The sequence below is a fragment of the Chenopodium album genome, chromosome 19 (genome assembly GCF_948465745.1).
Source record: "Chenopodium album chromosome 19, dcCheAlbu1.1, whole genome shotgun sequence".
Taxonomy (NCBI): domain Eukaryota; kingdom Viridiplantae; phylum Streptophyta; class Magnoliopsida; order Caryophyllales; family Amaranthaceae; genus Chenopodium; species Chenopodium album.
Window position 1 is genome coordinate 40,177,862 of NC_137852.1, and position 69,918 is coordinate 40,247,779.

The 69,918-nt window shown below is 37.3% G+C and overlaps 4 protein-coding genes across 10 annotated transcripts; 1 reads left to right on the forward strand and 3 right to left on the reverse strand.

The window, feature by feature from the left end:
- Positions 1–4,975: 4,975 nt before the first annotated feature.
- On the reverse strand, positions 4,976–12,479 carry LOC145593677 (chloride channel protein CLC-b-like). Of its 3 annotated transcripts, none has more exons than XM_081649986.1 (7): positions 12,210–12,479; positions 9,528–9,776; positions 9,243–9,443; positions 8,955–9,132; positions 7,946–8,478; positions 5,502–6,660; positions 4,976–5,382 (listed from the first exon to the last, which is right to left on the reverse strand). In XM_081649986.1, the coding sequence occupies exons 2-7, from the start codon at positions 9,761–9,763 to the stop codon at positions 5,275–5,277; spliced, it is 2,415 nt and encodes an 804-aa protein (XP_081506112.1). In that variant the 5' UTR covers positions 9,764–9,776; positions 12,210–12,479; the 3' UTR covers positions 4,976–5,274. The 3 variants fall into 3 exon arrangements, with proteins under 3 accessions (XP_081506112.1, XP_081506110.1, XP_081506111.1); XM_081649984.1 differs by having other exon boundaries at positions 9,528–9,829; XM_081649985.1 differs by having other exon boundaries at positions 9,528–9,832.
- Positions 12,480–34,772: 22,293 nt separating this feature from the next.
- On the forward strand, positions 34,773–43,979 carry LOC145593679 (transcription factor TGA6-like). 5 transcript variants are annotated; one of them, XM_081649992.1, is made up of 13 exons: positions 34,773–34,889; positions 35,528–35,582; positions 35,680–35,761; positions 36,866–36,957; positions 38,574–38,650; positions 38,905–39,084; positions 39,263–39,334; positions 39,415–39,474; positions 39,689–39,766; positions 39,918–39,969; positions 40,987–41,261; positions 41,716–41,964; positions 43,418–43,979. In XM_081649992.1, exons 3-13 carry the CDS (start codon positions 35,721–35,723, stop codon positions 43,562–43,564), a joined length of 1,323 nt encoding a protein of 440 aa, XP_081506118.1. In that variant the 5' UTR covers positions 34,773–34,889; positions 35,528–35,582; positions 35,680–35,720; the 3' UTR covers positions 43,565–43,979. The 5 variants fall into 5 exon arrangements, with proteins under 5 accessions (XP_081506118.1, XP_081506114.1, XP_081506117.1 ...); XM_081649991.1 differs by lacking the exon at positions 34,773–34,889 and adding an exon at positions 34,908–35,239; XM_081649988.1 differs by having other exon boundaries at positions 35,528–35,761.
- A 1,299-nt stretch (positions 43,980–45,278) lies between these two features.
- Positions 45,279–48,428, reverse strand: LOC145595568 (NADH dehydrogenase [ubiquinone] 1 alpha subcomplex subunit 6-like). The gene is made up of 2 exons (XM_081651981.1): positions 48,112–48,428; positions 45,279–45,681 (listed from the first exon to the last, which is right to left on the reverse strand). Exons 1-2 carry the CDS (start codon positions 48,319–48,321, stop codon positions 45,496–45,498), a joined length of 396 nt encoding a protein of 131 aa, XP_081508107.1. The 5' UTR covers positions 48,322–48,428; the 3' UTR covers positions 45,279–45,495.
- A 712-nt stretch (positions 48,429–49,140) lies between these two features.
- Positions 49,141–54,437, reverse strand: LOC145595569 (peptidyl-prolyl cis-trans isomerase CYP22-like). The gene is made up of 7 exons (XM_081651982.1): positions 54,135–54,437; positions 53,746–53,769; positions 53,513–53,600; positions 52,333–52,425; positions 51,271–51,303; positions 50,495–50,551; positions 49,141–49,541 (listed from the first exon to the last, which is right to left on the reverse strand). The coding sequence occupies exons 1-7, from the start codon at positions 54,320–54,322 to the stop codon at positions 49,431–49,433; spliced, it is 594 nt and encodes a 197-aa protein (XP_081508108.1). The 5' UTR covers positions 54,323–54,437; the 3' UTR covers positions 49,141–49,430.
- Positions 54,438–69,918: the final 15,481 nt, after the last annotated feature.

Below are 69,918 nucleotides of genomic sequence, written 5' to 3' on the forward strand. Positions count from 1 at the left end.
TGAAGATATATGAACATTATTGACAAAATCAACCGATAATTAGTGTGGAATATGTGGATGCTAATATTTTCTCGGTGTTCCCATTTATTTTAATTACAATATAGATTGAAGTCAAGTTATTATTTAGATATTAGATACTTAAAATGACACAAAATTAATATTCAAAAAAAAAAAAAAAAGATATGACACAAAATTAAAAGAATTGAAAACAATGTATAAAATACTCTGTAAATACTTATTACATGTTCAAACTTAAATTTATTTACAATTCTATAAAAGAGCTAAAAATTATTTATATGGATAAAAAAAAAGAAAAAAAAAAGGATAGATATTACTCACTAGTTAGTTTAGATGGTTTTTTTAAACATGTAAATTAAGGCCTGTTCACATATAATTTCAATTCAGTTCAGTTCAGCTCCAATCAGTTCAGTTCAGCTCCAATCAGTCCAGTTCAGTTCAGCTCCTAATTTCCCTCTCTCATAAAATATTCATTTCAGCTCAGTTCAGTTCCGCTCTAATCAGTTTAGTTCCGCTCCAATCAGTTTAGTTCAGTTCAGTTCAGCTCCAATCAGTTCAGTTCAGTTCAGTAAATGTGAACAGGTAGTCTATACTTCATATACTTAGGGTAATGCTTTATGAAACGCTGTAAATAAGTATTTGATACCTTTCCTTATTTGGTACTCCGCATTAATTAGAAGTTTATGACAAAATCACATGCAAAAAAAAGTGCAACTTTATTTCAGAGGTTAAAATAATACGCTCTCCGTTTCATAATATTTGTCTCATTCACGTATATCGATGTAAATTTTTGATCGCAAATATCTTTAATCTCACATTAGGAAAAATTATAAAAATTAGATATAAATAAAGTATTCATCAAGATGAATAAAAGTAGATCTCACATGACTATATTTGTTATCATATATAGAGAGAAATTTGGAAGATTTAAGAGTTAAAAAGATTCCAAAAAAAATTCTAATATAGGGCTTGTTCACATTTACTTAATTTCAACTCAGTTCAATTCAGCTCTTAATTTCCTTTTTCTCATAAAATATTAATTTCAGCTCAACTCTGTTCAGTTCAGTTCAGCTCCAATCTGTTCAGTTCATTTCAATTCAGTCCACTTCAATAAATGTGAACAAGCCCTTAGTATTCCGCATTCATTAGAAATTTATGACAAAGTCGCACACGAAAAAAAGTGCACCTTTATTTGACAGGCTAAAATAATACGAGTACTTGTAATATAATTACAATTAAGTGTGTTTAATTGAAAAAAGTACTCCGTATTAGAATGAGTGAACTTTTCAGGAAGTTTTCATTGCACATTAAACTGTTCATGATTTGGCTTCAAATTAGATTGCGATTACAAATTCTTTGAACCTGTACCTGGCCTTTTGATAGCCGCAGGCCCGCAGGTATTCTAATGCTTTGTCCACAGAAACAAAATTTCTCCTTATTTTCTCTATAATGTCCAGTCATGACACTTTTTTCCCGATTTGATCTAACTTAATATTGGGTAATGTTTTACACTTGTATGGAAAAAATTGATTGATAATCAAACTAGTAGCCTTTACAATAATCCGAATGGTTGCATATACTTGCATGAGGTGTCAAAAGCACACCCGACCCGACCCGATCTGAAACCGACCCGAAAAATATCCGATTCAGATTTGGACTCGCGTGGACATATAATTTAGTATAACTCAACTTTAAAAATTTACCCGACCCGACCATATCAGACCCGATTCGATTATCCGAACTGACACCCCTAAACTAGTTGCATGTCCTACATTTAATTAGTATTGAACTCCAAAATGTACTTGTACTCCCTCCGTGTTTTAATACTTCTTTCATTTTTTTTAAGTGTTACAGTTTGACCGGCACATAGTTTTAGACAATTTAACTGACTTAGATAAAATAAGAGGTAAGTGGGGTGATTGGAGTATTAAAAAATTGTAAAAAAAGATAATGGGGGTTAATAATATATTGAAAAGTAATGAATGTAAGAGGAAATATATAATAAAAAAGTAGTAGTGGTTTTGGGTGGGGAACATGAGAGGAGAGGGATATACTAAATTAATGTAGCTTTTTGCCGAAAAAGGAAGTGTAACACTTATTAAAAATTTAAAATACAGAGGGAGTAAATGTTACACTTACCAAATCCGGCCGTGTTTAATTTTAATAAGTGTTACACTTCATTTTTTTTTGACAAAAAACTACATTAAAATATTATATCCCTCTCCTCTCATAGTCCCCACCCAAAACCACTGCTACTTTTTTTTTTTATTATATCTGATCTTTCCTCTCACATTCATTACTTTTCAATAAATTATTAACTCCACTATATTTCTTTTACATTTTTTAATACTCTAACTACCTCATTTACCTCTTATTTTATTTAAGTCAATTAAATTGTCTAAAACTATATGCCGGTCAAAGTGTAACACTTAAAAAAACACGGAGGGAGTAAATATTTGAGATTACGAATTTATTTGTTTGTCAACCAATTTAAATTATATTTAGGATTTTAAATAAAATATATTTTTCTGAATAAAATAAGTTTAAATGAAATATACTATGAATTAGTTAAATTAAACAAACAATGCGTAAGTAATTGAGACTAAGAGGAAATTATATTATTTTTATTATTTTAAGTGTTTCGCCCGGTAATCCTTTAGACTAATCCGGATTCGAGAATCAGTTATGGGTGGTTAGGTTCCATTCCCCTCCCAATTGTTGTTGTGGAGGATCGAATACGGGTTTTTCCTACTAAGTGTAGTTCCGATCACCACTGCACCAACAACCAATTGGTAAATTATATTCCATCCGTCCCCAAAAGAACGACCCATTTGCCTAAATTTAGTCCCAAAAAGAATGACTTATTTGTTTTTCCCAACAGTTATTAATATCACAAAATTACTAATATATCCTCAAATATTTTTGTCATGTAGCTCCTTCTCCCTATTTCGCCCTTATATTTTTTCAGATCTTTGTGTTGTCATCTCCTCTCTAAATTTCTAAACTTATTTTTTCTCTCCTGCTACTGTTAATTTTTCTTGTGTTTTCCCATACATTTGTACTTGCAAATTATTGTTGACTTGTGTTTTCCCATACATTTGTACTTCCAAATTAAGGGCCTGTTCAGATTTACTGAACTGATTGGAGCTGATCTGAACTGAACTGATTGGAGCTGAACTGAACTGAACTAAGCTAAAATGAATATTTTATGGGAGAGGGAAATTAAGAGCTGAACTGAACTGAACTGAACTGATTGGAGCTGAACTGAACTGAAATTAAGTAAATGTGAACAGGCCCTAAGTTTTTTTAATACCAGCGAAATCAACCAAAATGGATCGTTCTTTCGGAGACGGAGGGAGTATTATTTTACATACTGTACTGTACTACTGTAAGATACTCCAAGTTTATTAACAAGATTTCTCTGAAGCTCTAGCATTTTAGAATTATTTTCCAAAGATTTGATGATTGCATCCCTTAGCTCATCCTTTACGTCAGCATTATAAAGAATTAATCAAAAGAGATTTATTCAATTGTCAGCAGAATATGAAACAAAAATTTGCAAGGAATAATTGATGCATTACACGCTCCTTAGCTTGTACCACAGGAAGTGTACATCTCAGCCGTCATCAAACGACTTCGCGACTGCCTATTCAAAGCGACTCTTTGAGAGCGCGTGGCATGTGGATAGGTTGATGAGAACCAATCACGCAATTGGACTATCTATTATATACTTCCTTCGTTTCACAAATACTCGTATCAAATCATGAGATAGAGAAAATAAACATAAGGACCCGTGTAGCATGTGCAAATAAAAAAACGTTGCTATAAATATAAACTTTTATAAACATTAAACATTACAGCATTTATGAGACGGCGGAAGTACTACTTATATTTCAAAGTGTAATGTTGCCCATGTTGATGTTATGGTTGATGCATCCTGTACTTGTAAATGATACTTTAGCAGATTCTGACTTTTGTATGCAATTTCTATGTACTCCCTCCGTTACATATTACTCGCAACAAAGGAATATTTTATGTCTCACAAATAATACCCCTTTGTTACGAGTAATTCGTAACGGAGGAAGTATAATATTATCCTTTGCAGCTGACTGCCCTTTAGTTTCAAGCTAATATTACCTGAAATTTCACTAATCAGAATACAAGTGAGATCTTCGTGATTTAATTAAATAGCTTATTAATACTTTATTTTATAGAAGATACAACAGTTCTACTCATAATTATTGAAAGATTGTTCCAACAGCTTTTGTAATCTTTGATGTGGAATTATGGATCAAGAATTTGGCAATTTTGTATTTAGCTCTTACCTAATGGATGATACTTGGCACGACTACAAAGAATCGTTTGATTGTCTATCCAACAAAGCCCATAATATAATGGCTACTCCATATTTCATTTTGTAAGATCTTCAATATGCACCTTCGAGGCTTTGACCATCAATGTCTTTAACTACTTTATAAAAAAATGATGTTACAAAACTGCATATTGAAACGAATCTAACATCTCACACGACTATGTTTTAATGTACCTACCGTTAAGAATTTTTTGTGAAAATTTTTAAAGTGTGATCAATAAAAACGAAAATGAGGCACTGCATTATGAAACAGAGGAAGTATAAGATTTGTTAAATTGGTCCAAATATTATCAACTCACTAGTATTATTTCCCTTTTTCGCTTCTCATTTTGCACAGGGAAGGGGAGAATTAGGTAACACTGGTCTGCATAGAATACATTGACAGAACAACAAGCAGACCAGTGACAGGCTGCTCCAAGCACTTCTCCGAAAATGGTCCAGGAATGATCCTAGAGAAAAAACGCATCCAGGAAGGACCGCGAAATCAACATTTACATGCAGCATAGACTATTCTCCTATGGCTATGTTTGAGCTCAGTTGCTTGGGCATAAGTTGATATGTGGATTGTGACATAGAAAGAGTAAATCCTGGTAAATAAAAATTTCCATACAAGAAATATGATACAAAGTCTATGAATTGCTGCTGCTGCTTTCATACTGGTAAATAATTTTCTTTTATAACTAGTGAAGATGTAATGTTTTGACGAGCCTACACAAACTTTTCCTTAAAAATGTACAAACTTGTACGCATTGTATAAAATAAAGAATGCAAAATATTATGAACAAAAATTATCAGCAAAAGAATGCAAATTGGAAACTGTGTATAGAATGCAATGGATATGTATTGATTCCGAATTTCCCACCCATCTGAGTATTTGAAAGAGCTCATTTCTGCTTTTCTCTGCCTTTGCTCTTCGCTACATGAGGGAACACAGTCTGAATATTATGCGCCCTCAAATCTTGTCTTGTTAAGATTCCGATTACAGGATATATCTGCACAATAGTAAAAACATTTGATTAGATACTGGATATTTTGATGGTTTCATTCAGAAAGACTGTACTCCGTATTTTACAAAAAACTAAATTATACTCGGTAACATATTGACACTTACCCCAGCTCCTTGATACTTGGGTACAATGAGCAAATGGCGAAGTGCAACCTGCCTGAACAATACCATTGCCTTTGCTACCGACATGTCCTCTACCACGGTATAAGGAGTTTTGTTAGTGAAAGGATTGAGATCAACATACATCTCCATTTCATTCTTTGATATGGCGACTTGTTCAAAGTTGAGGTCTCTTTCAGCTAATTCAACCCATGTAAATCTCTGTCTCACTTCCCATTCCTCTGTTCTTCTTGGTTGCTCCAAAAACCACTTTTTCTTTAGCACGGCTACAAGGTGAGCTCTTAGAATTAGCCCATGTAGCTCCCTTGCCTTGGTCCCTCCGGCTTCACTTGATGGGACTGTTACATCATCATCTATGACAGGGAAACCATTGTGTGTAGTGTTTCTCAGGACTTCTACAATGCGAGATACCTTCTCAATTCCTCGAAGACTAATTAATGGAGGCTTCACATCAGCAAGTTCTGCAACAGTGATATTCCTCATCCATGGTTCAGGGTTTGCATCTAAGAAAGGTAAGCCTTTCAACTCTAGTATAATCTCATAGATACTCAGATTGAAGCAATCTCCCACTGACTTTGCAATGAGAAGTACAAGCATTGTTACCGGGAGTAACAATAGGTTGTTGGTGAGTTCAAGGAAAATTACACAAAGCGAGACTGTCATCCTCATTGAGCCGGCCATGAGAGATGCTGCACCTAATACTGCATATAACCCACAATCAATCTTTGTGTAACTTCCCATAGCAATGCCAAGTAAACGCCCATATGCTGAACCGATGAGAATGATAGGTAAGAAGAGTCCAGAAGGAACAGCAATGCCAAAAGTAAAGAGTCCCAGGATACAGTATAGTACAAAGTAAATTATGAGGGAGGATGGGTGAAATTCTCCTGGAGTATTTGTAGAGAAGATGTTTCGAACAGCATCATCATTGGTGGAAAAGAGTAAGCTGGCAAGGTCATTGTAATAGCCTTCTGGGCAGTTGAATCTCTTGAAGTTCCCTGTTCTTCCAGTAGTGGAACACTGAAAATTTGATATAGATGTATCGCATTTTGTGCAACCCACAAGAAAGGGCAGTCCATACATGCACACAGAGGTAAAAACTGAGACTGTAAGACTTAGCAGAATCTTTGCTAACTTTCCCCTCCTGCAGAACGACAAAGAAATTCAGAAACACTTATAAAATCTCACAAGTATCCTATTGTATCTTTAGCCCAACATTGGATATGTGTTTTTTGTGTCAATCATGGTTCAGCAAGTTTAATCTAAAAATTAACCTAAACTCCTTCAATATAGGTAATAAATCAAGGAAATGGCTCATAATAGCAATAAAATTCGCATTAGATTAGAATATTCCATGTTGAAAATCCGAAGAAATGCATCTTCATTAAAAAAAGGTATTTGAGGAGGAACTAGCCATTACCATGGGTATAGGCATGAAATCTTCTTCACAAACTTACTTATAAAATCATTACCACTAGGTCCACTACCACTGTTTATTACTCCGTACTAATTACCAAGCAGCCATTAGCACATGTTAACTAGAAATAGATAGAAAAATACGTGTTAAATTTCGAAACAATGTGAAATGGGCCTGGGCAACCCGAACAAGGAGGAGGAGAGTTAGGTCCACAAACAAGGCTTTGGAGCTTTCCATACTAAAACCAATTGGCAATGGTAGGAGGTACTCCTCTACCTTGTAAAGTGAAACCATCTCTCCTCTTTCTCCAATGTGGGACACTCATAAGTGGGCTACAATGAGTTTCAACAATACGTTTTACGGAGTATGTGTTTGTAGGATTTTGGAAAGGAAATTATTCAGGCGACAACAGTACAGTTGTTTGCAGTCCTAGTCTTTTTTACAGACCTGTGTGATGAATCTTTTTTACAGTCCTAGGATACTGCAAATAGTGGATGAATCTCACAACTACAGAAAAATACTTAAGCGTATAGAGGGAAGAGATCTGAGTGAGAGAGACTATCGCCCAAGGAATTTCCTTCTTGATTAATCTACAGATGGTAAAAGGTTTATTGAAGGTGATCTCAGTAGTGAATTATGTGAAGCAAAGCCAGAATTATAGAGATAATCCTAGAGACTTTCTATGCAAAAATCACATGTGGAAGTTTTGGAATTCAAGGGAAGAAAAAGTGATATGCAGAGTAATTTGAGAAGAAATCACAAAGTATTTGACAACTGTATTAATTTTATTAGAGCTGGATATTTTAGTTTTACCAATATTTATTAGGAATCTAATACCATTGTTTGTAGTTTATTTCTCAAACATTAATTCATTATGCATATTGCATACCAAACTAACAGGAAACGCTGAATACTGTAGTATGACAAAAGTGGAATCATAGTGTCATCCTAAAATCAGAATCTATGAAGCAGATATTAGTTCAAATTACTGGAATGGGATTATAGTGCTTACTCGTTAATGAGACTGTAAAGTCTGAGAACTTTGTGCAGGGCATAGTTGTAAAGACTTCCCAGAACACCGCCAATGAGTCCTATGAGGGCGATAGGGATGATATCCATCATGTGGTAGCGCACAGTAACATTGCTCACATCAAACATGATGAGTCCACCATTGCCAAACAGCCCACACTGTCCAGAGCTGCAGAATTCAATGAAAGTCCTGAGCACTACAACCACAACTGCTGTGCTAAAGAAAGTTCTCCAAAGGATAGCACTTCTCCACCATGTGGCCACTTCTTCCAGAGCAAATAGAACCCCTCCTACTGGTGACCTAAAAGCTGCACAAACTCCTGAAGAAGCACCACAGGTGATCAGGTCCCTCCGATCCCTGTCATTGTTCATGATACGATACCACCTCCATTTGACACGATGCTTATCAGTTCCACCCTGACCAAGTAAGGATGCAATGCATGCTCCAATGTGCACTAAGGGCCCTTCTTTACCAAGGTCTAAGCCAGCAGAGACTGCACCAATGCTCCCAATAATCTGACATAGAGCAGATAAGTAACATCTTAAGCCATTATCCAATGGTGAAAAAATTTCATTCCTTGAGCCCATGGCAACAAGGATGGGACACTGACTGTATGATCATAAATTACAAATTTAGCTTGCTAATCCAAATGGAGCTTTTTTTCCCCTCAACTTACATTTTTGACATAGACAGTTGATTTACACATGCAATTCATAAAAAAAAAAACTGAAATTTTTTGAATTATAGTCCTAGGATACAGTGAAAGACCGAGAATGGAATTCGATGATTTTGTCTTTTGGAACTAAATTTACGACTAATTACATCCTAGAAGTCCATTATGGGGATCAAAAGTCAAAAACCATCCAGAATCAGACTCATATTCTGACGCTATTAACTTAAACAATAAACATGCACAGTGGAATTCTTGATGGATATGATGAGCATATATCTCAGAAAGATACATGTACATGAGAATTACAAACAAACTAACCTTGACAAACAAGGTTGCTGCTCCGTACATGTTGGGAGTATCAATACCATTCAGGTAAGCTTTGATTTCAGGTATACCAGGGCCAGCAGCAGTAGGGGCAAAGAAAACAACTAACACTGTTGCAATTAGTGTCAATAAGAAGTTAGCCCCTGTCAAGGCAAACAACCCCGTAATATACCTGCACCACAATGTTATTCCCTCGTGAGCTCGTGTATATGATTCTAGGCTTGTTAATGACTTATTGGCCATATGGAGGAGAAAGAAACAACAGTAAATTGGTAGGAATACCTCTTTTCCTGAACATATCCAGATACAAGAAGCAATTTGTATCCAGCAATATTCTCAACAGCAAGATTTATGACAGTAGCAATAAGACCGGTTAGCAGTCCCACCAGAAATGCAAGTTTCCATTTCAAAAAGACGTATTGTAATACTTGAACTTTTGACCGACTTCTCCAATCCTGCTTGAACAAGTCATTTTCATTGATTCTGCAATAACATCAAAAGAATCTCCTAAAAACAATAATACTTGAAGACAGCAAAAGATGGAGGAGTAAAAGACAGGAAGCATACTCGTAATCAAGGCTCTCAATATGGGAAACCTTTGCTCCCACCATAGCTAAGTGGCTAGCAGAGAGCGTTCTGTTTCTCCTTAATAAGGGTTGTTGTAAGCTTTCAAGGTCTGCTTCTCCATTTGTGACTGCTTCTGCTTCCCTACTTAGTGCAGTGGCTAACTCACTCGCGCAATTTGAATCATCTATAGAATTTGAGCTGGCATTATCCGATGGTGGTTCTCCAGTTGCTTCCATGGTTATTCTACTTCTGATGAGAATAAAACTTCAGTTTTTAATCGCCTCTTCCTTTACATCAAACTTCTACTGATACAAACAAAATGGCTCCTTTTAGTAACTTTCAGATATTCACACATTATGTAATTACTAATTAGTTAAATGTCATTTAAAGTTGTATTGCTATTGAAAAGTGGAGTCTTGACATTGTATTGATATAATCAATCAATCAATCAATCAAAGCCTTAATCCCAAAAGTGGGGTCGGCTAACATGAACCAAATTTGATTATTCCGTGTAGTCATCAACATAAATCTTTCTCCTCCATCCCTTACGATCCAAAACTTCATCCTCACGTAAATCCATGCACTTCATATCCTTCCTCACTCCTTCCAACCAAGTCATCTTTGGTCTCCCTCTTCCTCGTTTAATCTCTCCATGGTCCCACTCTTCCACTCTTCGCACCGGTGCACCCTCGGGTCTCCGTCTTACATGTCCAAACCAACGCAGACGATTTTCCCTTAATTTATCTACAATGCCCGCCACACCTACTTTCTTGCGAATAACCTCATTTCTGATTCTATCTCTTAAAGTGTTTCCACACATCCACCTTAACATGCGCATTTCCGTAACCTCCATCTTTTTAATATGCTCTTTCTTAGAAGCCCAACATTCTGTACCATAGAGCAACACTGGTCTTATGGCAGTCCTGTAGAATTTTCCCTTCAACTTTAAGGGAATGCTGCGGTCGCATAACACTCCCGTGGCCGCTCTCCATTTAAGCCACCCTGACTTAATCCTGTGGGTCACGTCTTGATCAATGTCACCATTCTTCTGGATGATCGACCCTAGGTACTTAAAACATTCACTCATGGTCAAATCCTTTCCATCCAAACTCACCACTTCATTGCTTGTCCCCCTCTGAGTGCCAAAACGACATACCAAATATTCAGTCTTACTCCGACTTAGCTTAAACCCTCTAGATTCCAACCTTTGCCTCCATTGCTCCAACTTGACATTAACCCCATCCTTAGTCTCATCCACCAAAACGATATCGTCGTATAATATCATCGTATTAATATTATAAAGTGATATTCTATACTGCAGTGTACATTAAGATGACTTCTAATTTGGATTAGAAGCAAAGTAAGCAATTAGCTGAAATGACTATCATCAGTAATGGTAAGATGGAAGTACTTCATACTGTGTGATATGGCTTATTATACTCGCATCCTTCTTAGATGATTGCTTGAATAAATTGCATTTCTATTTACTTCATCGTCGATATACCCAAAGACTAATACACAATTTTCAATTTCCGTTGCACCCTACGTTGATAATCACAGAAAGGGACGCGTATACAAGGAAACACATACATGATGAAGATTATAAAATGTAAAGTAGATGTGAGCAAAATGAACACTCCGTATTAAACTAATATTGCTTATGAATTTCAAAACTCTGAATAAACTATATGTATCATTATACTTGATGAAAACTGCTTGAAACAGAACATGCTATAATAGAGAAATTTGTGAAATTTTCAACAAATAGTTACAAAATTAACATAACATTAAAAATGTGAGTAAAATAAAAATTATAAAATGTAACAACAGACTTGGTCAGTAGTCTAAAAGATAAACCCAAAGTCAAACTTAGCAACCAAAAACAAAAATTGTGAAAAACTGAAAACGGTGAGTCAAAACACACCTATTTTAATATTAGTAATTATTATATATACCATGAATTTAACATTAAGGAAAAAAAAAAAAAAAAACTTAATAATTCTGATTTTATTTTACTACAGTATTCCAATTCAGCAATTCAACTATCTTACCATATATTCATGCATATACCCACAAAAAGATCATCAAAGTTTACCATCACACTCTATTCAAGAAACTCTATCCTCTAGGGATCCATTTTGTACTTGGGCACGGGTATCCGGTTTTTTATTTTTACCTAACAAGACTTTGCTCACTTGATAAGACGTAATAATACTAATATACGGATTTTGAATCAACGATGGTTGGAGGTGGCGATCCCTTACCTTTTAAAAATGAATCAAAAAATCACGAGGATTTGCTCCGGTCTAATCCTTATTAAAAACAGTAATTTTCACTTATTCATCCAATTTACAATTACCTCGGAAAGTTCAAATATTCCTTAATTATGAATTTAGCACACTTTTTGAGAAAGATTCGATCACCAATCCTAAAATAACAGCCATTTCATTTTATTTCAAAATCACAAATACAAAATCAACAAAACTAGCCTAAATCCATAATTCAACACAGTAACACTAAAATTTAATATAACAGTCAAAGAAATTACAAAACATTGCAATAATACTCTTGATCATAATAGTTATGTCAATTGTTTCTATCTTGTACCCGAGTACACCTTATAAAATAAATCTTGTACTCGAGTACACTTAAAATTAGAAGAAAAAAAAATACGAAACTGACCTTTTACGATGAAGAGCACGAAATGGTAATGAGAAATGAGATGGAGATGGATCTAGAAAGAAAGATGTTTGTTAACGAAGACAGCTCGTTGTCGAGTTTCCGCAATTAGCGTCACTTCACTAATCAAAGATAAATAGATAGAGAGATGACTAGATCAGAGAAGATCAGACTATCATATGAGAGAAAGAGAAGAGGGGGACTGTTTTGGTCTTTTATTTTTTGGTTGCGTGGGTGGCGAACCGACCACGTCGTATATTTATGTTTCAGTTTGTGTTTTGATTTTTAAATTCAATAAATAGCCGTATACAAATATATTAAAATAAATTAATTAGATTTGACTGATAAAAGAAATTAAATAAAAATAAAGAAGGTTTTATTTCTATTTTTTGATGAATGATTGAATACAAAAAGGAAAAATGAGACTTGCATAAAAATGTGTTTTTTAAAAAATAAACGTGTGACTTCTATCTCACAAATTCTTATGTGTGGTATGATGTACCATTAATTGATGGTGTGACAACTTCACATGTTGATTTATACAACTTCTCATGTTGTATAAGCCAAATTAGTTGTGTAATGGTCCATGGTGAGTCGAAGATAATAAAGTTGTAATTTTCAAAAAAGTAATGTTACTTGTGTAATGAACTAGGGTAATTCTTATATAGACAAAATATGGCTACTGATTGGTTCATTTATTCTATATTGTCCCCTCACATGAGAGTCTATTGAGCTTTAAATGTAGATGCTACTTGGCCCCCATACCCTGTACGAAATAAGTTTCACTTGAAATGAGTGACTGATGAAGTTCGAACCCGTGATCTCTTTGTTACGTTGGTTCTAATACCATGATGTTAGAGGATCAAAACTTAAACTGGTGATTGAATCTCAAGATTGGTTTTATACTTTATCACATACCACGTGGCGACTACAATAAGGGCAATAGCTATCCATACCTACTAAAATCTCAGCCATTACTAATTTTTCCCCAAATGTATATCACGTGCATAAGTACGGATATTAACTACAAAGTAGTATTTAGGCAAAATTGATCAACACCCTAATACTAGCTATAACTTGCATCCACCTAGCACCTTAAAGTATTTGACTAGTCATTGACTCATTGGCATACCACCAATTACAAATCGAGGTATAATGAATATTATCATTTACCTTTAATTACTAAACATGTCTCAGTTTGAGTGCTAAAAAATACGAAAAACCTATTAATGACATGCACTATACCCCAACTAATCGTTGGTGGTGTGCCAACGAGTCGTCAAAATATTAGGGCGTTAAGTGCACCCAAGCTATAATAGTTTAAGGTATTGACACCAATTTTATTAGGTTTATTAGTTTTGGAATAACAATTACTCGTATTTTTTTAGCATTTCTTTTTGATGGTTAGTAGGTGAGTGACACGTGGAAAATAAAAGAGATCTAGGTTTAAAGCCACCCACATGAATCACGGATGACCCACATGGAAGACACTTGTAGATGCTTGTAGCTAAGCACATGAAATTAGATGGAGATTGGCTAATATTATGTGAAATCTCTCTCTGCCAGATAAGCACAATTAATTCTTGAATGAGACAAATGTTCAAATCTGAATGGATGTGGAAACTAAATCTACGGTGGGAATTTAATATGACTCTTCAGATTATTCAAAAGGTGATTTACTTATTTTATCCACTATGATTGATCACAAGGATAGTCCCATTTGATGGGGAAATCATGATTTTCTTCCTTTATACATCACCTTTTTAATTGTTTTTCTTTTTTGGTGTGTAATAATTGAATTTTAATAGTTTGGTAATCATTTTATTTAATTGTTTTTTGCCGAAAAGTAAGAGAGGACGGTTGATTTCGAAAATATAAAATCTTAGGAATATGATTTGATATGAACAAAATTATTTTTCTTGTGTGTATTAATTGAATTTTATATTTTGGTAATAATTTTTTTATTGTATTTTTTCTGAGAGATAAGAGAGAGAACGGTTGATTTCGAAAATATAAAATTCAGAATACGATTTGATCTGATGACTTAAAATAATTACAATTTTTTTGAAAGAATAATTACAAATTTTATAATTAGACAATGTTACTATCATAAGTCATAAGACCATCTTGTACATGTTTGAAAAAAAAAAAAAAAATCTTATAGGTCGTCATAGGGAGTGAGAAATTGAGATAGAATCGCATGTTTTAGATTACCAAGTTAAATGATGACACGATAGAATGTTATTTGATAGGCAATTGATGACGATATATCACTATATGAAAAGGAGGAGCAATATATATACTACATATGTAATTCATGATTTATAGAAAAATAAAATGACAAATTTAGATTAGCTAATTAAATGTATATGTCAGTGAGTCCTTTTAATTGGTTAAAAAAAAAAACCTAATCTTCGTAATAAAAATTAATCTAACCATAACACACATGGAGTAGTTGAGATTATTACGGGAATACCTAATTGGAGTTGATCTATGTTCTTACTAATTTTTTCCAAGTTTCAAGGGTACAATTTTAATGCTACCAAATTATATATGGAGCACTTTGTTATTTCAAAATCTTGTTATCCATTTGCAAAATTGCAATTGCTTGTGTGTCCTTTGTTGGGTACTTGGGTGGCTCGAGCGAGTAGACTCAGCTGTCGCTTTAAGTTGGAGTTATTCATATACTGTACTTCGTAAGTGAGGTGGTTTAGATCCATAAGTTTTTCAAAAAGTTGCGTTTTTTTTTCTTACTTCACATTTCAAGATTCGTGTGTCCATTTTATGGATAGAAACTGGTAAAGGACGAGTTGTAGGTCCATTTTATAATCGATCATTATCGTATCCTTACTCTTTTTTTTTTTTTTTTTTTTTTTTTTTTTGATAACTCCTTACTCATATTTTTGTTTACATTTACATACTTTTGTTTCCTTTGTACTTGTCAATGTAAGATTTTGAGCATCAATAACTTAGTATCATCGATGTGAAAAAAATTTATAAAAAGATGTACGGAGTATATATTAGTGCCTTAGTTAAAGTGTTTATGCAAACAATGTTACTCAAAGTTAAAGTTTATCAATAAAAAAAAATAAAGATCATGTTTCGGCAAAACATGAGCTAATTGGGCCTTGGAGGGCTGCTTGTGGACCTTGGATTTGGGCCTTGAAAGAACCTGTAAAATGAACCCCCAAGCCCCGGGGGTGGACCCCGGGGCGGAGCTTCCAACGCCCAAGTCAGTTATCAAACAACGCAAACTAAGAGGAGTTTAGGGGAGAGAGTGGAGGAGTATGATCATGTTAAGTGATAAAAGTGACATCTCCTTACCTTTGGCCCCCTTGAAGGGTATATATAGTAGTACATGAGTGGGTTTTGTGAGCCCTAGTAGTACATATGTGGGTCGTTATAGGCCATACTAATGAATTTGACTTATTTGAAGCCTTTTAGACCTTTTTATGCCTTTGGGCTTATATGGGTAGAATCACCCTAGACTAACCATTTTAGTATCCAAACAGATCATATTCATAAAATGTCTTTTCCTCAAGTCCTCAACTCACACAAAAGATATACTCATACAGGAGTATGTATATATTAATACTTGTAAGAAAAAAAAGGAGAAAGAGAAAATTATCTTTTTTTTTTTGAGGGAAAGAGAAAATTATCATTTTTGATAACACCTAATGTCTTTTTTTTTTTTTTTTGAAGAGGATAACACCTAATGTCTTGATACTTTTTAAACATGCGAAGAAACTAAAGTTACAAAAATCAAAATGATCACTAGACATTAGACAATTGCTTCGTATAAGTTGTATTTCTTGAATACTACTGTACCAAATTAAGCAATTCAGTGTTTCTAACATAACGTGATTACATTAGGGTACCTTTTTTTTTTTTTTTTTTTTGAGGAAGTAGCATACTACTTTAGTTGTATAATATCCATTGTAAATTAACACATTGTGTTATTTTCTACCACATTTGTTACTTATTTATTTTTATTCTCAAACATATACTTCGTATATATGAGTAAGATTATAAACTATTATTCTTATGAGAAATTGCAAAGCTTGGTGCTAGCAGAGTCGGTGAAAAACTCACCTTGTGACTTTAGGGTTGACTATCTAGTGTAATGGCCTGAGTTTTCCCTTTCTAGTGCATGCAAGGGTGTAGGACTAGGAGAAGGTATGAAAAGCTTTTAAAAAGGTGTGTTTTTTCTTTCATAATTAATGGACTGAGAATATGTCAACGGTGGTGGATATGTAAGTGGGCTTTGCGAGGAGATGTGCATGTGCACGTTTTGTGAACTGTGCTTTGCTTTTGGCCTCTTAGGTTGCATTAGTAGAATACAAGTAGTAGCTATGGATCATATGACATATGGTTAATAATTGTGGCTTTTGACCTTTTGAGTTTTGAGTTCATAGTTATGTTGTCTTTCAAAGTATTTTATAATTAAAACTTTTAATACTATCCCTTTTCTTTTTGGTAGCTACAAAATAATATTTTATGTCTCATGAATAATATCCTTTGTTGCAAATTATTATTAAAAAAAAACAGCATTACATTTTTTGATTTTTTTTGTTAGATATTTTTTTAAAGGTAAGATGAAAGACTCTACTAAACCGATATTTCTCACAGGTTAAGTTAGCTCAGCTACGCAGGTCAATGCTTGAGAGTAGAGGAGGGAGGTATGGGAATCCCCCTACTCCTAAGCAAATGTAGTTAGTGGGGCTCGAACTTAAGTCACAAGGTGAATTTCCCACCAACGAGGCATGCTAAATTATTTTGTCCACGCGAGTCGAAATGTGAATCGGATACTTTTTGGGTCGATTTCGGACCGGGTTATGTTTTGTCATCTTTAATAATGAGTCGTGAGTTATGAATTCAGCCTTATCTCTCTACCTTATAAAAAGTACAAGATAGCTTTTATGAATAGTGTTATGCCAATTAAACCCTTCAAAATACACACACACGGTTTTTTAATAAATAGTGATGTGTGGACAATAATACCATCTAAAATTTTTATTTACTTACAAAATTGTGATGTAAAGCCAAACTAAAAGAGATTATGAATTTGGCTAGTTATGGTGCACATACCGGGTGCGTTAGCTGCCTAGTTAAGGTTAAAAATAATGAAGCTAGCATGGTATGATATCACAGACTTGTAAATCTTAGACCGTCTGACACAAAACCTGTTGATTTACAGTTTTATTAAAAATTGTTTTGTATATAATAATATCATCAAATAACAAACATGATAATACAATCAAAAAACAAAAATCAATGAAATTGCAAGCCTATGATTTTCTTTAGACGTACATCATTATGAAAGACATGAAAACTTGACAAGGCACAAGAAACATAAACCGATCTAAGGCAGCAGCCATACAATCAAGGGCGTCTAAGTGTCTAACCAGATTAGACGTACGTTAAGTATACTTGACGCTATTTAGATAAAAATCAATGCATCACCTATGTTTACGAGGGGTACCAAATACTCCATAAACACCTGCTTTAGCTACACCAAATGCACCATCAAAAATACTTCTAGGATGAGTATCTTCTTTTGCTGGTTGTTCAGGCGCAAAATGAACATCATCATCATCAACATCGTCGTCTAAAGTATTAGCTATAGGAGTAAAAGGACGGGTTGCTGAGACAACAAATGACATAGCAAGCATTGTGATGAAAATGAGTACAACCATACATTTTGTTGCTTGACTCATTTTGGGTTGAGGTTGATGATATTAGCAAGATTGGATCAACCATATATGTAGGACATTATTTTGAGTAAATGGGCTCTCACGTATAAATAATTAGCTGTACCCAGTTGTTAGTTGTATAATGATCCGATCCTTTACTTATTATTTTTAATCAAGACGTGATTTTTAGTTTCATCTGAGACATTTTGGACAATTGATTATTCCATGAATTATTACTCCTGAATTTTTGTTTGTTACATGGAAACTTTGACTATAGAAATACACTACTATAGAAAAGTACCTAACGTAGAAAAGGTATGCCTTTTGGGCTTATACTACATCGTTACTTTTCTACGGTTACATTTGATTTTTATGCAGATAATAAGAAAAAAACTTTAGGAATATATAAAATATTAAAATGATAAAGAATATTTGTTTGGGGAGTCGAAAATATTTTAGTAAATGGAATAAATGTTTTTTTTTTTTTTTTTTTTTTTTTTGAAACCATGGAATAAATGTTTTAGAAGTATGTAAATATTTTAATAAATTGGAATAGTAGTTGTTTTTTTGGGAATTAGAAAATATTTTGATAAATATATTCCTATTATTTTTGTTGCAAAATAGATACAACATCATCAAATAAATAAACACAAATAAACAATAATCCATGGCATTATAAGACTTTAATTTATTTTCTTTAGACATACCACATAAATTACATAATCCATCATACGTTCTAAAAGATACAATAATAATTAATAAGGCACAAGAAACATGTAGTACATTAAAAAATTAACTTAAGGTTGCAAATTAAACAGAAGATAAGGCAGCCATACACAATCAAAGTGAACTCCATGAATAACACGCTTTATTAGCTAGTAGCTACACTAAAAGCACCATGACGAAGAACACCTTGATGAACATCCGGTAACTTGATGGTTGTTTCGGGCGCTAAAGTCGGAGGTTGAGACATATCACCATAAGAACAAAGACCATAAAATAGTTAACTTGTAGACGGTCCATGCCACCGGTCTCAAATTGAACATCAGTGCCTAAAGAACGGACAGCTGAGACGACAGAGGTCATGGCGAGCATTACCATGGCTATGAACAGCACCATACAATTTGTGAATTGACTCATTTTTGGCTATGTTCATGGAAAGTTGGGTTGGAACATCCATGCATATATGTATAGAATTATAGATGATTAAATATTTATGATATAGCTGTACTTATCAGTTGTTAGAAGATACATTATACATAATTACATAACATAGTACATACAATATTTATACTCTATGTTAGTTAGACGTGATTTCCACTTTCACTTAATAATACTACGTATAAGATTATATAATTCATTTTTTTAAAATTTAAAGTAATGAATATGGCTCATATCAAGTCAATTCTTGTAAACATAGATGAGCTGATCATGAGAGAGGATACTTGCCGATGAGTAATTATTTACGTAGTGCAAATTAATTATATGTAAATTAACTTTTATAACTTGTATTAATATTCTGTTTTGAATTATACTCGACATAGGTCAAACTCATGTATTGACTGGTGTATTATGTTTCAACGTGTTTGAGTAACTTGAATTTGTAGGTCTAAGGTGGGCATGTAAATGCAAAACCGTTTAAAGTACATACACCTGAAAGTAATTTTTTTTGCTTATTTTAAGATTTTAAAATGAACAAAATATTAAAGGTACACCCAACTAGTAACTACCCAAGTGTACACAAGTATTTTTGGCTTTGAGAGGAAATGTGCGGAGATGCGCTTGTGTACAATTTGTTGGCTGGGCTTTGGTTGGAGGTTGAAGGGAATCCAAACTTCATGGGTTTACAATTTACAAATGTGTAGTTGGGCTGCTTTTAAGCCTTGTTTCTCCTTGTTGATTTTATGGGCTAAACTATAAAAAACATTTAAATTTTAAAGTTGTGGTCATGTTCAGAGTAACTTTTACAGAAATTTTTTTTAAAAAAATTACTATTAACATTATTAATCAACTAGTTTTGTTAAAAAAAAATAGTTTTGTGCCTCAGATGATGCCCGGGTTATTTATTAAATTTATACACTGTTTAATTAAATATATATTGACATATGATACCATTGATTTTTGTAAGTACGCGAGAAAAATATCTTTATTCTTCAATTTTTTACTCAAGAATTAATAATCAATTGACAATCATTCAAATAAAAAAAATAAAAAAATCAACATTCAAATTATAAAACCTTAATTGCATGAAACATTTATTTTTTCTCTCAAATCTCTATAGCCAAATATTCCAATAATTGATAGTCATCTTTAGCTTGGTAACCTACTTATTTCTTATTTTGATTTTGATATTATTTCGTCTGATATTATGTTTCGTGTCCAGAACAGTGAACACTATACGTGTCAATGTGTCAAAAATAATGCTTAGTTGTCGTGTGCGACCTTGGTGAAAAGTTAATGAATTTATATGATATTATTGAAATTTATAATTTAATTTATATACATATGAAAGATTGAAATTTTATTGAAAGTAAAAGTCTAAACCAACAACTTTATCTTATAAACCTATTACGGAGTAAATTTTATTGAAAATAAAGGGCTTGTTTGACATCATTTTTGGTTTTCAGTTTCCTGTTTTTTTAAAAACTAAAAATCAAAAACAGGAAACAAGAAACAAGAAACAAGAAAAAGGTGTTTTCACTTTTCTTTTGTCAGTTTTGAAAATTATGATTTTAATAAGTCTAAACAATTTTTGATTCATTATGTGAAATATATAATATACTTTTAAAAAACAAAAAACCAAAAAATAGAAAACCACAACGATGCCAGACAAACCCTAATTTTTTTATTTTATCAAATCTATCGAAATTTATCAAACTTTTTTATTAAAAGAATTTATACAAATAAATTTTACATGTCAAAATAGTCCTTATTTATCGCCTACGTGGCGTGACAATTGGGAAAAAATTATAACTCCAAGTGTCGTTATCTCGTGACCGAACTAAAAGTTTAACTTTATGTATTAGTGATGATTATATGCTACATGCTAACTTTTTCCTATGATACATTTAAAAAGTTGAGATCTTCACCCAAAAAAAAAAAAAAAAAAAGAGTTTGAGATAACTTGTTTAATAGTGTTTGAACAATTCGACGCTCTAGAATATTTATTTACTGTACTTATTTTTCCTCACTAATTCTTAAGAATAGTCACGAACATTTCATACCCTAAAAATATTTGTTTACATATTAACTTTGCGTATTTTATACAAATATTATGAATTTTGCATATAAACATATATAACACAATGATACAAAGTAATTCTACCTCTATTTTATAAAGTTGTAATTGTTTTGGGGTTTTTTGTCCCTCGGGAGAGTTACAACTCGAAGACTGATCCTGCCGGCTCTGTACCTGCAAAATTAACGGAGACACCGGTTGGATGGTGCTCCGCCTCCAACGCTCAAGTTAGTAACTTGAAGTAGAGTAAAACGTGCGGAAATTAAGGTGGGAATCTGCTTGGATTCCAAGCTCAGTTGTCTCTATCAAAGGGACGGTTTTCAATGAATACCTTAAAAATATGTGAACGTGCCCTCCAAAAGAGGGGAATCTCCCTATTTATAGGGTCATTGGGAATTGTGCCCCTGATTAGGGTATCAAACCCTAATCATTGGGGGGCTGCGCCGTTCTACGACTTTCTCGGGATTTGGGCCTGAAGGCCGACATTTTCCCAAATATCTGGGATGACACGTGCCAAGCGGGGAATGGTCCACTTTGGACTATCCTTGGGCTGACACGTGTCGCCCTCCGATTAGGCCACATGGCGGGGTAAAAATACCCTAAACATTTGCCCCTCACAGATGTGACGTGGCAATCCGCGTGGCATCTGTGACACATGTCACTCGCTGAACGATGGTAAATTTACCGCCAAAAAATTACTGTTTAACTTCTGGGTAAATTACGAAGTTGCCCCTCCTTTCACCCTCTATATATAGCCGTTTACCCTCAGAATCTTGCCACACTTCACAAAAATTTCAGTGTAAACTTAGAATCTTGAAAGAGAGAACAGAAGTCATCCGTCTGAGTCAGGCGCATATTTGAAGAAACCCAGACGCACCAACACAGGCGGAACCGTCTACCTTCAGATATCAAATCTAAAGGTACCGTCTCTGACTCTTTCAGCTCTTTTTTCATTTTTCCGTTTGTATATATTCCTTACAATAAATGGATTCATCACCAACACACACGGCACAGCCTAGGATAGGATCCAGCCGTTCACCAGGGACGGCTGAGTCTAGGACTGGTAGTGCCGTCTCAGGGTGTTGGGACCACCCTCATGCTTGGATTCCGACCATCTGCGTGTCTGTGCAGGACACAATGGCTCGGACTATGCAGACGGCACGAGATCCAAATTATAGGAGCGACGACTCAGGCGCACAAGCGTCTGAGGGGGAGGCGTCTGGCTCTGGACACCAGACGGCTCCAGAAAGGTCCCCTCCGCGCGGCCCCCCAACTCCTCCTGATTCCTTTTTGGAGGAATGCGACCAAAGCGGGGAAGAGGACAATGACCAAGGCGGGGAAGAGGCCGCCTCAGTTTCTCTTTCTTTATCAGGGGAGGAGACGAGAAGGGTTGTTGACGTCTCTTCCTCTGAAAGCAGCGACGATCTTCCCCCGCTTGAGGATAGTGAGGAAGAAGAGAGGAAGACGTGGAAGGAGAAAGATGATCCCTTCAAAATCCACGTCTCCTCAAAAGACATTGACTTGATGGAGAAAAATCTTCCAAATTTCCTGAAAGCCCACCCAATGGGAGACGGGTGGAGGATAAGGGTGCCTCCCCCAGACGACACCATTTCTTGGGAGGACACTGAACGCAACGCAGACGGCTACTTCGGCTGTTACGAGGCGGCGTTCAGGGCGGGTCTTCGCTTCCCCCTTCACCAGGCGGTGAAGGCAATTTTGAGAGGCTACGGCCTCGGAGTCTGGCAACTTTCCCCCAATTCTTGGGCAAACATTCTGGGGTACGTTGCCGCCTGTGAATTCCAAGGGGTTCACCCCGGCTGGGAGGCGTTTGCCAAGATGCACTATCTCAGCCGCAACCCAGACGGGTTCAGAGCGTGGTATACTCTGTCCACACTCCCCCAATACATGATGACCTTGGATAAGGTTTCCAAATTCGACGGCTGGAAACACAGGTTCTACCTGTGCACGGCTCCCACCAGACGGGAGAACTACGAGCTCCGTCTGTACAATAAGAAGCCTGACCTTATGGGTCGGAAGTGCTGTCTTCCTCGAATTCCGGATGAGGACTTCGACAAAATAATTGAGGCTGATCTCTTCGGCCTCACAGACGCAACCCTGTCAACCGGGGAAGTAATAAAGGTTCCAAAGAATTGGATCCCAAAGAGCGCCTGGTTCAGGGACGAGTGCTTCCTAGCCGCCTGCGGGCTAGGGCACATGTTTGATAGAAGTATGCGCCTGAATCATTTCCGTCTGGGGTACTTTTGTGTCGGAAATGAATTTCTTGTTAATGTTCTAACTGTTTTCCGTCTGACCTTGCAGGAGAAGCATTAAACATGTTGCCCGAAGAGAAGACACCCAGACGGTCCTCTGCCCAGATCCGCCGAGATTTGGCGGAAGCCCAGGCGCGTGAGCTCAGGGCCAAGGTAAACGCCTGACCTGCTTTTTGAGTTAACTTTCAAAGTTTCCTCACGTCGTCTGCTGACATTAAGTTGTTGTATTTTCAGGGAGGCAAGGTGGACAAGACGTTTGAGAGGAATCTCAAACGGGCTAGGGAGGAGACCCCCGTCTCAAACCCAAGCAAGTCCTCTAAGAAGGCCGCCTCCTCTGCTACTCCTACTGCCTCGCCTGGGAGGCAAATGAGAATAGGAGGGAGGAATGAGCAGGTGTCAGGCTCTCTTGGCCTAGACTTGGCCCGTCCTCTTCCTGCAACCGGGGGGCTTTCAACGGCTGCCAGCGGCTCCCGCCTGGCCGGCTCTGCAGGTAAGAATCCCTTTGAATCCCCGTCTGAGCTGGGATGGCCGCTGCGAGTGAAATCACACTCCCAGCAAACGTCATCCTCAGACGGTCGGAACCAGATAGGCGCTGCTTTAGTAACCCAATCTGATGCTGATTGTGATGCAGATCAATCGCCTCGCTGGCCAGACGTCCAGAAGCATGCTAGGGCCATGCTGGGCGCTGTAAGCAAACGGGATAAGGATGCTATCCCAGGGAATGAGACGTTCAATCTTGAACGCATCGTCACCCTTCTGGCGGAGGTAGTACACTTAACCAATTTTTCAATGGCTATTTCTACACTCTTTCCCGTCTGCATCCTTAACCTTTATTTTTTGCAGGCCTTGCTGCGGGTAGACGGTCTCAAGCGCCCTTACACCCGCAAACGGGATGAGGTAAGACGGGCCAAGGAGTCCGCCTCCATTGCCAATGATGTTGCTTTCCATTCAACCATAATTAACGACCTTGAAACTAAAGCAACCGAAATGACGCAGGCGGCCAAAATTCAAGAGCTGGAGGCGGCACTGCAGACGGCCAACCAGAGGGCCGAGGCTGCAGAGGCGGCCCAGAAGCAGGCGGAGGTGGATCTCCCTAAGCTGAAGGAGGACCTCCAGAAGGCCCAAGAGAACCTCCAGGCTCTTCAAGGAGCTTCTTCAGAGAATGCTGATCTGAAGAAGAAGATATCCCAGATGGAGGAGGCGGCGGCTAAAGCTCAGGAGAACTTCCGAGCAACCCTCCAGGCGGAGCAAGACCGTCTGGTTGCTGAGATGGCCGCCGATAATGAGGCCATGATGAAGATCGCCTGGGATGCCTTGAATCCTGGAAAGGATTACGGCGTCTGGGCCCTGGCTCACAAGTATGCTGACGAAGTCGTCTACTTGCGAGAGAGAGGCGAGCCAGAGCCTGAGTCCTTCCTCGCTTGGGCTGAGACGGAACAACCGGAGCCTGAAACTCCAGAAGCTCCAGACGTTGAAATCCTTGAGGAGGGCGAGAGGAACCAGGAAGGGCCGCCTGCAGGGCAGTAGCTTCAGCGGCTGTGCGCCAAGCCTTAGTTTTCTGCGGCAGTATGCCAAACACTTTGTTTTTCCGGCCTGCGTGCCAAGTATATTTGTATTTTTACCGGCTGAGGAGCCGGGTCTTGCAAACAATATTTGATAACAATTGATCCATCCAGCCGTTTGGTTGGACGGAAATCTTTTATGAATGCACCGACTGAGTCGGTTTTATTACTTTGCGCTTGTGTTTAAGCTTTCAAATTTTTGCATTTCAAATTTCTCCGCCTAATTTATCAAAAGTATGCGGCTGCAATTTTCTCCGCCTAACTTATCAAAAGTATGCGGCTGGTCTTGCCCCTGGACGTCTGTGTGGTTGGTTTCAAGTGAAGCTGATTGATTGACTTGGGAACGTCTGATGCTGCAAAGAGCATGATACGTTTGTAAGTCAATCAATCACAGTAGTGATTGCCCCAAACCAAGTACACAGCCGTACATTAACAGGCGTTTCAGCTTCTAGCTAGACGGTGTTGCCCGTCTGAGCAGAATTTAAATAGCCATTGCACAACTCTTTTGCCCCAAATGGGGATGTGTACAATTTAAAAATAAAAACGCTAAGTAAGAAATGCAGCCGGTCCCCGCCTGATGTCCTTAGACATCCGGGTTCCGAAACTTGCTCTTTCCTTAGACAGTTCAGGTCAGACGGCTATGGATGGCTGATTTAGCCGTCCAATTGTGGCCATCTGCATTGATAGAGCAGGAAGGCAAAAGCCGCCTGGGGCCAGGAGGCAAAAAAGGCCGCCTGACCCTTCATGGAGCAGGAAGACAAATGCCGCCTGCCCTTCATGGAGCAGGAAGGCAAATGCCGCCTGGGGCCAGGAGGCAAAAAGGCCGCCTGACCCTTCATGGAGCCGGAAGGCAAAATGGCCGCCTGACCCTTCATGGAGCAGGAAGGCAAATGCCGCCTGTCCTTCATGGAGCAGGAAAGCAAATGGCCGCCTGTCCTTCATGGAACAGAAGACGAATGCCGCCTGGGGTGATTGTAATCCAATTATACTTTCAATGTCCTTCTACCCCATTGGGGGTACTTGTACAATTTCAAAAAGTAATCTAAGTAGAAACTTCAGTCGGTCACCGGCTGATGTCCTTTGGACATCCGGTGATCGAAACTTGGTCGTTCCTTAGATTGCTCAGGTCAGACGGCTATGGACGGCTGATTCAGCCATCCAATTGTGGCCGCCTGCATAGGTACGTAGAGTAAGCATGTTGGCTTCTCTCTGCGACGATTGCACCCGGAGGGGTGTCGCCGGACGCCTTTGTCCATGATTGGGACAGGCGAATTTAGGTCGAAGTAGCCATCCGGCCATTGGCCTCTGGTCTTGTTATAGACCGGCTGTATAGCCACTAAGCGTTTCTATGCTTAGCTTACTTATCTGGCCATTGGCCTCTTCGTCAATCAGACGTTAACTTAATTTCCAAGTGTCAAACTCAGAATAACAAACAAGTGACCCGTCTGGGTTCAGACGGGAAACAAAATATGATAACAAAAAGCAAATTCTCATTAATGTACTTCTTGCTTACAAAATTTACAAAATCTCAGAAGTAGTATTTTTTCAAATTATCTACATTCCAAGTTCTGGGCAGGCGCCTGCCGTCTGGGGTTTCCAGGCGGTAGGTGCCGTCTCTTACTTCTTCATAAATCCGGTAGGGGCCTTCCCAATTAGGAGTTAGCTTTCCAAGCTCATTGGCCCTACCGGTTGCCTCCATTTTCCGTAACACTAGGTCGTCCACTTTCAAGGGACGCCTGTGTACTCTCTTGTTGTAGGCTCTTGTCATTCTCAGGCGGTAAATCTCATGACGCAAGGCGGCATTGCCCCTACGTTCTGGAAGTGAATCCAATGCCAGGCGCATTGCCTCCCAGTTTGCCTCTTCATCATATAACATGACTCTGAGAGTCTGCTCATAGTGTTCAATGGGCAAGACGGCTTCAGCACCGTAAACCATGAGAAATGGGGTTTCTCCGGTTGACCCCTTTGCTGTTGTCCGGATGGCCCATAGGACATGGATTAATTCCTCAGCCCATAAGCCACCGGCTCTTTCAATTTTCTTCTTTATGCCGTCTGAGATCAGCTTGTTGAAGGCTTCTACTTGGCCGTTTGCTTGGGGACGGCCGACTGATGCGAAACAGGTTGAGATCCCTTGATCTCCCAACCAAGTTTTTAGCTGAGGCGTCTCAAACTGAGGGCCATTATCAAACACCATGGACATAGGTACCCCATACCGGGTGATGACATTCTTCCAGATGAAGGAAATGACGTCTGATATCTTGATATTCTTTACCGCTTCAGCCTCTACCCACTTGGTGAAGTAATCCACAGCCACCAAGATATAACGCTTACCGCCTGGCGCAGGCGTGTAAGGACCTAAAATGTCCATGCCCCATTTTGCAAACGGAATTGGGCTGTGGATGACTGTCAGATCAGTAGCCGGGCGGTGAATAAGTTTGCCAAATTTCTGGCACTTGTCACATTTTCTCACCAATTCCTTGGCGTCTGCCTCTAGAGTAGGCCAAAAGTATTGCCGTCTGGCTCTAACGGCTAGAGATCTGCCGCCTATGTGGGAGGCGCAGAATCCCGAGTGCAAGTCTTCGAGAACTTCCCCTTCTCTGGGGTTACACACTTCAATAGAGGCTTAAGAAACCCCGCCTTGAAGAGTTCTCCATTTCTCAACTCAAAGCTTGCGGCTCGCTTTTTCAGAACGGCTGCCTCCTGTGGCGAATCAGGGAGCGTGCCGTCTGAGAGGTACGCCCGGATGCCATCCATCCAGGTGGAGCTTCGGTCTAGGACTCCAATGGGATCTTCAAAGATGCTTCTTTTTTCAAGTACTTCCCAGAAGACTGACCGAGGCGTATCATGGCAGGCGGAAGATGCAAGCTTCGATAGCGCATCCGCCTGGTTATTGTCAGACCTGGGCACTTGATTCAGCCGGAACTCCTCAAGTGACCCAGCCTCTTCTTTGACCGCCTGAAGATATTTGATCATAGCCGGGTGAGTTGCCTCATATGTTCCCTGATACTGGCTAACGACCAACTGCGAATCTGAGTAGGCGTCAATTTTTGTTGCCCCTGCCGCCTTACACATACGGATTCCGGCTAGCAGGGCTTCGTATTCCGCCTCATTGTTTGAGGCCTGAAAATTGAACCGTAGTGCATACTCATATCTGTCCCCTTCAGGAGACTCATAAATTACGCCTGCACCACAGCCGTTCTTCGTAGAACTCCCGTCTACATACACTTTCCAAACCTGATCAAGATTATCCGGAGCCACCGGACGGGTCATTTCCACAATGAAGTCGGCAAACGCCTGACCTTTCACTGCCTTTCTTGGTTCGAAAGTGATTTCAAGACTTTGCATTTCAATAGCCCATTTTAGCATTCTTCCGGATGACTCCAAGGTAGTCATTGGCCGCTTGAGTGGCTGGTCGGTGTAAATTACCACCGGATGAGCCAGAAAGTAAGGCTTCAATTTTTTGAATGCCATGTACAAAGCAAAGCCAAATTTTTCAACCAGGGGGTACCGGAGTTCAGCGTTTTTAAGAACATGGCTAATGAAGTAAACCGGGAGCTGAACGCCGTCTCGCTCAGCAAGGAGAACGGCACTGAGAGCATGGTCTGAGACGGCCAAATACATATACAACGTCTCCCTAGGTAGAGGACTGACCAACCTAGGCAGAGAGTGCAAATGCTCTTTTAGCTTCTGGAATGTCGTCTCAGCATCGTCTCCCCATTCAAACCTGGTCTTCTTCCTGATTGCTTGGAAGAAGTAAAGGCATTTGTCACCTGACCGGCTGAGGAACCTTCCCAAGGCGGCTAGGCAACCAGTCAGCCTCTGGACTTCCTTGACAGAACGGGGTGACTTCATGTCAATTACCGCCTGTATCTTTTCGGGGTTAGCCTCTATCCCCCTTTGATCAATCAGGAATCCGAGAAACTTCCCAGACTCAACACCAAAGACGCATTTCTTGGGGTTTAACATGACCTTATGCCGCCTGAGGGTGGTGAATGTTTCTCGGAGATCAGCAAGGTGATCCGCCTGTTGCTTGGATTTGACTATCATGTCATCAATGTACGCCTCCACATTCCTCCCAAGTTGATTGATGAAGACCGTATTAATCATTCGTTGGAAGGTGGCAGGCGCATTCTTCAAGCCAAACGGCATCACAGTGTAACAAAATAACCCCAAATCAGTGACGAAGGCTGTCTTCTCTTGATCTTTTTTCCAGAGGGGTATCTGATGGAAGCCGGAGTAGGCATCCATGAAGCTCATCAAGGCGTGACCGGCTGTAGAGTCGACCAGACTGTCGATCTTTGGAAGCGGGTAACTGTCCTTTGGACACGCCTTGTTGAGGTCTGTGTAATCAACACACATGCGCCAGGTCCCATTCGGTTTCTTAACAAGGACCACATTGGCCACCCAGTCGGGGAAATTGCAGGGCCGAATGAACCTGGCGTCTAGCAGCTTTTTGATTTCGGCAGCTGCCGCCTGACTTCTTTCCTCGCCATGGTTTCTTTTCTTTTGCCGGGTGGGCTACTTTTTGGGATCCACGGCGAGTTTGTGGATAGCGAGATCCGGGCTGACGCCTGGCATCTCTTCCACTTCAAAGGCAAAGATGTCTTTGAATTCTTTCAGCAGAAGGTGCAAGTCTGCACCCAGGGCAGCATTAGCAGCCGTCCCAACCTTCACCGTCCGCTCTGGACGGCTGTCGTCCAGAACGAGATCAATGTGTTCTCCAGCCGGTTGGGGACGGAGCTCGGCTGACCGTTCGCCGGCCAGTGATTGCTATTTTTTCTCTTTTTTCACCTCCACCAGCAGAGGCGCTTTTCTCTTCTTACCAACGGCTGGTGGGGCAGGGTTGGCATCCTTGACAGCGTCAAGGTCTATTGGTTCCTTCCCTTGGCCGTCTGAGGCCACAGTATCTTTAACGGCTGAGAGATAATACTCCCGAGCCGTCTTCTGATCCCCGTTCAGGGAACCAACAGAGCCATCATCCCGCTCATACTTGACAAGCATGAGAGACGGGATGATCACCGCCTTGGTTTCGTTGAGGGTTGGCCTACCAAGGATAATATTGTAGGCGGTCAACTCCTCCACGACCAAGAACCTGACGACAACATGCCGTCCCTGGCCTTTTTCTCCCAGCCGGATGGGCAAATCAATTCTGCCGGCTGGGTAGACCATCCCACCCCTAAAACCAACCAAGGGGTGGGTAACCGGATGCATGCTGCTGGTGTTGTACTTCAGCTTCTGCAGGCACCGGAGGCTGATGATGTCCGACGAGCTGCCGGTGTCAATAAGGATCCGTCCAACCAGCTGGTTGGCAACCTTACATTCAATGACAACCGGGTCGTCATGCGGACGGCGGACGCTGCCCCTGTCCTTCTCAGTTATGAGGACGTCTGGGAAGGTGGAGGAGGCAGACGCCTGCTCATCATCATCCTTGTCCATCTTTCGAAGATGGCTCTTGGTGCCCCGGATGGTAGGGCCACCACATGAAAATCCGCCTGCTATAGTGTAGACCGGATCCTTATCTGTATCCGAACTACTAGCCGGCTGGGTAGCCTTGGAGGACTGACCCTTGCTCTTCTTTTTTGCCCCGGCTGGGACTTAGAAATGTAGGACTTTAAAAGCCCTTTGTCAGCCAGACGGTCCAACGTCCGCTGCAGACTAAAGCAGTCGTTGGTGTCATGGCCAACCTCCTCATGGAACTGGCAATATTTATCTTTGTTCCGTGACTGGACGGAGCTCTTCAATGGATTCGGCTTCTCAATGGACAGCCGGTCCTTTACCTCCATGAGGATGGAGTTGCGGTCTTTGTTAAACTCGTACTTGGGGACGTACGGTTTAAACTCTTTCTTCTTCTTCTGGGACGGCTGCTCAGAATCGCTGACCGCCCAGACTTCTTTTCTCTTTCCGCTCTTTTCTTTTTTATTACCCGGCTGAGCTGGCCGGCTGTCTCTCTGTTTGTCAGACTTCTTGGAGTCTGACTGGCTACCAGGCGTGCAGAGGTCGGTAGCCTGTATATAGCTTTCCGCCTCCCTCAGGGCCGCCTGTAGCGTAAATGCCCCTTTTCTGACAAGGTCGAACTTAAAAGCCGACCCGTCTCTCAGACCTTTGAAAAAGTCTGTGAATGCTACCTCGTCAGACAGCCCCTGGATCTGTATTCTAACCAGGTTGAACCGCCTGACATAGGCGCGTAGCCCTTCTCTCTCACCCTGCCTAACGGTGCTCAAATCAAGGCTCGTTTTCTTGGCAGGAATGTTCATTGAGAAGTTGGTAGCAAACAAGAAGGCTAGCCTCTTGAAGCTATCAACAGAACCGGCTGGCAAGTTGCCAAACCACTGCTGGGCAATGCCCTTCAGTGTAGCCGGGAAACAACGACACCAGGTGGCATCGTCCCACCCCTGTAAGCACATGAGGTTGGTATATGCCATCAGGTGGTCTTCCGGGTTGGTGGTACCATCATAGGTGCCCACCAAAACATTCTTAACCTTGGTCGGCTGAGTCGCCTCGGTTATATTGGCTGCAAAGGCAGACGGCTGTTCGCCTAGCCTCATTAGCCGAAGCTGCCAGTCCAGAGGCTGGGCAGGAGTATATGCCGCCTGACCTCCAAAAGGAGGTGGCTGCATGAACTGGAGGCCATATTGCCCATACTGCGCCTGAGGTGCGTATGGTATAGACCCTATCATCAGCTGAGGTTCGGTGTTGACGGTTTTACCGCCTGTCCGACTCTCATGCAAGGACACAGAGTTCCTTGCAGAAGCTTGCTTGAAGCTGTCTGGAAAGCTCGAAGTGGAAGCTGACTCAGACTGCTGCCGCCTCCTTCGATCGATGACTTGTCGTGCATCGAAGGTAGACGCATTTTGTGCCTCCGGCTGGGGTCGCCGGGGCATCAGAATCTTAGACCAGTCAAGTGTTGCGGCTGTCTTCTCCTTTGGATGAGGAGTTGGCTGCCTGTCCTTGACCGGCTTCTTCTTCTTTCCAGAAGTGGGAGTCTTTTTAGCCGGCTGACTCTTGCTAGAGCCTGCCTTGTTTTTGTTGATCATAGCCTTGATTTCACCTTTGAAAGAGGTCATGAATCTCATGAGCTCATCTCGGGTGACTGGGGCTTGACCTTTGGCCTTCTGGGTTTCCCCGTCTGGCCTTCCAGGTGGGCGCCTGCTTGGGCCCGCCTGGTCTTCATTTCGCTCCAGTTGATCCCTGGAACGAATAGATTTAGAGATGAGAGATCCATCCCTAGAGATGTAAGTCTCAACATCATTGTCTTCCTCCTCATCCTCCTCCTCAGTAAATACCTCTGGCTGAGGCTGAGGTGGAGGCTGGGGGATTTCGAACCCGACCGGTTGAATAACCGGTTGCAAGTCATCCAAGTTACCCGTCTGGGTACCCGGACGTAGAGAGGTAGAGTTGAGAATTGGTACAGAACTTTGAACCATCTTGAGGTACTCTCCCCACAGACGGCGCCAAATGTTTTGGGGTTTTTTGTCCCTCGGGAGAGTTACAACTCGAAGACTGATCCTGCCGGCTCTGTACCTGCAAAATTAACGGAGACACCGGTTGGATGGTGCTCCGCCTCCAACGCTCAAGTTAGTAACTTGAAGTAGAGTAAAACGTGCGGAAATTAAGGTGGGAATCTGCTTGGATTCCAAGCTCAGTTGTCTCTATCAAAGGGACGGTTTTCAATGAATACCTTAAAAATATGTGAACGTGCCCTCCAAAAGAGGGGAATCTCCCTATTTATAGGGTCATTGGGAATTGTGCCCCTGATTAGGGTATCAAACCCTAATCATTGGGGGGCTGCGCCGTTCTACGGCTTTCTCGGGATTTGGGCCTGAAGGCCGACATTTTCCCAAATATCTGGGATGACACGTGCCAAGCGGGGAATGGTCTACTTTGGACTATCCTTGGGCTGACACGTGTCGCCCTCCGATTAGGCCACATGGCGGGGTAAAAATACCCTAAACAGTAATCACTTATTGGTTTTATCTGTATTTCTAATTCTACACACTACTCCCTCTATCCCAAAATAACTAACACAATTTTCATTTTCGTCCAACCCAAAAAAATTGACATGTTACCAAATATAGCATAAGACCACTAACTAGAAAAAATTGCTTATGTGCCACATAGGCCCCTCATTACGCCACGTCACCCACTCAATTCTTCAATATGCCACGTCACCCACACAACCAACAATACTACATGTGTGTTTCAACTAATGTTAAAAAATGTTAATGTAAGGATGTGGAGTTGGCTTGATGGTAGCACTCCCATCTCGTAACCTCGAGGTTACGGGATCGATCCTTGCCTCCAGCATATGCTGGAATTTCCCCCGCCCCCCGTTGTACCCGCCCTTGTGGCTCATATGAATCAAAAAAAAAATGTTAATGTTAAAAAATGTGGATAAGAAGGTTTGAATACTCAACCTCTTTGAAGAAAAATCATTGTTTAACCATCTAGGCTAATTTTCACTTATGTTTTAATAATCTTGCATACAAATAAACTAATACGAAATACTATACTACAAAATTATTGAAAACACATACTCCACTATTAAGTGTCTTTTAAAAATTAGCAGGTGCACAAATACAAGTAGCAAATCGGGGCAACGCCCGGGCCATTCACTAGTTAAAGTATTAAATACATGTATTAAATTATGTCACCTAAAGTTTTCTTAAACTATGTGTCCATCCCAACGTCCCAGATAACATGGGACAGAGGGAGTAATATTTTAATTCTTGTTGTGACAACTTTTATTGATTTTTCAAACATCTACAACCTTACTTTGTGAGAGCACCCACAATGGGTAACTCACTAACCTGCCCACGATACTCTCTTTCATACTTTGGGGTAACTCACCCAATGAGGCATTTCTCTCTTCCAGGTAAATGACATCCTAGGACCGTGCGCATCAAGTTCAGTAATTTAATTTTTTTTTTGCTTTCTAATTGTTTAAAACGACGTCGATTTTGCAAGAAAGAGAGAATTGTGGAGTTACTCACCATTGTAGAAAAAACTAAAAGTGACTTGCAATGCTAACTCATAATAGTGGAAAATGATGTGGAGTAAAAAAATAAGAAAGAGAAAATGATGAGCAAGCCCACCAATGTGGGTGCTCTGATAACAAATCTTATTTAACCCTATTTCTTTTTTTTTTTTTAAATGCAAAAGTGCATGATATTCATTTCCACTTTTCTTTAGTTTAGAATCTAGTAGAGCTTAGGAAAACAAAGGGAGTGTCAATAATACTCCGTATTTTATTAGATTGTATGTTTTCACCTTATTTAAACTATATCTAAACTTACAATAATTTATTACTCCGTAGATGTTATTTGAATTTATTTTAAGGCCACGTTTCCGTTACTCGATTTGATATTCTGATATGATTTGACTAAAATTTGAATTATTCTTTTTATTAAGTCTTAAGAAGAAAAAATCTATCAAATGAAATATCTTAGATTCTTATTTAATGCATAATTTCCAAACGTGAAGTATATATAATTTTCATATACGAAGTGTATTCTAAAATCTAAAGTACTTGATATTAATGACGAACATATTCTATTGAAAAAAGACGATCTAATCATTTTAAAGTAAACAAATATTCACTTAAATAAATTAAACAAATCATAATCCAAGTTTAGATAATACATACGCCGTAAGATGTAATAAATTTAAGTGTTTAACTTTTAAGCCGATTAGCCAAACAAAAAAGTTAATAAGTTCGAATAAGATAAGACGAGTTCAACCATCAAAAATACATGTTGAAAGTGTACTTAAAACATGAGCAATGAGTCCTTGAAATGTGGATGTTAGGCACTACAAGACGTATAGAGATTAGAAGGATCCAAACGTTTCCAACTCTCCCTTCCTCTTCTTCACCTCTTCTCTCAACTTAATCCAACAAATATAGTAAAGTATCAGAATCCCAGGTGTGGGTTGCGTTAAGCTTAGCTGTATTCACATATTTTGCTTGGCAGAATTATAATTTATTTTATTTTTTGTTAATTTTGGGGTTTTTTTTGGTTTAATTTTATTTTTTTTTACAATTTACATAAAAGTCAAAGCAGAAGACTGTGAATTTCTCCTAGTCTTCTTGCCTCTTGCGTCACTTGGGCAGCTCTAATTTTTCATCTTTCTCCTCTTTTCTTCTTCTGGGTTTACTTTTGGAATAGTTTAAGCTTCTGGGTTTTGCTCAAATTCTAATTTTACTGAATTCCAGCTTCAGATTTTGGGTGTTCTTGGGTAATATTTTGTTGGGTTTTGTTCGAAATTGTTGGTGGTAATTCTCAATAAAGTTTGAATCTTTATACTTAATCTCTCTTTTATTGCTGTTTTCTGAATTGGGATTTTAGTATTTTCTCTTAAAATTGCTTAATTGTAAGTTATTTCAGACCAAAACTTAAGCTTCCTGTGGTTTTTGATCTGATTGTATTGATAAATTAGGGTTTTTTGCTTGTTAAAATTTGTGGGTTTGGGATTTAGGAACTGGGGTTATTAGTTATTTGGGGTTTTGATTGATTCTAGTTTGATTTTGGGGGTGATCACTTTATCTTCTTCATTTGGGCAGTTTTTGGTTCATTTCTGGATTGTTGGGCGCTAAAGATTGTCTCATTTCAAAGGAGGTATACTATTTATTTGGCTATTTGGAGGTTTTTCTCCCTGAATTGATAAAGAGTTTGTGGAGGTGGTGATGATGGTTGTTCATGGGGAGCCAAACAGTGAGGGCTGGAGTGCAAGCTGAAAAGGCTGCTTCGAACGGGATGCCGAGTTTTGATCCTCCGATACCAATCTCTAATACACTGTAAATTCATTCATCACCCTTACCTCCTTAATTATTAGCACTTTATAGTATTGATTTTATTGCCCGCTCTTTGCTTTAAATACAAGTTTTGTGTGAAATTATTAGTTGCTCTTCTATGGTTGGAGGAAATCTCAATTCCAATCGGAAACTTATAATTTACACATTGCCGAAATTGGTGGCATTCATGGCTCATGATTGGCATGTCCTTTGTACTTAATTGGCAGTGTCTACACTGCTACTCCTATATATTTTCGTCGTATATGAGTTGACTATCACGGATTTGCTATGTTATATCTTTTTTCCATAAATACAAGTGATTTCATTGACTTCACAGGGTAGTTTAGCAGTGTATCTTGATTGTTTCTGTTTCATGTTATGGTGTAAGCTGTTTCAGAGATGATTAACTAGACGTTGTAGAACGTTTATTTTTCAATAGTTTCTTGTGAGTAAAATATGGAATATTTTCTTCCATGTAAGTGTTATCATGACTGTAGACTCTTGAGAGATTCAGTAATTTTGTTTGATTGGCAACAAAATTCATTTTATTCAAGGCAATTGATGATCAAACCTGTGTCCTGTTCAACTCATCAAAAACTAGCTCAAACTTATTTTGTGGACATTCATAATTGTATCTATTTGCCATCCTTGATTTTCGTGGATCAAGAACTTTGATAGCATTCCTGCTTCGTTCAATCTTTCAGATTTACCATCATTTAGTAGTTGTAGTTGCAAAAGTTTATTGTTTTGTTTTCTGGTTGGTACAAAGGCTTTACATACAACTATACAAGTATGCAACTTCATATAGTGGCTGCCTGAATTGGTCATAGTATAGAGAGATCTAGCCCTAGCGGTGATGAGCTAAAACCATTTTCAGCATGGTTCCTTGACACCTAGTATTGAGGACGATATTTCTTGCTTATATCATCTGAGTGATTTATGAGATAATTAATCTAACTCGCCTGTTGACTTCAATATGTGTTTGTTGTTGATCTAATTGGTAACGTGAAGCTCCCTCCCAAAAATAATAAAATAAAAAATAGAATGGTAACATGTAGTCTTCACTTCTATTTCTAAAATCGACTAATTTCATCATTGTGGCTACAGTGAAGCAAGCTCTATTTCCTGTCAAGTTTCTGATTTTGGACTTTTGGAGCAAACAAATGGGTTCCTGGTGGAAAATACTGTAGGTGTTAGAAGTAAGCTGTTACCTTCCTTACTCTATCAATTAAAAACTTTAACCTTGCATGTCTAAGTTAGAATTATAGGGTTCATTGTTTTGAAACCTTTCTAGGATAACAAGTTGTGGTTCACGATTTATATTGCTCTTTTCTAGTCAAATGAGAAGCCAATCATAGGTTCATATTCGTACTTTATTTGTTCTGAAAAGCAGTGGTGGATCTTGAAGAAAATTATTTAGGGGGCCGAAAAATTAAAATTTATGTCACCAACATGTAAGTTACCTTTTTAAAAAAATTCTACCGGATGAACAGTAAATGAAATTTTTAATAAACTATACCCTTATATCTCATAAACTTAATTTTGTTGAAATTTGAAAACACTTTTTTTGAAGGACTTTGTCAAAGTCAATGCAATTTACGGATTAAGGAGCATTATTTCTAACTAAATAGTCTAACGTATTTAGGTATGTAATACAATAGGTGAAAAAATTAATTAGATTGCTATATTGAGACAATCTATGAAACTTAACCAAATAAAGTTGATGATTTTCAGAAAAAAAAAAAAAAATTACATACTAAAACAGTACATAATAAAGCTACAACAAATTTCTCATTAATAAAAAGTGAACGCTTTGTACACAACAGGTAATAGCTTATACGAAGTAGGACTATTTATGTAGCTTGATGTCATGATGTGTCAAAAAAAAAAAAAGAAAAAAAAAAAGAAAGAAAGGTTTTAAGTGGGCCCTATTTTAAACCTTGGAATGCCAAAAAATCAAATGAAAGAAAAAAAATATAGAAAATTTTGGCCCTTGCCAACTCATCTGGACTAACCTATTCTTTTTAACATACTACTTTGGGATAATTTTAACGGATGAATGTAAAAATATTTGGGCTTCCACCAGGGGCCAGGCCCTAGATGGCCCCTGTGGAAGATCTGCCTCTGCTGAAAAGGGGGCTGCATGTTCGTTTTATACCTCCTACTCGTGCCACATAAAATTTTTGGGCAGCATTTATCGTATTAACTATTTCCAGTAAGTACTAACATTCATAAGTCAAATTGTGTTTAGTAAAACAAAACCTTCTTTGTTTGCCCCCCCCCCCCCCCTCTTTTTTGTTTTGAGTTGGTAGTTGTTTTCTCATTGCTGAGAAGAAATAGAAAAGTACTGCATTCGAGTGATTGTTAATGTTGAAACTAATTGATGAGGGGCAGTATCATTAGACTAGTTGATGATTTACCTTAGTAAAGTTGGTAATCTTTTTTTTTTTTTTTTTTTTCTTTGCTGATATTGTTCACTCTCACACTTGAAATTTCAGTGTATGATCTTGAAGTTATGCTCTATAATCTTATTACCTCATTGTTTTATGTTTACAAAAAGGCAACCTTTGGTGTGACTTTATCTTTTTTTTTCCCTTTTGTCTTTCCTTGAAGCACTTGTGAATTAATATTCTAATCTAAATCATAGCTTCATTTTGATTTGTCATGTTTGGTACATTGTATGTCACATTCAAAATTTGACATCATATAATATGCACACATATGTATGCACTTTTGTTTTGTGTATATGATAATTGCTTAAGAATTGAAAATTTAGTTGCTCACTTTTTCATTCAGTGAATATGCTTTGTTGCAGACCCTGTGATTAGTTCAACCATATCAGTCGGGGGTCAAGTTCCATCTGATCCTTTTCATAGCATCTCTATTAAGAAGGTGAATTTGTGCTTCTACTGATTGCTCTTATCTTTTTTTTTTTTTTTTTTTTTTTTTTTCCCCCTCTTTTCAAGTAACGAGTGTCCGAAGTCTCCGAACATTGGAAAGTGTTCTGCACTGCCCGTGTATTTAATTCTAATACACTGTCAGAACATTGTTGATAAATTTTCAGTGTTTATGCATCTCTGTGCTTATTTTCCTGCTTAATATGTGTCTTTAGTATTTGTTTAATTGAAATATTCTCTATCCCACAGGCATCACCAGGTTTACTATATATAAATCCATCTGCTACGCAATCACAATCCAGTCTACAAAAGAATTTGGTATCTTTGTCTAGTGGTAGTTTGGAAAATTGGGGAGAGTCTAACATGGCAGACGGTAGTCCAAGAACTGATATTTCAACAGATGCAGACACAGATGAAAGAAACAAGAGGGTAATTTTACATATTTTTCTTTCTGATATAGAGAATCCCGTTGTTTTCTTCTAATAACTTTTATTTAATTTGGGGAAGTCCAAGTTTCTATGTGAAGATCAGACTCATCCTTGGATAGCTATATGTGTTGATGTTACTCATGGCATGTGGCTTAACGTTGTGGTTGCTAACTATGCAGTTTGATATAGTTACATCGGCTCATGCAGCTTCTGATTCGAGTGACAGATCCAAGGAGACTAAAGATCAGAAGGTAAAAAGCTGACCACTTCCATGCAATCTAACTTCATGTGCCTTTATTTTTGTGACACCTTTTTAAAATTACATTTGTAGACTCTACGAAGGCTTGCTCAGAATCGTGAGGCAGCAAGGAAAAGTCGGCTGAGGAAAAAAGTAAGCCATCTATTTATTGTTGCTTATGTGCTTTGAGGCTTGTGAAATCTTGAAGTTTTTCTTACTTTTAAGCTATTTATTGCTCGAGAAGGATTCTAAGAGTCATAAAGCTAATACAAAATTTAGCTCAGCGTCATTTTATTGTTTTGACCTTTTTCTCACGTTCTTTTATCATCTTTTCTCTCCTCCCTCTCTTTTTCTTTGTTGGAAGTAGGCATATGTGCAACAGCTGGAGAGTAGCAGATTAAAGCTGACTCAACTCGAGCAGGAGCTCCAACGAGCACGACAACAGGTTAGATCTGGTTGTCTACCTTATTTTTCTTTGATGCAAAATCTTCACACTAGTTGACAGTAGTCATATCTTTTTCTTATAGATACTGAAAAACTCCCTATTTATTTATTTATTTATATATTTTTTGTTGTGCCTCCATTGCATTTTTTAGGGAATTTTCATTTCAAGCTCAGGGGATCAAGCTCATTCAAGTGGTGGGAATGGTAAGTTCATCTCTATTAATATATGCTCTTGTTTCAGCCTCTCTGGAGGGTGTTCTCTGGATAAGTGTCAAAATGTTATGCTTCAGTAAATTGACTGGTGACCCAACTCTTTTAGATTTATCAGTCTTCCTCTCATGATATCTGATTTGGTAGATTTGGCAGATTACCAGTTGGGTCCTCCAATTTTGGGTGCGATGTCTCATATATAATACTCCCTTTATACTTTAACTTAACTTAGGCCAAAAAGGAAGAGCTATATTGGGATAAGTTAGTAAAACATCAAAAGTTATGTAATGATCACAAGACACTCAAGTAGCTGATGTAGAATGAATTTATTCTACTGAGTTATGCATTATTGTTGCATTGCAGTTATTAATTTATGGAAATGTATCATGTGTCTCTATGGGTCAAATCCCAATTTGGGTCTCCACTTCTCTCAGGAATTGTTGCAGGAAGTATTTTTCTTGGATGAGTTATCCCTATTGAAAAAGTTTGAACCACAAATTAATGCCTTATTAATCATCAATGCGTTCTTTCTAACTACTATATCTATAACCAATAAGTGACTATTTAGTGGATCATTGCAGAAAGCCAATTAAATACCCACTCACGTGCAAAATGCTAGAAGATTCTGATTTATCACATAGAAATGCACTTTATTTATTGTTATACGTTAAGCATAGAAGTTTATTGCCAGCTTAATCACTCTAAAGTAACATAGGGGACCTTTTCTGGGTTAGTGACTCACTGGCAGTTGAACCATAAACTATCATTGTATGATTCCTTATCTTTCTTCAGCTTGTGTAATGATGTTCTTGGTACCTGTGTGGAAGCCTTAGGACCCATATTAAATTATTCCTTTTCATCTATTTCCCAAATGCATGTTAAAATAAATCCAGAAACTATGCTGTTTTTTATTTTTTTTTTTCTTGATAGAAGGGGATCTAAGAGATTCATGATCATATATTCATTTTCACTATTATAAAAAAAACTGACCTTGTCAATGTCTGTCATCAGCTGGAGCAATGGCCTTTGATGTAGAATATGCTCGCTGGCTGGAAGAGCAAAACCGTCAGGTCAATGAATTAAGAGCAGCAGTTAATGCTCATGCTGGTGATGCTGAACTTCGTGTCATTGTTGATAGTGTCGTGGCACATTATGATGATATTTTTAGGCTCAAGTCCAATGCTGCCAAGAATGATGTTTTTCATCTTTTGTCGGGTATGTGGAAAACACCTGCTGAGAGGTGCTTTCTGTGGCTAGGGGGCTTCCGTTCATCTGAGCTTCTTAAGGTGAGGCATCCTCGGGAATTGTATCTATACTAATTGTAGCTAAAGAAAGACATCCAGAGAATTATAGATCGACATCTAACTTCATTTTATGAAAATGTTTCTTGGTCACTGATTCAAAGTATGTAGTATATTGTATGATTTGTATCTTCAGTTATACTGTTCCTTGATTCCTATCATTTAGTAGTCAAAGTAGCAGAAAATTGTCAAAGCATGATCTTAGAGGCTGAGCAAATTGTTGCTAATTATTATTGTCAATAATTTGGGACCCTTTTGAACTACTAGTTTGGTCCCATTGATTCTCTAATTGTGTTGCTGATTTCAGATGTTTGATGACTTGTCTTAGTTTCAATTTGATATATAGGTGGATTGTATTGTACTTTCTGCTACAGATGCTGTGATTTGCCTGATTACAATTTTATGATATTACAAATTTGATTGAAGCTCTACTCTGCAGCTTCTTGTAAACCAGCTGGAACCTCTGACAGAACAACAAGTGATTAACATTCAGAAGTTGCAGCAGACTTCACAACAGGCTGAAGATGCGTTGTCTCAGGGAATGGAGGCCCTGCAGCAGTCACTGGCAGAAACTTTGTCGAGTGGTAATCTTGGTTCATCAGGTTCATCTGGAAATGTTGCAAATTATATGGGTCAAATGGCCATGGCTATGGGAAAACTTGGTACTCTTGAAGGGTTTATTCGCCAGGTAACTTCTTCTTCAAGTTGAAACTATAAGTTTTGCTTGTACTCAGTGCAGAAAGAATCTGTTTATTTCAACCTTTCCCCCCTTAAATCTGGTGTGTGGTGCTGTGTACTCCATACATTGGATGCTGGGTGGGGTGTAGGGGGGGTTGTTAGAGAGAGCTATAAAATTTCTATTGGGTCCAGATAGAACTTGCTTTGTCTCTAAAATTTTAACTGCTGTTAGAAAAGAAAACAATAGACATTCTTTGTTTGTTTTGTTGTTAGAAAAGAAAACAATATTCTTTGTTTTTTTACTCGTATACGAACCTTGCTGGTCCAATATCAGTTATGCCTGAACCCAAGCTGTATCTTCTAGCTGACCATAGTTTACAACACATCCTCAATTTTAAGGGAAACATCTTTATTTGTGTTTTTTCATCCTCACTTGCATTCCTTCGATGGTTTCTCAACTTAAATATGGCTATGTTTGCCTATTTGGCATGAAACTTCAGCCGCTGTATATTAATAGGTAGCTGAATCTTCAGCTAAATTATTGATGTTATGGTGCTTGCCAAGGTTCTGAAAACTAAATAATTGGACAACACGTCAAACTACTGCCTTAAACTTCAAGTGTATTTCAGATAGCCAAAACATTTTTGCCCCCTTTTCCCGTAGTTTCTATTTCCAAGACTGGCTAATGATACAAGTAAAAGTAATCATTACTGAATGTTGTCTAGCAGTTTTCAGTTAGCTCAAATGCTCAATAGCAAGTTTTACCAAACATATCCTTGCATTTATCAGCTTTTAGCTTGCAACTAGTTAGCAATTCTTATCAGCTTTTAGCTCGCTGCTACCTATCCAGCATTTATCTGATTTTTTGACTAATTATACCAAGTCTCTGCACTACATTTGTTTTTCCTTGGGAGAAAAAAACGTGTATTTTCAAAATCTCCTTGCAGGGTGAAGAGTTAGCTGGCTTCACCTAGTAAGTTGAATGCACGTCTGCTGTACAGTTTTTGAAGCTGGATTGCAATTATTTAATGTTCTCCCTGATTTCCTTGCTTTGTTAGTAGTAGGACTGTGATTTGTAACAAATTAAGGGCATGTCCAGGAGTTGCTGTTTACCACTTAATTACTTTAAAGCAGTTGGCCAATTGGTTGTATTTGGACTAAAGTTCTATTACAAACAGCATCTCTGCAGCTTTAGGGGGTTAAAGGTGTACAATTACTTCATCTTTTGGGGGAAAAGAGGGATCCAAGCCCGTAAAAACTAGGTTGTAAATAGTACACCCACAATACAGCACCCAACCATGAGTTGGGGGGATATTGGAATCGCACCCTAATTCCTTGATTCTTAATTACAGCTTATAATCCTTGACTCTTGTATCAGTATTCCTGTTGTAGTCGCTTGGTGACTTACATGGTTACACATGTCAAGTATTCCCTAAACATGTCATTTTTCTGTTTTTTGGCAGGCTGATAACTTACGCCAACAAACGCTACAACAAATGCACCGGATATTGACGACGCGACAATCAGCCCGTGCACTTTTAGCAATTCATGATTATTTCTCCAGGCTGCGTGCTTTGAGTTCCCTTTGGCTTGCCCGTCCAAGAGAATGACAACTTTTTAACTCATTAATCAGGAGTAGCTTTGTTAAATGGCTGGCGCGGATTTATTTGAGAGATCAGCATGCCAACCCCATTCGTTCATCGGCCCACAAGTCATTGCCTGTGTATTATCAACACCATGACCAACATTGTTGTACCATATTTACTGACTAGAGAGTTGTGAGTTTCTATCATTGTTTTCCGCTTCAAGCAGATCAGTGATGGAATATTTAAAACTGGCTTGTAGTTCTGTTGATGTATTGGTTATCATGGGTAAATTATTTGAGAAAATGAAATGTTCACATCAAATTTGATGTACTAAATTTTATGTGATGCATTTGTAGTTTGGGCTTGTTAGAAAACGTTTTCAAAGTGCATCGAAAGTTATGGTCATATTTGCTCATCCAAAACCGAAAAAAAAATAAAATTTGATAGAATAATTTCTTATTTTTATTTGTCTGCTTATATGACCCATATATGGGATAATTGTTTAAAGGACTTTGCTTGGATTTGTTTGTCAATTCATTGAGTAAATTGTGGCAATTTAGTCTATCTCTTCCTATCCTCGCGTTGTCGCCTCATTTTATCAGCAATCGCTGCAACAACCCCGTCCCGTCCCTCTTCACCTTGATTGACCTCTTCAAACCATAACGCTAGTTTGTTTGACATATAAATGCACAGGAAGTCAAAATTTCTATGAAGTAGAACTATCAAAAGCATAAGTTGTTTCGTTGACAAAATCATAGAAAATTATAATTTATACAAATTTTCCACTTCCTATAAAATGGAGGTAGTTTTTTACCTAGGTTCCATAGGTAATTAAAACTTTTCGAGAAAGCTGAACTTTAACTTTTTATGGTCAACTAAACAACTTGATAGATTGCTTTGAAGTGAATTTTCCTTCATGAAGTATTTCTTTCATGTGTTCTGAATACATACTCCATTTCATACTATTAATCTATGTAGCCAACTTTCCTACTAGATCAATTGAAAATATCAGTAATTCAATATCCCTATTTGTTAATTTATTATATCAATTCCTTTTACTTGTCCATTTTAATTTGTGCGCATAAGTAGGCATATTCTTAAACTGGTGAAAGGATCATTTACGGTCTAATATCCAAATGGATTTTTGTTTCAAATATAGAATCAAAAACAAGAATAAGGAACAAAATAACAAAGCTCCTTATGAAAATTTTTGGTAGTTCATTTTGTCTAGCTTTATGGGAAAAGATTCAGAGAAAAAGGTGAAACCCACCAGGAAAAGGCATCATAAGATGTGTCCTACAATTTTATGTCTCTTTCGTAGTTCATTTAAGTTGACACATTTCTTCTCTCAAAAAAAAAAATGTTGACACATTTATTTAAATATGAGTATAATGTTTGTCAATGCATAAACTGAACTATTGCTATCTTTACTGAACAATAAGACAAAATGCGAAAATTTTGGAATAATTATATGTTTTGGAAAATCCAACTAGTACCCACATAATAATACTATATTTTCTTTTACATTAATTTACAAAATATGATCAAATTGCATTTTGTTTAAAACCAAAACATATCAACTAAAAAGAAATGGAGGTAGGATGAAAATGCTCTGTTAATCATGAGGTATAATTATTTCCACCACGCACTAACTTTTGTCTTACACTACTGTGAATCTGTGATATTTGGTAGGTGCTTGAGTTTTATCCAGAATCCAAGGTTTCAAAGAACAAGGGGTAAAAAAAATACTAGCAAAAAATACATTTTCTTTCTGGTAATATTGATGCCATGATCATTTGAAGAAAAGCAACTCAGATCAGGCATCTAATGCATAATACAAGGAGAGCCAAAAACAGAATTTATATTCCAGCAGTAACAAATTTTACTACAACATTGTTCTTATTTGGAATATCCATAACTGGATACATTTTTCAATGAGCAACGACGGAAATGGTTCAGAAGTAGTTACTTTTGTAGAAGTTCTTAAGGAATGGGGAGAAACCTTGCTCTTTGGTACCCAATTCCTGAACAAGTCCATGGTGTCCCACGACATATTGGCCAATCATGTGATGACGCTGCTTTGAATGTTCAACAATGTTTTCCAGTTCCTCCATCCCTTTAAAGATTAACATGTCGATCACCTGCAGATATATGAAACTTGTAAGGGAGACAAAGCAGGTTTACAACATGAAAGATAATATCAGTCTCTTTCCATATAATACAGCTTGGGTGCCTTGGGGTTTATTTGAAATACCTGTAACTGTAAGACTTCTAGCCAGCTTTTTGGTTGGTCTTTGGCTTTTAACTTGTTAATTTGGTCAAATAAGAAAAATAAAAAACTTAGTAAAGTGGTTTTTTCAATGGGTCTCAATCAGCTACAATGAAAACTCTGACTGGAGCAACTTATTGGATTTTGGATTTTGGTTTGACAGTTTTCATACAAAGTATATTGGAACAACTTATTCTTTGATTCATGTTGCTAGACCTATTTCACACGAAATATATTATGCTTACTATATTATGCTGACAAAAGCTTCAAGGTCTAGGACACTAGGTGGAAGCCTGTCGGGGGAAGTTACTGTAGACAGGTTCAAGAGGCTTCCATCCTGAACAAGCACAAAATGGTATTTCTTTTAGGAAATTTTTTGTCATTGTTGCAATCATGCATGGCTTTCAGTTTAAAGAAAATCAATCAATCAATCAAAGCCTTAATCCCATGAAGGGGTCGGCTACAAGAACCAAATATGATTATTCCGTGTAATCATCGACAAATATCCTCCTCCTCCCTCCCTTACAATCCAATGCCTTCTAACTCCTTCCAGTAACAGTCTAATAGATATAAATACTAATATCAGGTCAAATATGATAACGACATGGAGCTAAGTATCCAAGACTACAAAAACCCGGCTATGCAAACTTCCTAACTCAAGAAAAAAATTAATTTGAGGATGACTAACTCCAGGTATCGATTGCATATTAAAATAAACTGACTATGGATGATACAGAGGAAAGGCCCCTTTATCTGTTTTGGCCTAAAATACCAAAGCTGCCAGATTTTCTGCAATGTGACGGAACTTATAACAAGGTTGCCAATCTTTCCACTGAACTCAAATCAAAGCAATCACCATCAATAAAAAACTCTTTATGATGTAACCCCCTTTCAAAGCCCCAATTCACTTAAACAATAGATTTGCCAATTTGCTTACCAAATGGAGAGAAAACGCTGTCATTTGCTTTAACACAAATCTTCATGCACTTTAAATTCCTAATGGCTAATGCACGTGTTTTCAAACACCTTGTCCCAACTCAGATATAACACATACACCTTCCTCCTACTTCCTCAGGAAACCCATATTGCAGTCATCCAATTGTGCTAACCATAAGTGACCCAAGAACAGCCACAGACCCTCAGCTCCTTAGATATTACCAGATATATTACTGCATCATAGCAAAGGTTCAAAATCCATCCTCCAGCCTCAGAGAAAGCAACTTCACCTTACTATCCTTTAACTATGCAAATCTTGCCATACAAGCCAATGTGTTTGGGCTCCCACTTACATTGTGTACCACCTCAAAGTCCAGGAAACGACCCTTAAATTATACATCAACCTAGCTATCTCAAAGTCCTTAAAAATACCTATTGACAATTGGGATTGTTCCACTCAAGTAGTGCCAGAGTCACTCAAATCACACAACCATCAAGTTGTGACGCTTCCAAGGATAACACCCCCCAGGTATTAAAATTCCTCTTCAATTAGTAACAAAGTTGGCCATGAAGAAACCAAGCATCTAACCACGAGATGAGGGCATTGGTCCATTGTAGGAATTTAGTTCTTGAAAGTTTTGCTTAGGCCTAAATCACCTAAGAAATTGCTATTTCAAAAGGCGAAAAGCAAAAGAAAAGGAAATTCTAAATTCTAATCATTAAGGTGGAAACTAGAAACACTATATGCACCTCTAAACACTAACTTTGATACATTGATGTAGCTCTCTAAATAAAGTTTTTCAGAATCGCACTGTTGAAAACCCGGAAAAAGCTTAAAGTGACCTCAATTCTCATTGCCTTATAGTGTTTGAATGGAAGAAATTTTTTAAATTTTCATTAAAGCCTAACAAGCCACAACTAACTTCGACGTTTTCCATTTCCAAAAGCTACTTGGTGATACAATCATCCCTAATAGCTAACAATCTTCAACACTAGAAATCATAACTTACAAGCATTTCCAAAAAGATGAGACTGCCAACATTTTGTAGCATAACACTTTCATACTCAATACATACGAGTATTTAAAAAGACGTATACTTCAGGCAATAATTCAATCCGCCACCATCTTAAGAGTGTTCCAATCCCATAAACTAATCACATTTGATTATACTCAATCTCTAAAATTGAAATCATTTGTTATCAACCAATGTCAATTCTTTTACTAACCCTAAAGCCCTAAAAACACGAGAATCTTCAAACAATCAAACTCAACAACACAATCAATGTAACAAAACAATACAATAACAACAAATTAAACCCTAATTACACAAAAACGAAATTAAAAATCAAAAAATTGAAAAATAACCTTAGGATCTTTGACATGAGAATTCTTTCGGATCTGAGAAGCAATGGTGGAGCGAAGCTGAGAGATGGTGGCGACATCGTCGAGATTGTAGATATCCATGACAGTAGGAAGTGCTCGGCAGGCTAATTTGAAGAAGTCGAACACTCTTTTACGAGCTTCTTCGAGATTGGCTGAGTTTGGGGGTACCTTTGCTCGCCAAATCGCCGCCATTTTTGGAGCTCGAAAACAACAATGTCGGAGGAGAGAGAATGAGAGAGAAGAAGGAGAATGGTGGGAGGGGTAAGATTGACTGAGAGTTTCAGATTCTGGGTCTCTCTCTTCCTATTTCCTATAGTCTTCTATTCAGAAGTATACGACGTCGTTTGGTTATTAATTTCTTGGGTACGACACTGTTTTATTCAGAATGGATTTTTTTTTTGGGAGAATTTCTAAATTTGTCTATGAATTTAGATTAATCACATTTTTCATCTTCCAAGAATAATTCAATTAAAATGAAATTTGTTGTAAATTGAAATGCATAAAATGGAAATAATACGTTTGTTGTCTAACACTCTAACCTTCGTCGTTCAATACCTTATGCTTGATTCCGTCGCAAAATAATTGACACATTTGAAGTTTTGAACCTTAACCATCTTTTATTATTATATTTTATAAAACAAAATGTTCATATGGAGTATGTAAGTTGTTAGATTTATCTTAATGTATATTATTGGATGATAGTTTTCTAAAGTATTACCATATTAATTTTCTATTATTGCAATTACCATATTATAGAATGTTGGGGTCACTCATGTCAATATAAATGTCCCTTCCAAAATTTTCCAAGACCCCAGCAGGTCTTTGGTTCACACTTCACAGTTACAGTTCCCGGTACAACAATTCTGTAATATTGACACAGGTGAAAACAGGAGGCCATGGCTGAAACAAGCACAATATGAGACATAGCATTATGAAGCTTCTATCATTCTATGCTTGCTTCTTTTGGAAGAAATAAAAACTCTATAATATTGTTTTTTTTTTTTCTTTTTCTGCAAGATCGCAAGAACTACAAAACATAATTTTTAGCATTATTTCTTATGCAGCTCAGCAAGTATATTCAATGTCCTTCCTGGGAAGTGTTTAATGTTTTACATCAAAGATTAGCAAAGAGTGACCCTAATCCTGACAGAAAATCGAAGCTTGCAGGGGTAATATTGATACTCCCATAGTCCCATGTTGATTGATCCTAAACATCGTCAACTTGGGTAGTTTTCAATTCTTATATGAACATAAGTATCCAGGTTAGCAGATTACAATACCCAGCATATAACTCCAATGCTCTACATTTCTCCACATTCAGCGATAGCACATGGAAGTTTAGGACGGTTGTTTGGTCCAGTGGCAACATTCTCAATTTTCCTGACAACCAAAAGGCCATCTCCTAGCACTCTCTGCAAGGGAGTCATACAGTAAGTCAACAAAACAATTCAGAAAAGGATCTAAAGGAAACAATAGAGTTGAAATTTCAAAACATTCTAGTCAGAAGTTATTTTAAAAACATAAATCACTGCTTGTTCCCTTGCGTTTGGCGAATAAGAAAAAAAGAAGGGGAAGGGATGAAGGGTAAAGGGACACTACTTAGAGAGATCAACACTTTAAAAACTAGGAGGCCAAGCTGTTGGACAGACTCATAAAAGAAAACATACAGTACAAAGCAGTATGTTTCTAAAATCACTTGAAATTCCACAAGAGAACATGTGAAAACCGCTACTTGAGCTCTAAGCTTTAAAAGCATCACCATGAAAAACTATCATACCGACGGACACAATTTAATGGTCACCGATTGAATTAAGCCCACAGATGACACCTGAAGTTCAATTAAGTTAAAAAAAAGTTTAACAAACATGTAAGAACACAAAAGGTTTCATCATCTCTTGCTTCTGGAAAACTTAATTCAGCTTAAAGCAGCATGCAGCCTGACTGGAAAACTCGATAATTCAAATTTGAGATATCAGTTATAACTTTTACATTGTGTTTGGATAACATTAGAGGAAGGAAAAGAAGGGGAGGGAGGAGAAGAGGAGGGGAGGGAAACAGTAGGGAGAGAAGAATGGTGAGTTTTCCTTCCAAATCTCTCCATTGTTGGAGGGATCACTTTCCTACAATTTAATCCCTCCATTTCTCTCCCCTCCAATTCCCTTCCTTCCTCTTTTGTTTTCCAAATGAAAGATATCACATCTCTCCATTTCACTCTCCTTCTTTTCCTTCCATTTCCTTTCTATCCAAACACACCGTTAAATTTGTTGACTGAAACACCAATGTACCATACTGCCATGAACACTGATTTACACACATACAAAGAAAGGTTGAGGGCTTAAGCTTTTAAGGAGAGCAGGAAGCTTACCCCAAAAACCACATGCTTATTGTCAAGCCAATCACATTTTGCGCAGGTCACGAAGAACTGCAACAACACACAAAAAAAAAATCATATCAGTTCAGCTGCTGAGAGAGAGAGAGGGGGGGAGGATTATTCAAGGATGTCAGGATATGAATGTGAGCCTTCAAGAAAAATATGCTCATTACTATTACAGGATCTTGACTAGAAATAATTAACCAGATCAATGAGACATAGAGCAAGGTGTCTAATAGAAATCCTCCATGGCTCACCGCAGAGAGGGGAAAATATGGTCAAAATCAAGATACTCCAGTAGTGCTACTGGGTAATGAAAACAACTGTCATTGTCAATCATAGATCAGCTTACCTAAAAGTCAAATCCAACTGATCCTAGTTATCCCTTACCCTTTTATCTAACATTTGGATGATGCAATGTATCTAAAATCTTTATCTTATGTCCTGTAAATGACTGGGAATTCAAGGGTTTATAGAAGTAATCTAATGTGGAATACAGTTACAAGAACCAGGCCATCTTTCAGTTTATCCAACAACATAATTACAGTAGCCAATATCTAGTGATCGCTGGCAAAAGTTGTCCATTATTAAGAAAAACATAGAAATGACTCATCAAAGATAGCTATGGCCCATGGACAGAATAATTTTAAAAATAAAGGAACCTTTATATTCCTCGCTCATATTCGCATACAAGTATACACCTCCATGAGAGGCATTTAGTACATATATAACAAAGAGTACAGCAGAAAGAAAGGGTACAGAAATATTACCTGGCATCCATTAGTATTCGGTCCACTATTAGCCTGTAGCCAAGGTAAAATAAACAATCAATTGAAATAAAAATTTGAGTATATCAGTGATATAGAATGTAGTAAACAGACCAAACACTAAACAGGTAAGAGCCAGATTGTCAACAAGAAATCGAGGATGTTATCTGCCTTAGAATCAATGATAAAGGATGTGATTCTTGACAAATCCAAAAAAAAAAAAAAAACCACATTCAGCAACATGACTATGGAGTTATATACAGATGAGGCGCACTTAAGAAGACCATATTCTTCCTAATCTAAACTTGTCGTCACAAGAAGAAAGTGAAAAGCCTCGCCTCATATTATTGCATATCCAATTGAAAAGGCTCACTATTCATTTAGGGCCATTCCATAAAACATACAAAAGAGGAGGTTCAATCTACATAAAGAGGTCAACACTAGAGTATAAGACCAGGATGTTTAAATCCCTAGATAGCACCATAACCAATTCACACCAAGACAACAACACACTCCCCACCTCCTTCGACTCCAAAAAAGAATTATAATCAGTTTGTCTCCCGCCTCCCCTCCCCTGATTCCAAAACTCAAAGATCAGCAAGAAGTCAAACTAATCACTGTTACAAGTCTCAAAACATCTCCTACTAATTTCTGTATGTAGTGACTTGCAATGAATTTGAAATGGTTTAATTTAGCCACATCATCCATTCATTCCCAGTTATAGCTTTCTAAAGTAATAGTATTAAGTAACATAACCCATGTGAAGTGGAGTTGTGGAGAACCATAATTTGAAATAAAAAAAATATGAATTGAAACACACCATGAGCTTACCAACAAAAAATAATAATTTCATGTAGATAACCAAGTTAACCTAAGGAAAATTACTAATATACATGAAAGATAGGCTTGACTAGCAAGGAGCTAGAAGAAATCCATAATCAAATGCATATCATTGTATGACAGAGAATTAAAGCCCATCTAAAAATACATTTGACATTCTTTTAACGATTGTAATTGAGAAAGAAAAGAATTCAAAAGCTTAAAAGTAGTGAAGAAGAATAATACCATTGACAACAAACCAGGGCCAGTGTGTTTTGCAATGAAATTTTCATCCTCAAACTTGGTCCCATAGATGGAAACACATCCACTACCATCGCCCTAGGAGGAATCAGTAATGTCAAAACCTTACCGGAAGAGGAAAAAAAAAACAAGAAGCTATACACTACAATATAACAAAGAAACTTCACAAGATTTAAAGGAGAAATGTAGTCAAAGAAAGCACACCATTCTGCAATAGATATGGTCTCTCATTTAAAAGAAAACTTTAGCAAATAACAGAAATATGCCATGCTAGTTGCAATATCATTACACAGAGATGATATGCAAGTCAAAGTTTTCCAATAACTGGTATCTAATAATTTGAATCTAGCAGCCAAAAACATCATATTAAAATATATGCTAAATGTAGAGGACTGTAAATGGGCTTAAAAAACAAATGCGACTTGCAAGCCTAATTATTCCTCACATAGGAAGTTTAAAGCACAATAAACTACACAAATGCAGTGTAAACCATTTTGTCTTACATTGTAGAAAAAAACAAATTTTGTCTATTATAGGAACAAGACCTCTTCCTGACCCGGTATGCCAGTTCATTACAATAGAAAATGACAGCAGATCATTCTGGTTTCATGTGAATGCATAGCATAAAGAACAAACAATATTCATTAGTTATCTCCACGTATGATAAGGCATAATCAGAAGGGCCAATATTTTGGTTTGTGCAGCTGCGGGTTAGGTATTCAATGGAGGATGTTAGGTATTCAATGGAGGAGAAAATTTTCTTACTTCTTAAATTAACTTAGTTCTTGAATAGAAAATTTTCTTTTCAGCATATGAAAGTAATAAGAACTTAAGAAGACCAAATATAAGAAATAACAGTTCTTGGTAGAAAGCAACATTTTCTTGGGTAAAAACACTTGATCTCTTAAGATATTTGTTTTCCAGTATCACACATTCAATAATCTAGCATCTACATTAATGTTCCTTCATACTCAGATTACACACTATCACGGGGTTATTATCCTTTTAATTTACAAACGATAGAAGTCATTAGCCACATTTCTAATTTCTTAAATTCTCCCACTCATCTTTGTGTGTTTGTGTGTGTGTGTGCCTTTTGGAAGAGGGGAGATGGTAGGATACCACATCGAAAACCATGCTTTAATGAACCAAGAAGCTGACCTACCTTAAGAAAATCACCAGCTTGAATCATAAAATCCTTAATCACTCTGTGGAACTGACATCCCTTATAACCAACAGGCAATCCATTTTTCCTGCCAACTCAAACAGACAATGCAAGCAGATTTAATCAAAGCAGAAAGCGTACGAAATGGAGCAATTAAATGTAATTTTTAAAGGCTGCATCCCTTAAAACAGGCCCAAAATTAACAAGCATTGATTTAATCCACAAGAACATACCTGTATTCGCCGGTACAAAACTGCCTGTAAATCAAGGAATGAACAATGATCAGAGAAGTCACACCAAAATAACTAAATAATTATCAACAAAATTATGATCTTATGCAGTACAATACGTAAACAATGATATTAAATGTTTAATAATTGAACTGTTAGGTCTTTGTTCATAGCCAAGTAGTTCAACTTTACTAAGAACTTCAAAAGAAAGAGTTTATCCTAGGTTTTCAAGCTTGCTTATCTAGTCTTTGCAACGAAATCTTCACAAATTGATAAATAATAGCAATTGAAAAGCACAAAATACCACAATCAATAAATTCAAAAATTACAAAAACAGCAAAAAAAAGAAGATGATTAGAGCTAAAATCATAAAACTGCAAAAGATGAGTAACCTAAAATTCTCAGCAGTTTTAGGGCAAATATCAGCGAAAAGCTCCATTTTGATGCGACCAGCAGGAATAGAACCAATGGTGATGTCGAAGAAGACGATGGGATTTTTGGGGTTGGGAGGTCGTTGGTGCCATTCCACCACTGTAGCTGCGGCGTTGTTGTTGGGCGCTGCTGTTACTGTCGCCGCCATTGTTAGGTTTCTGAGAACTTCAATGGAAAAACCCAGATAAACCCAGGAAATGAATTTTTTTTTTTTTTTTTTTTTTTTTTGGATGTTTCTTTTGCGTGAGAAAATTTTTCAAACTGAACCTCTTTTCTTTGCTCTCCTTTCTTTATAAATCGTAATGTTATGATTTCACGTTTGTTAATGCAGATTTTGTGTCGTTGGCATCATTGCTGATTTTAGTTTTTTACCTCCAAAATAAAATAAATGTATTTGATAAAATAGCTTTAAAAAACAACTTTACAAAACTAGAAAACAACTTTATAATTATAGGCAGTATAAGAGTTGATAAAAGCTGGAATCTATAAGCGATTTGGTAGTATGAGAGTTGATTGTAAATTCAAAACTAGAAAACAGTATTTAAAATAAAGAATCAAAAACTGGAATCAATTTGATTTGAAAAAACAAAAAAAATGAAATCTGAAAACGATGCCAAATGATCTGTTTTAAAATTTTTTTTATTTGTAAACAACTACTCATAAAATGCATTCCTTCCGTTTTTAAATACTTGATACATTTTTTTTTTTGGAAATTTTGTCTTTTACCACATCACAAAAACACAAAAATTGCTTTTTTCACCTCCAAAAAAAAAAAAAAAAGTTTTACATTACCACCAGATAAATTTCCAAAAATTTGGTACAACCACCACTTAAATGATTCCGTTTAGGAATCCGTTAAGTGGGCCCATAAAGCCACGTGTCGTGTTATTATTGGCCAAAAAAATAAAAAAAAGAAAAAATTTAAAAAATAAAGAAAAACCTAAAACTACCCAGCCACCACCACAGTGCCACCACCGCCCTCTCTCCAACCCAACAATGCCCTCCCCGAACCCACCACCGGCGTCGCACCACCAGCCCCAACCCACCTGAACCCTCCCTTTCTCGTAACCCTGTCGCCCCCGAAAACAACGAAACCCAAAACCCTCGTTCCCCAAAACGGCCACGGATCTGGCCACAAATGGCCGAAATCGGCCAGTTTTAGGGCTTAGTGGCCTTAACCAGCCGATTTCGGCCTAAAAAGGCCGGATTCGTGGCTGTTTAGGGGGGATGAGGGTTTTGTGGTTTTGGGGGCGATACGGTTGCGGGAAAGGGAGGGGGGTTCAGGTGGGTTGGGGTTGGTGGTGCGACGCGGGTGGTGGTTGCGAGGAGGGATGTGGTGAGTTGGGGGGAAGGCGGCGGTGGCGCGAGGGTGGCGCTGTGGTGGTGGCTGGAGTAGTTTTAGGTTTTTTGTTTTTTTTTTAAATTTCTCTTTTTTTTAAACAAATAAAATGCTGACACGTGTTACCGTGGGCCACACTTAACAGAATTTTTGGATGGAAACCGTTAAGTGGTGGTAAACCCTATCTTTACATTTTTTATGAGGTGGTAAAGTAAAACTTTTTTTTGGAAGGTGGTAAAAGCAATTTTTGTGTTTTAGTGAGGTGGTAAAAGACAAAATTCCTTTTTTTTTTTTTTTTTTTTTTTTTTTTTTTCCCGGACGTTTTTAAACACTTGCTCCATTTCTTTATTTGGAAAGTTTTTATAATAATTAATTCATTTCTCTCACCTAGTGGACCCAATTTTAATCACATTTTATTAATTTCATATTCTCTCTCTGTTAAAATTTTTTCCCTGCAAGTAGACCTGGCAAATGGGTCATTCGGGTTAGGTATGGGTTAGGTCATTTCGGGTCGGGTCAAAAGGTTACCGGGTCGGGTCGGGTCAAAAGGTTACCGGGTCGGGTCGGGTCATTTCGGGTTTCAGGTTGATTTCGGGTCGACTGATAATCGGGTCAGGCCGAGTATCGGGTCGGGTCAAGTTTGGGTCCGGTCAATTTTCGGGTTAGGTCAGTTCGGGTCGGGTTAATTTTCGGGTCAACTTCGGGTCGATGCATTGGGCTAAATTCAACTCTGTATGTATATTTATTTTTATTTTTTTTTACGAAAAACTCACTATATTTATTATGGCTACTTTTTTCATGGAACTTTTAATTTTTTTACGAATTTTTAATAACTTATGGAGATAGAAGGCCAAAGAAATCGAGAAAAGTAATGCTCAAAATATGTAAATTACTTACAATGTTACACATTACAAATTAATAAAAAAAAAAAAAAAATTAAGTCAATTTGGTTGTGGTTTTTTTCTATTTTGGTTTGCTAAGGTAAAGTCTTTAGCTTAAATAGATTATGGTCATTTTAGGTATAAGATAATTTGGTTCGGGCCACTTGGGTTTCGAGTCTATTTGGGTCAATTAATTCGAGTTAAAGGTCGGGACAACTTCGGGTCTCGAATCAACTTTGGGTTGGGTCTCGGGTCAACTTCGGATCGGATCATCTCGGGTCGGGTTGTTTCGGGATTCGGGTCAAGGTTGGGTCAGTTCCACTTCGGGTCGGGTCGGGTTGATTCGGATTTTGGGTCAATTTCGTGTCACTGGTTTCGGGCCGGTTTCGGGTCATGGGTCGAGTCATTCGGGTCTGGGTCAGGATTGCCAGGTCTACCTGCAGGCGGATGCACGGAGCATCATGCATACGTGTTTTTTTTTTTAAAAAAAAAAGGCAGAATGAACATTAAAGTGGTGTTTGGTTCAAGCATATTAGGTATAAGGTATGGGTTTGGAATGACCAAAACACATACCTTGTGTTTGTTTCTTGAAATTTCATTTTTCAAACCCATACCTCAAACCCCCAAGGTATGGGTTTTTGAAACCCAAGGGGGGAGGTGGGTATGGCTCATACCCATACCTTTAGGTTTAAAATTAAAAGGAAAACTATCATTCCTAGATAAAAACCAAACACATGAAATCAAGTATATCAAGTTCCAATCCCATACCACTCGGGTTTCATTCCTCATTCCAAACCCATACCATTGTTTGAACCAAACGCCCCCTAAGTTGTTTTGTAAGAAACATATAGTTGTTTTGTAAAGAACATATAGCTATTTTATAAAGAACATCCAGTTTTATATATTTTTTTTTGTAAGTATATGTTATTTTTGTAAATCTAAAGAAATCTGTAATATTTTTTAAAGAACATGAATGTACATTTGGTATAAATGATCATGTAAGTACTACCTCCGGTCCAAATTACTCGCAACTTTGGGGTATTATTTGTGAGATATAAAATATTCCAAAGTTGTGAGTAATTTTGACCAGAGGTAATATATGAAAAAGAACATTTTACTATATTATAATGTAAATTGTATTGTATTCTAATGAACATATATGTTATAATGTTGCGTTTAATAATGTACATTGTATTATTTGGATCATGCATGCAAGTATATGAAAAATATCATTTTATTGTATTTTAATGTACATTGTACTATTTATATCTATAACTTATTCTGAATTTGTCTATTTGCTTGATTTCTTATTCCAAAATGTATTAATTGGTCGATCTTCTTCAGAATTTGATTTTATTTCTCATTGCAACAACAAAACCACATAAATCGCAAATTAATTCCCAATAAAACCATAAATTACAATTTTCAACCAAAATTATAAAACATAAACACTCAAACTCAAAATAAACAAGTATGAATGTCAAATCTGGTCTTACCTTTTGTTTTATCTGTCATCTTTGTTGATTCTAAGTTTTGATACTGACTTAAAGGAACCTAAGCATATTCATAATAGTTTAACTTTCTATTTTAGCTGTGATTGATGACAGGTTCTCAGTTTAATCAAGTTGTATGCTACGAATTTCTAGAATAAGAAACGAGCATGGAACAAGGTCTAATTCTGCTAAAGAAGGATAAAGAAGACAATCAGAAGACGAGTTCCTTGAGTGAGGAACTGAAGCTCCAAAGTCTTTTTTTTGAAGCTCCAAAGTCGAAGCTTCAAAGAGTGTTCAATAATTCTAATTTTTTAGGCCTCTTATGTTTATGCTAAGTACTTTGATGATTGATAGGAATTAAGTGGTTTCTACTTTATATGATAAAGATTTATTTTCCATATTTTAAATTGTTTATTTTATCTTTGAAAATAATTTCAAAAAATATCTTTTAGTTAAAAAGATTTTCTGACTTTGTTAAGGCTTATCTTTTGGAAAATTTGTTTTTAGAAAATAGTTTTTAAACGTGCGTTTTACTTTGTTAAAGAGGTTGAGAAAATTAAGGAAGCAGTAAAACCACTTCCTGTAGGTTCGATTTTGCTTGCTGCCCAAGATCCCACTACTTGCACTTCCTAGTTTTGAGAAATTTATGACTTAGTGGAGGTTGAGCAACGACGGTTTTAACTTCCTCTGTCTTCTATAGGTAGACTTGGTTTTCTATTGAGAAAAACACACTTGAGCATTACAATTTTTTAGTTTTCGAAAAGAGTCATAATCCACTTAAGTCCTTGAGTGTCTTTGTACTTAGTATTAGAGTTTAATCTTGAGTTGTATCGGGTTAGAGTTTGGATAAACTCTAAAGTGTTTATTGCTTTGAGTGAAGCAAGGAGAAAGAAAGAGTTGAGAGTTCAACTGGTTGAGGGATCAGTTGAAGGGGACTTGAGTTCGTAGAGGAACTCAAGTTAGAGTCTTAGATTGTAATAGGTTGTTTGCCCTATTATAATTAAGAGTTGAGTTTAAAATTCCTTGTGGTCGTGGTTTTTCTTCTTGATTAGGGACAAGAAGTTTTCCACGTAAAATCTCTTTTGCACTTTAAGTTTTTGTTTAGTTTCTTTACTAATTCCGCAAAAATTACCCTAGATCCTCTACAATACAATTCACCTCCCTCTTGTATTGTTCATTCGAGTCAACAATCTTGAACAATTTAGGACTCAAAATTTCGAATTATTGAAATTTTGTATGGTGATTGAGGAATTTAAATGGGTTTGAAATTTTGTTTGGAGAGAGAAAGTAACTTTTAGTAAAAAAAAAATTAAATGATTTGTAATTAATTTATGGTAAAAAAAATAATTACAGTACTATTTATCTATTTCCTTATATATAAAATTTCTTTCAAAAAAAAAAAAAATACAAAATTGTTGCAAAAAGATCTCGTGTACAAAATAAATAAACACGATGTTCTTTTATATATATGTCCATGTACATTATAAATTAACACTACGTATATATTATATTAGACATGTCTTTAAAACAAAAAATTGGATATTATTGACACATAAAATTATTGATATTGATAAATTAATCATAAATTTTATATCGCATGAAGGGAAAATTAGGAGGAGGAGTTGGGTGGGTGACTAGGGATAAAGAGGGAGTAGTTCAGGTTGCCGCGTACAAGTATATGTGTGGTGTTTTAAACCCAATTGAATAGGAGTTACATGCTTTCATGGAATTCAATTCAAGGAAACCTGGATTTGAGGGTCATCAGACTTTGTGTTCAGATAATAGCGCCAGTGTCTATTGTTTGTATGTATGGGCAAAAATTAGACATGTGTTCAAAAAATAAATACGACCTCCGTTACCGGATATGTGCAACGATTAGACATTTTTTCTCTCTACTTTATGTCAAATCGTTGCACATAACCTGTAACGAAGGTAGTAGATTATATTGCAATTATTTATAAATTAACAAATTACATGAAACTACATATATATTATATTGAACATATCTTCAAAAAAATATTGGACATTATTATCACATTTTTTTTTTGATGAAAATTGACACAAAAAATTATTGATATTAATAAATTTTATAAATTTATATTACTTTCTCATATTAAATAATTCAATATTTGTATTACAAATTTAAGTGGGTCATTTGACCCCATTACCTTCTTCAACACTCAAAAAGCATGCGAATTTACAATCTTACCCCATGTTTCAGTTGTACTGTACGATATTATAATGGAACTATTTCAATATGCAGTGGTGTCATTGTGACATTAAAAGGTACTTAGTTCTTATCTACTGTTGCTTTTGTATTTTGAATAATAGTTGAATGAAATATAATATTAGTGGTACCCTTCCGGTAAGTTACTGGTATCCTTCTGTAATTTAATGATATCCTTTTATATGGAAAAAGCTATAAGGATGAGTAATCAAATGATATATTACATAAATAAATCGTGTCATTCATGAGTAATCAAAGATAAATTAAATATATAAATCATGACATTTATGAGTAATCAAATGACATTTTTTTATTTTGTTCTGGGCAAAAAAATAAGTCAAATATAGTGATTGAATAGTGCATAACTAGTCAAAGTGATTTTCCAAGGAAGCGATCGATCATGACATTTTTTTTTAACTCCCTCGCTATGTGTTTAATTAAATGAAATGTTTTGACTTTTTGCACTATTCATATAATTTTCTTTGACTAATGTTTGTGATTATACATAAAAATAAATATAGTTATGTGTGGTAGAGGAATAATTGGTCGTTGGATAATCACCCTAAACCAAAACAATATTTTCTAACTAAACCAACCTAAGACAAGTCTAGGGTAAGTAGAGGATCGTATCCATACGGAATGGGTAAAGAACACCGAGAGTATGAAACGATTGTAAGCTAATTCGTTCACAAATTGGGATTTGATTTTTTATTTTTTATTTTTTTTGGTGAACACTCTTCGATTATGTTTAAGGTACATTAAATTAAATTATTGTACCACTTAACAAGTATGATTATGTTTTTGTAGGTAACAAGTTAATACTAGTAAATGTCTTAAGAATATTGATGAAAGTTGGGATTATTTTTTCTAATTTTTCCTATTAAATATAGAGTATAAAAATATCTTAAGAACATTATTGACAAAACAAACATGTTTGTGTCTGGATCATTAAACTTGACTTGAATATCTGTTAGATTTGATATTACAAGTAATCATATATTGATCTAACTTGTTGTTTGGAATATTCAAGGTTTATATTAACTATGAAGTTCATGAAAAAAATGTTAATTTGGAAGCTATTGCTAATTCATTGAACCTATTGTTAATTGTTTTTTGGTTTTAGATTAACTTAAAAAAGAATGAAGGATAGAAATCTATACTGGAAGGGTTCCACTAAAGTATAATAGGGTTCCTTTAAAACAATCAAGGGTACAACTCTTTACACTGAATTGGAAAGGATCCATTAAATTATTACAGGGGTTCTACTAAAATATAGAAGGGTTCCATTGAAACAAGAAGAGTACAATTGTTTAGACTGAATTGTAAGGAATTCACTAAATTATTGTAGGGTTCTAAGGTTCCATTGAAGCATGAAGGATACAACTCAATAAATTGAATTGGAAGGGTTTCAATAAATTATTGTAAGGTTCTACTGAAACACTATAGGGTTCCATTGAAACAATCAAGGGTACAACTCTTGGGTTCCATTGAAGCAATGAAGGGTACTCTGTGTTCCATTGGAATAGTGAAGGGTACAACTCTTCATATTGACTTGGAAGGGTTTAAATAAAGGAAAAATTAGAAATAATAATCCCAACTTTCATCAGTTTTGGTAGAATAATCCCAACTTTGGATTATACTGCAATAATCCGAACTTTGGGGGGTCTTCTTTTTCTTCAATCCCAAACCGGTCAACAAAGTTCAATGACCTGTTATAACAAGTTTTGCGCCACATGTCAAGTTGTAATTGGTCCAAAAAAATTAATTTTTTTTTTTAAAAAAAACCCAGAAAACAGTAACCTCCACCATAACCCTCACCAGACCACCGTAACCCCTCATGTAACACCCTAGAAATTCCTTTCCTTTAAAAATACCTATTTTACTCTTAAAAATACGATTTGGGAATATCTAAGACATTACCGCCACCGTGAGAACGGTTAAGGCAATTATCAAAGACACACAGCGGAAGACTTAAATCAAAACCATTCAAAACGAGTCAACTTAAAATTTAACCAAACGAAAGTAAAGTTAAAACCAAAGTCAAACGAAGTCAAATAAAATCAACCTACAACTTGGAACCATTGAAGGCCCTTAATCAAAACCAATTAAATTACGAAAACCTTTGCGTTAGTCTCATAAGCATAACATAATATAATATTTAAAAGCAATAAACCACATCTCAACTAATAGAAACTAGCATGATTCGCTCTTCACTCATGCCCCGTCATGAATATGCTTCAACACCTGAAAAGATTATCTCCACTTGCCCCCACTACTCTCCATTAAAAATGGGTCATCATAGGGCCAAGATAAAGACATGGCCAAACACACAAACACACACAATCAGCAAAGCTGAGTACATAAGCGTAAATAAACACACTAACATGCTTTTACCTATCAACATACACTTACCTCAATGCACCTGTTTACAAGCACACACAACAATCAACAAGACACTTTAACTAGACACTAAATAATTCATTTAGCGTTGATTACACATCGAACGGGTTTCCAACTATACCTCCCCCAATAAATTGAGGTTAACTGACACGGGAGCTATCCGTGCCAGCGACAAACCTGTGCCACATATAGGTGGCGGAATTCCAGCGCATAATAATAATAAAAAGGAATATACAGCGTCCTGTACTCCGTTAGAAGTTATGATCAAATATAAAGTCACATAACTCCCCCTATATGTTCATACTCAAGGTATATACGTTCCAAGAGTTTTGGTGCGTAATCTCTTTCACTTTACGTTATTTACATATTATTAGACTTGTGATGACTCTCAGAGCATAAAAATTTAATCATCAACAATTATTCAATCAACAAACACACCAATTAAATTCTTGAATATTTAGTGATCACATAATATTTAATGTTGAACCCTTTTTAATTCTACCTCAGTGTCAAAGACACCTTAAACGCATAAAGCGCCAAAAATCCTATCCCTCGGTGTTAAAAACACCTTAAGTGCACAAAGGCACCAACATGTAATTTATTCCTCGTGTACATAGACACTTATATAGTTCCTTCCTCATGCTGAAAGCATCAATAAAAATTATATGAACCATAATAAAATTCCTTTTCAATATTCCAAACCAAATTAAACAGTTAGTTTAATTAAACATGCTCTCTATCATGCCATAAATAAATATGTGGTTCATAAATAATATTCCAAGCTATTATTTTCCATTCAACAATCCATCACAAATAAATCATGCTTCATAATTCAATCACCAATAACATCCAAATCATAATTTTCATTCCAAACCTAGCATGATATTACTTATAATCAATCAAACACATTTAGCATGCTACTACATCAACATAATTATGCTAAGTACGCGAACGTACCTCAATTAAGCCCATAAAGTGGCCGAAAATACTACAACAATTTCCGAATCAAGTCTCCTACATAAAGGGACAATAATACTAAATTAATTACTCTTGTATACACAATTTCCAGCAACTTAAACTCACTTTAAACTATTTAGAATAATCTGAAAATTATTTTAAAACCCCTAATTAAACTCCTTTTTAATAAATAATCACACCCTTTTGTTAAAATCACAATTATACTACTTTAAATAAAATTCCAGCATTTTAAACTAATCAAAAACCACTTCAAAACTTCATCAAAATACATCTTTGTACTTAAATTATCCATAGAAAAATTAAATTATCTCTTACCCTTTAAACTCAAGGATAAAATTTTAAAAAAAACTTCGTTAAAAACCAAAAACTGCCCGAAAATCATACTTAGAGGCTGAATTTGGCCACGAAAGGGTGGTGCATACTACCAGAAGTAGTGATTCTTTCTTAAAATGTTGTTTCCACATGGAAAACACTACTTTTTTGTCAAAATCGGATGAGTTTAGATCTTGGTCGGGATTAAAACGGGATTAATATTAACGAACGGGAATCTAAAAATTAAAATACGAATTTATGTGTTCAAAATAATCTGGAATTAAGTTAAACTAATTATTAGTTATAATCACCAAAATTTCCAAAATATCATTACTATAAAAGCCCTAAATCAATTATTCATAAAAACCCTAAAAATCAAGTCTTTAATAATTTTAAAACCCTAACTTATAATTTTATGAAATCTGAAAATAAAACACTTTATTATTTAAAATTTACAATCTTTAATCATCAAAACATAATTATGATACTAATCAAACATACTTTGAATAATTAAAACCAAACCCATAAATAAAATCATCAAAATAGCTAGAATGAAAAGAGGAGAGAAAAGTGAAGAAAATAAGACTAACCTTTTTGTGTGGGAAATTTTTGGGGATAAATGGAGTATTTATAGTGTAGAGCAGGTTAGGGTAGGTTTGGGCTTCATAAAATAATGGACTTTAAATGATGAAATAGGTGGCCCAAAAGAATAAATAGGATGATTGGGTTCATAAGAAAGATGGGCTACATTTGGATTAAATACTTGTTGACCCAAATATAAATACTTGCTTTATCCATAATCCAATAATTAAAATGGTTTGACCCAAAATATATTTTATGATTAAATAAATAATTTATAAAATACATTAAAAATACGGGGTATTACACCTCACCACCACCACCACCACCACCACCTGCCGCCAGCCGTCGCGTACACCACTCTCTTCCTCTGCCCAAGTGCTGCGTCGCTTTCCCCCTATCCCCCTTGTGCTGGTGTTGCAACCCACCTCCACCCCCAATCCCTCCTATTCTGATTTGATTTTCCGTCAACCACAACCAAGTTCTCCCAATTTCACCCCAAAAATTACCGCCCTACACCGCTAATTCCCCCTCCCCATGCGTCGCTAATGCCCCCTCCCTATGCGGCGCTGATTCCCCTTCCCCTGCGCCGCTAAATTCCCTCCCTACACGCCACTAATTCACGAATTAAAGATCGAAGTTGCGAAAACATGTCGGGCTGGAGTTATGGGTTTCGGAATGAGCGATGTCAGATCGTGGAGATGGTGTTTTCTGAGGTGTTTCAGGTCTGAGCGTGGGTTTTTTCCGGTGAAAGAGGGAGAGGGCAGTCGTGGGGTTGGGGGCTCCGGTGATTGTTGGGTTTTTTCCGGTGCGTAGGGTGGGGATTGCTGATTTTTTTTAGGGTGGTTTTTTTAAAAAAAAAATTTGGATTTTTTTTTTTTTTGTAATTTTTTTTAAGCCAATTACTATGTGACACGTCACACATGTCACTTTAACAATAAATAAATAAATAAATAAATAACCCATTCAACCGGTAACCGGTATTTGGGATTGAAGAAAAAGAAGACCCCCTAAAGTTCAGATTATTCCAGTATAATCTAAAGTTGGGATTATTCTACCAAAATTGATGAAAGTTGGGATTATTATTTATAATTTTTCCTTCAATAAATTATTGTAAGGGTACAACTCAAACCAAATAAATATTTTATAACTCAAATCAAATAAATAAAAACACAATGACATCACATTACCAAAAAATGAGTACTGGAAACACAATAAAAACACAATAACATTAATTTAAACAAAGTTCATTACACAGAGTTATGGTCATGATCAAGTTTATTATACATAGATAATATACATAGCCTTTTTGAAACTTCATACTTGATTTTCACTTATTTGAACTTATTTAGTTGTAATTTGAACTTGGGCAACCCTTATCAGAACTAAACTTATCCGAACTTATCAAACTTGAAATAAGTGAAATTAAGGTGAACACAATAGACCCTAATATCATCAAGTTTAAACACTTACACTTCACAACTTCTACTTATAGAGAGTGAGAGATAGTTCAAGTAGTTAGAATTTGTCTTCGTGGTTCTCATATCGATTCTTATCACCCGCCCTCGTGGTTCTCAATTTTCTGATTAAACAACTTCTACTTTTTGACGTAAGTACTACTTTACTTTTTTACTATAACATGATATAAAATTATTAAATTCTATTATAGTATACATAATATTTATTGCGCATTAGAGTGTGTATATGTTGTTATTATTTGGATTAGGCATTTAATACCCTAAAATATTTTTCCATAGGAATTTAGGGTTATGGTGGTACCCTAGTAGGTGCCAATGGTACCCTCATGGTTAACAATTGCACGCTTGTTTTACTCAATGATATTCGTGTTTCAATTGTACCGTACGATATCATAATGGAATGCTTTCAATATGCAGTGGTATCATTGTAACATTAAAGGGCTCTTAGTTCTTATCTACCATTTGATTTTGTGTTTTGAAATATAGTTTTATTAAATTTCAGTGGTACCCTTCTGTATGTTAGTGGCACATTGACGTCATTAAAATACCCTTGTGTAATTCAGTGGTACCCTTGTGTATGTTAATGGTACAATTCGATACGAAAAAAGTCATTACGATTAATCAAATGATATATTACATAAATAATTCGTGACATTTATGAGTAATCAAATGACATTTATTCATATTATATCAAAAATGAACAAAAAAAAGTCTAAATAGTAATTAGTGCATAATTAGTTCCTTATAAAAGTGCCCACAGATTGAAGAGATCAACATGAGTTGGGGTTGTAAACAAGTTATAGTTAATTTATTACTCCGTATCCTTTTTGGCATCATCAAACAAGTTTAGTTGTAGTTAATTTTGTATGTAATGCCATTATATCAAACAATGAAAGCTTGTCACCCCTTGGTCGCACACTCGCAACCTCACACCATATATCTCATCACATTGAAACAGTCCATTGCCTATATGTGCACATTCGGGATCCTCCCATTTTGGTTTAAACAAATGGAAATCGGCATTTCCAAACCATCTTGCTGGGCTTGATTATCATATAGGCACTAAAACTCTTCGAGCCTTCGATAGTATCAAAAGTATAGGCATTTTCTTAAGAGTAGAACCCCCAAGCAGCACCTTGTTAACATAACTATGTATATCAATTCAGTGAAAAAAAAAAAAAGTAATAATGATTGCATTGTTGTTCTGAACTCATTTTCTATGAGTGAGCGTATTTCGAATAATAATTGTTTCGGGTAAAAACAATGGGACCTTGCCGAAGGTCCAATGAGGTGGTGAAGACTGGGCTCGATCCAAGTGATGATGGACCGAGGGTTTCCTGCATAGCAAACACACGTAAACTAGCCTCGGGGGTGTTGCCGAGGAAGGCCCCTCCGATGCTAAAGTTAGTACAATGTGTAGAGAGAGAAAGCTATGCAAGAGAATTAATTGCTTGAGGCTTTGTGTGTTGTGTACAAATGTGATATTGATGGCTTTTATACCTTGGCATATATGGGAGAAATGGGCTTGGGCCCAATTGACTTGCCTTGTGGACTGATCTTGACTTTAGCATTATTTGGAGAGTTGAACCTTGACCTTGGGCTTTTAATTGGATCATTTAATGACTTGGCCCAATTGGACTAAATTGGACCCAAACAACTTGCCCCCCAGACCCGATTTGGAAGAATGACGGGTCGGGTCTTGATTAACCAGAAAAAGGAGGGAAGTAAATGATTTAATTAATCCAAAAAGATTTAAATTTAAACCGCCATTAACGAGATAACGGCTGACGGATGGATAATTTGTGGAAGTTGGACGGATAATGGGTAGTTAACCATTAATTAAGGGTAAACGTGTTTAACGGTTACTTAATGAGGAATTTAAGAGCAAATTTAAGCGTGAACCCCTAAAATTCCCATTTTCTGGAAATAAAACCAAAAAGGGACGCACTCTTTCCTCATTTCTTCACCAACACGAGTTTGAACCCCGCAAAAGAATCCCTGAATCCGCATCAAAACTTCGCTGAATCCCCGAGAAATAAGCTTAGAAACCGAAATTCGTTATTCCGAACTTGTAGATCGGCGAATTCCGCTTCAGATAAAGGTAATTTCCTCTGATTTTTGTTTGATTTTTTTTTCGAATTTGAACTCCTTCCCCCTTTTCTTTCGACTTTTTCTTCAAAAACCGACAATGGTGAGAGGAGTTAGAGGTAGAGCCCGTGCTCCAAGAAGAGCAAGGCAGTTCCCCGATCCCAGGAATAGGATTGGGACCTGGAACGGACAAGGAGTGGGGTCTGACCCTGCTGAAGGAATTAGGGCGACCCCAATTTCATCGGCGCCTCCTGAAGGAACGGAGGAGCCGAGCGTCTCTGGGCAGGACGAAGTAGTTCCCGCTCAACTTTGGGATGTCCTTCCTAGATTTCAGGAGTGGCAGGACGCTGAAGTAGCCTCAGCCATGATAAAGAACTGCCCCTACCATTGGTGGGTAAAGCACGCCGAAGTGTATCGGTTTGCTGAACAAATAGAGCTGCACTATGGCATAATGGAAGCTGATGGGTATTGGTGCAGAATGCCCGTTGCATCTGATAGAATCCATCGTCCACCCCCGGGGTACGTGGGGGTGTACACAAGACAGCTTCAGTATGGGCTGAGGTTTCCTCTGGACACATTTGTCCGAGACTTGCTGATCCACTACAGGGTCTCCCTGTGCCAGCTAACTCCTGTCAGCATCCGAAGGGTGATGACGTATTTGTGGGTCTGCAAGTTTTTCAGATATGTGCCGAACCTCCACTGCTTCAAAAAGCTTCATCGGCTAGTGCCAAACACTTAAAGTGGGCACGGTGATCATGGTCCTGGGTGGTACCGAATTGAATCTCGGCCCCAGTATTTAACCATGTGGCCGAATGACTCCTCAGATAAGGAATGGAGGGGTCAATGGATCTGGGTTAGGGCGCCCACAGATCCTGCCCATCCTTACGTCTTCAGCGCTCCCAGGTATCTATCTGATCCTGACCCTGAAATGGGAAGCCTGGGCCCTCCCGAAGATAGAGGCCCAGATCTGCACCTTAACCAGCAAAATATTTTCGGCCGAATGCTGAACCCTGGGGGTGCTGGAGGCCGAATGAAGTATATCCCGGAGACTTGGCTCCCGGATAACCACTATATTTTCCAAGAGCACATGCTAGCAGCTGTCGGCCTCAGCCGAAAGTTCAGGGATGGTAAGTTTCTTCGGCTGGGGCTGAGGCCTTTATTATTTATTCTTAACAAGAATTTTGTCTTGCACTTTCCTGCTGAGCCGATCCAGCATTTTTATTTTGCCGAACTGACCTTTGCTCTTTTCTTATACTCAGAGCGGAACGAGACAAACGTTGGCATCGACTACAATCGTCTCGGCGTCAACCAAGAGAGAGTTATTATCGATCGGGCCCCCGCTATCACCGATTCAAAGCACAGGGAGGTCCATCTAGATCACTCTCATCTCCAAATCGAGGCTGTTGCCCTGTATCAGAGGCAGAAGCCTTGGTGGAAGAAGAGAGACCCTTGGCTTCAACTGCTAGCTGAGGAGCTTGAAGCCGCCCGTACAGCCGAGGAGGTTGCACGGGCTCTTGAAGCTTGTGAAGGAGGAGAAGGGTCCTCCAGGGCTGCTGAAGAAAAAGCAGCAGCAAGGGCGGCTGAAGAAGAAGACGAGGCTTTGCTGGAGACCTCGGTGAGTTGCGCTTAACTTTTTAGCTTTGAAACTTCTTTTCTTCCTCATTCATTTTTTTTTTTTTTTTTTTACTCACTCTTCTTGCCCCCCCTGTTTTTTGCAGTCTGAAGGGAGCAAAAATCAGAGAGAAGGAAAAGCTCATGTTCGTCCCGAAGATCAAATCCAGGAAGACTCCGAAGAATCGGATATGGATGAACAGCCCCTTCAGAAAAGGAGGAGACGGATGGCCATCATTGGCCCTCATGACTTCCAAACGGGGTCGAGGCCGTCTGGCATCAGCATCAGAGAGCCCGGGGAATTGCCGAGGGTCCCCCCACCACCACCACAATCTCCACCGAAGACCCCTCCCCCACC

Coding starts and splice junctions, on each gene's coding strand:
- LOC145595568 (XM_081651981.1), bottom strand. CDS start 48,321: ATGGCGGCGATTTGGCGAGCAAAGGTACCCCCAAACTCAGCCAATCTC. Junction 45,682..48,111: donor CTCATGTCAAAGATCCTAAG/GTTATTTTTCAA, acceptor ATATATCTGCAG/GTGATCGACATGTTAATCTT.
- LOC145595569 (XM_081651982.1), bottom strand. CDS start 54,322: ATGGCGGCGACAGTAACAGCAGCGCCCAACAACAACGCCGCAGCTACA. Junction 53,601..53,745: donor TTTTGTACCGGCGAATACAG/GTATGTTCTTGT, acceptor TTGAGTTGGCAG/GAAAAATGGATTGCCTGTTG. Junction 52,426..53,512: donor AAGCTGGTGATTTTCTTAAG/GTAGGTCAGCTT, acceptor GATTCCTCCTAG/GGCGATGGTAGTGGATGTGT.
- LOC145593679 (XM_081649988.1), top strand. CDS start 35,664: ATGGGGAGCCAAACAGTGAGGGCTGGAGTGCAAGCTGAAAAGGCTGCT. Junction 38,651..38,904: donor ATAGCATCTCTATTAAGAAG/GTGAATTTGTGC, acceptor TCTATCCCACAG/GCATCACCAGGTTTACTATA. Junction 39,475..39,688: donor AAAGTCGGCTGAGGAAAAAA/GTAAGCCATCTA, acceptor TGTTGGAAGTAG/GCATATGTGCAACAGCTGGA.
- LOC145593677 (XM_081649986.1), bottom strand. CDS start 9,763: ATGGAAGCAACTGGAGAACCACCATCGGATAATGCCAGCTCAAATTCT. Junction 8,479..8,954: donor CAGCAACCTTGTTTGTCAAG/GTTAGTTTGTTT, acceptor GCTCTATGTCAG/ATTATTGGGAGCATTGGTGC. Junction 5,383..5,501: donor CCAAGTATCAAGGAGCTGGG/GTAAGTGTCAAT, acceptor ACTATTGTGCAG/ATATATCCTGTAATCGGAAT.